Genomic DNA, 72,089 nt, shown 5'->3' with positions numbered 1-72,089 from the left:
CATACCAATAGATAGTGTCAATTGCTAGGAGATTGGAGGGTATGCGGATCCGGAAGAGAGAAAAGAGAGAAGCTAAGAGACCTCGAGATTCTAGCACGTATAACAGTTCTCGTGCACCAGCTGCAGCTTGTCAGGGTAGGGGTTATAAGAGTCGCCATGTTCATTTAGCACTTTCGGTCGTCAGCGGTACTCCAGTCACTCCTAGGCCCCAGGATCCCTACTATGCACCGCCAGTGTATAGTGTGCCTCATGTAAGGGGGGCTTCCAGCAGTCAGTCCAGTCGATCAGGCCCGAGCCAGTCACAACAACCACATCCTCCGAGAGTTTATTTTTAGTATGGCGACACTTGTCATATGGTGAGGGATTGCCCCAGATTCAGGAGGGGTGCACCTCCGTAGATTTCGCATGCCTCACTTATTCTACAGGGCCCTCAGGCTTCTCAGGTCGTGGTTACTGCACCAGTTGCCACTCCACCTCCACAACCAATTAGAGGTGGAGGTCGGACAGGTAGAGGTTGCCCTAGAGGGGGAGGCCATGCCAGATATTATGCCCTTTCTGCTAGGACAGAGGTCGTTGCATCTGATTCTGTTATCACAGGTACTGTTCCGGTCTGTCTTAAAGATGCATCTGTCTTATTTGATCCAGGCTCCACTTATTCTTATGTGTCATCTTATTTTGCCCTGTATTTGGGCGTACCCGTGATTCTTTGAGTTACTCTGTTTATGTATTTAATATTGACCGCGTGTATCGGTCGTGTTTGATTGTTATCAGTAGTTTTGAGACCAGAGCTGATTTATTATTGCTCAGTATGGTGCATTTTAATATTATTTTGGGCATGGACTAGTTGTCCCCCTATCACGATATCCTTGATTGTCATGCCAAGATGATGACGTTGGCTATGCCAGATCTACCGTAGCTATAGTGTAGAGGTACCTCGGATCTTGTTTCTAGCATGGTTGTTTCATTTCTTAAGGTTCAACGAATGGTTGAGAAGAGGTGTGATGCATATCTGGCCTATGTGAGAGATGTTAGTGTTGATACTCCTACCGTGGATTCTGTTCCTGTAGTAAGGAATTTTCCTGATGTATTTCCAGTGGATCTTCCGGGTATGCCACCTGACAGGGATATTGACTTTGGCATTGATTTGTTACCGGGCACTCAGCCTATTTCTATTCCACCATATCGTATAGCCCTAGTAGAATTGAAAGAATTGAAATAACAGTTATAGGAGCTGCTTGATAAGGGTTTTGTTTGGCCCAGTGTATCTCCTTGGGGTGCTCCTGTCTTATTTGTAAAGAAGAAGGATGGTTATATGCGGATGTGTATTGATTACCGCCAATTGAACAAGGTTACAGTGAAGAACATGTATCCATTGCCTCGTATTGATGACTTATTTGATCAGTTTCAGGGTGCCAAAGTGTTCTCTAAGATCGACTTGCATTCAGGCTATCATCAGTTGAAGATTCGGGAGCCAGATATCCCGAAGACTGCTTTCATCACTCGGTATGGTCATTATGAGTTCCTTGTAATGTCATTTGGGATGACCAAAGCCCCAGCAACATTTATGCACTTGATGAACAATGTATTTCAGCCCTATCTTGATTCTTTTGTCATTGTGTTTATTGACGACATTTTGGTGTATTCCCGGAGTCAGGAGTATCATGAGCAGTACCTGAGGACTGTGCTTCAGACTTTGAGAGAAAAGAAGTTATATGCAAATTTTTCAAAATTTGAATTCTAACTTGATTCAGTGGGATTCTTGCGTCATATAGTTCCATGCGAAGCGATCAAGGTAGATCCGAAGAAGATTGAGGTAGTGCAGAGTTGGTCTAGACCGTCCTCAGCTACGGATATCCGGAGTTTCCTTGGTTTAGCAGGGTACTATCGCCGATTTGTAGAGGGTTTCTCTTCTATTGCTTCACCTATGACCAAATTAACCCAGAATGGTGCTCCGTTCAGGTAGACCAAGGAATGTGAGGAGATCTTTCAAAAGCTCAAGATAGCTTTGACTACAACCCCAGTATTAGTATTACCTACAGGTTCGAGGTCTTATACTGTGTATTGTGATGCATCGCGTATTAGTCTCGGCGCAGTGCTGATGCAAGACGGTAGGGTAATTGCCTATGTGTCCAGAAAGTTAAAGATACATAGGAAGAATTATCGGGTCCGCGATCTTGAGTTAGCAGCTATTGTTCATGCCTTGAAGATTTGGCGGCATTATTTGTATGGTGTCCATTACGAGGTCTACACCGATCACATGAGTCTACAACATCTGTTTAAACAGAAGGATCTTAACTTGCGGCAGCGGAGGTGGTTGGAGTTGCTTAAGGATTATGATATCACCATCATCTATCATCCCAAAAAGTCAATGTGGTGGCCGATGCCTTGAGTCGTAAGGCGGAGAGTTTGGACAGCTTAGCATACTTACCGGTAGCAGAGAGGCACTTAGCCTTGGATGTTCAGGCCTTGGCCAACCAGTTTGTCAGATTAGATATTTCCGAGCCGAGCCGAGTTCTGGCTTGTGTGTTTTCTCAGTCTTCTCTCTATGATTATATCAGAGAACGTCAGTATGATGACCCCCATTTGTTTGTTCTTAAGGACACGGTTCAGCACAGTGATGCCAAGGAAGTCACTATTGGGGATGACAGTGTATTACAGATGCAAGGCAAGTTATGTGTGCCTAATGTAGATAGTTTACGTGAGTTGATTCTCCAGGAGGCTCACAGTTTGCGGTACTCCATTCATCCAGGTGCCACAAAGATGTATCATGATTTGAGACAGCACTATTGGTGGATACAAATGAAGAAAGATATAGTTGAGTTTGTAGCTCGGTGTTTAAATTGTCAACAGGTGAAGTACGAGCATCAAAGACCGGGTGGATTACTTCAGAGACTTGAAATTCTGGAGTTGAAGTGGGAGCGTATTACCATGGACTTCGTAGTTGGGCTTCCATAGACTTTGAGGAAGTTTGATGCTGTTTGGGTGATTGTAGATCGGTTAACCAAGTTCGCGTATTTTATTCCAGTTGGTACTACTTATTCTTTGGAGTGGTTGGCTGAGATTTATATCCACGAGATTGTTCGCATACACGGTGTGCTAGTGTCCATCATTTCGGATTGGGGCACGCATTTTACATCACAAATTTGGAGAGTAGTGCAGCGAGAATTAAGTACACAGGTTCAGTTGAGTACAACATTTCACTCTCAGACGGACGGACAGTCCGAGCGTACTATTCAGATATTGGAGGATATGCTACGCACTAGTGTCATTGATTTTGGGGGTTCTTGGGATCCGTTTCTGCCACTTGTAGAATTTGCTTGCAATAACAACTACCAATCGAGCATTCAGATGGCTCCGTATGAGGCTTTATATGGGAGACGATATCGGTCTTCGGTGGGTTTGTTTGAGCCGGGTGAGTCTAGGCTATTGGGTACTGATTTGGTGCATGATGCTTTGGAAAAAGTTAAATTGATTCAGGATCCATTTCGCACGGCGCAGTCTAGACAGAAGAGTTATGCCAACCGGAAGGTCCGTGATATTGCTTACATGGCTAGGGAGAAGGATCTGCTCAAGGTTTCACCCATGAAAGGTATGTTGAGATTCGGGAAGAAGGGCAAGTTGAGTCCTAGGTATATTGGGCCTTTTAAAATACTTAAGAAGATTGGAGAGGTAGCTTATGAACTTGCTTTGTCACCTAGTCTATCGGGTGTTCATCCAGTGTTTCATATATCTATGCTTCGGAAGTACGTTGGAGATCCATCTCATGTTTTGGATTTCAGCACAATACAGTTGGATGGTAATTTGACTTATGATGTGGAGTCGGTGGCCATTTTAGACCGGCATGTTCGAAAGTTGAGATCAAAGAACATAACTTCAGTGATAGTGTAGTGGAGAGGCCAGCCAGTCGGAGAAGAAACTTGGGAGACTGAGCGGGAGATGCGAAGCAAATATCCACACTTATTTGACGCTCGAAATATAATTCTAAATCCGTTCGAGGATGAACGTTTGTTTAAGAGGGGGAGAATACAACGACCCTGCCGGTCGTTTTGAGTATTACAACTCTGTTCCCCCATTTATTGCTCAATTTATGCTTTACAATTATTTTATGACTTATCGGGTTAGTTGGTTCGAGTTCAGAAGGATTTCGGAGTAAATTGAGACACTTAGTCTCATAATTGAATAACTTAAGTTGAAAAAGTTGATCGGATATTAACTTATGTGTAAACGACCCCGAAATGGAATTTTGATGGTTCCAATAGCTCCGTATGATAATTTTGGACTTAGGAGCGTGTCCGTAAAATTATTTAGAAGTCCGTAGTTAAATTAGGCTTTAAATGGCTAAAATAGAAATTTAAGTTTGGAAGTTTGGCCGGGGAGTTGAATTTTTGATATCGGGACCGGAATCCGATTCTGAAAATTGGAATACCTCTGTTATGTCATTTATGACTTGTGTGCAAAATTTGAGGTCAATCGGACTTTATTTGATAGGTTTCGGCGTCGTATGTAAAAGTTGGAATTTCCTAGTTCCATTAGGCTTGAATTGGGGTGTGATTTGTGTTTTTAGCGTTATTTGAGACTTCAACTAAGTTTGTATGATATTCTGGGACTTGTTGGTATATTTGGTTGAGGTCCCGGAGGCCTCGGGTGTGTTTCGGGGTGGTTTCAGACCAAGTTTGGCTCGGTTGTTGCTGCTGGGTTGCTAGTACTAATATTGTTCTTCGTGAACGCGAAGGAACTCACGCATTCGTGAAGGGAAAATTTGGACTGGCCCATTTTGTGCTTCGCGTTCACGACCTAGGGTACGCGTTCGCGAAGGTTCGGGGGCAAAGCTACGCGTTCGCGATTGAGGCCTCGCGTTCGCAAAGGGGAAAGCCGGCCTGGGGGAAATTGGTCTTCGCGTTTGCGATGGAGAGGACGCGTTCGCGATTGAGCAGCCCGGTAAAGCATCGCGTTCACGAAGAAGAAAAATTGGGCAGCACAAAATTGTGCTTCGCGAACGCGAGAGACATGTCGCGTTCGTGAAGAAGAAGGGTCTTGACAGAAGTCCCATTTTCCATTCTTAATGATTTGGAGCTCGGAAAAAGGCAATTTTCGGGAGATGTTCAAGGAAAACAAGGGGGCAAGTGTTCTTAACTCAATTTTGGTCAAATTACTCGAATCCATAGTTGTTTTAAACATTTAATTGGTGAATTAAGTTGGAAGATTTAGAAAACCCTCTTGGTTTAATTGAAGATTTGAGGGTCGAGATAATATCGGAATTTGGTAAAATTTATATGGTTGGACTCGTGGTTGAATGAGCGTTCATATTTTGTAACTTTTATCCGGTTCTGAGATGTGGACCCCATGAACGATTTTTAAGTTTAATTTTGAATTTTGTTGAAAAATCTGTATTTTCATATGGAATTAATTCCTATAATTTGTGTTGACTGAATCAAATTAATTGTGACTAAATTAGAGCCGATTGGAGTCGAAAAATCAAGGAAAAGGCATTCTTATTAACTGATTGAGCTTGGCTTGAGGTAAGCGACTTGTCTAACCCTGTGTGGGGGAAATCCCCTTAGGATTTGATATTGTTGTAACATTTTGTGATATGTGAGCGTCGTGTACGCAAAGTGATGAGTGCGTACATGGGCTAAATTTGGAAATATTAGTTTTTGCTGAGTAGTCTTCTTTTAAATTCTTTAACTGAGTTGCTTTGATATATGTAGTGATCATGTTTAGCCTAGTATTACATGTCTACGTGCCTTAACGCTTACTTGCCATATGTGCAACATACTTAGCTGAATTACATGCTTCCTTGATTTGATCTAAATCTTTAACTGCGAGACTCTTGTTGTAAATTCGTTGTTTTCTTCGGATATTTATTGCATATTTACTTTGGGACTACGAGGTAGTTCCTCGGGAGATCCCCCTATACTGCATCTTTACTTTTGGGACTACGAGGCGGTTCCTCGGGAGATCCTCATGTACTGCATATTTACTTTTGGGACTACAAGGCGGTTTCTCGGGAGATCCCCTGCACTGCATATTTACTTTTGGGACTACGAGGCGGTACCTCGGGAGCGCACCTGCTGTTTACCTCTATTTGCTGTGTTGTTCACTCCTCAGTCATTTCATTATATTATTATATCCTCTGTCTTATTTTTCTATTATTTCTAGTAGGGTCTGACCTGACCTCGTCACTAGTCTACCGAGGTTAGACTTGGCACTTATTGGGTACCGTTGTGGTGTACTCATGCTACTCTTCTGTATTTGGGGTTTTCTTTTCTTTCTTTTTTCCTAATCTCTTGTCCCTTAATTTCTCGCTAGATCCTCATGGGCTTTTTAGCCCATTGACTTCTATCCTCCCTTTTTCCTTTCTTTTATTTTCTAATTACTTAAATACCTATTATTAAATATGGGATATTACATTCTCCTCACCTTAAGAAATTCGGTCCCCGAATTTAAAATAAGTAGTGTACATGTAGACTAAGGTATGTGAAAATACTTTACTCGCATATTATCTTTTGATTCCCAAATAACTTCTTCAACAATAGGATTTTCCCACAAGACTTTTGTATAGACACAATTTCTTTTGATCGTAACTCTTTTATTTGTCTGTCAATAATAGCAATTGACTCTTCGTCATAAGTTAACTTCTCATCAAGTTGTGTAATTCGTGTTTCACGCACATGAGAGGAGTCCAATATACTCTCTTTTTTATATATAGAATAAAGACATGGAATACTAGATATAAAAAAACTGAGGAATAAGTACTAAACGGTAAGTGACGACTCCCATCCCTTCAAGTATCTCTTATAATCTTATAAACATTGGATCCATCTTTCCTCTTTTTCTAAATTGCACCACGCCTTTCATAAGAGAGACTCGTATAATCACTCGGTCTCTAATTATAAAATCTAAGTCTAATTTTCTAGTCTGCACAAGAGTTTTTTTTTTACTTCATAATGCAAGTAATATCTGTCTGATTGATTTGACCTTATAAATAGCTTCTTATACTACTAAGTATGAACCTAATACCTTAGAATCATTGTTTTTAATCATCTAATAAGGGATCGACATTGTCACAACGTTTCATACAATGACATCTTAATACTCTAACTGAAAGCTATCGTTGTAGGTAAATTTAGCTTAACGTTGGGAATCATCCCAACTACCTCCAAGAGCAAATATTTAAGCTCTCAATATGTCCTCCTAGATTTGTATAGTGCGTTCACACTGCCATTCTGTTTGTGGAGGAAATGCAGTACAAAGATCTACTCGTGTACTCAATAATTCTTTAAAAGATTTCCAAATGCGTGAAGTAAATTGTGATCCTCTGTCAGAAATGATGGACAACAAAATACTATGGAGTAGGACAATTTTTAATTCATGTATATATGCGCATATATCACCTCACTATAAAAGTATTGCCAAGCTAGAAGTATGCTTACTATGAAAACCTATTTAAAATTCCCCACTTATAATTATAACTTCTTATTGTTTGAGGTAGTTCCGTCATAAAATTCACTATAATTATATTCTATTTTCACTTTGAAATCTCGAGTTGTTGTAGTGGTCCTGCAAGTCACAAATGCTTGCTTTGACATGCCAAGAAGTCAAATAGTTAGAAACAAGTTAAGAAAATTTGAAATTGGTTCTTTCTTTTCTCACAATTACAATTTTCTTCTAGTCATGGTACATCTTATTAGACCCCGGGTGTATAATGTATCAAGAGTTGTGATCTTCTCACGAATAACTCGTCGTAACCCATCTACGTCTAGTACGCGTGACCAGTCACCTAGTCAAAGAATACCACCACTATCAATAATCATATCATTGCTTTCACTACCCAAGACCTCATCATGTTACATAGTCGTTAATCTTTATATATATTGAGTGGCCTTTATATACTCTACTTGTGAACACTTGGCTTTAACACCAGCCAGCAATGTCTCTCAATTCTCCATACTAAATTTGATATTGGTTCCTTCTAGTTTATGCATTTCTTCAGCCAAAAGTCTCCAGCTATATGTCCAAACTATCTATAGATTTTCTGCTCAATGCATTAGCCACAACATTCACTTTTCCAGAATGATACAAAATAGAATAATCTTTGTCCTTGAGAAGTTCAATTCATCTACACTATCGAAGATTCAAATCTCTCTGCTAATTTTTTTTTTTACTTCAAGCTCTTATGGTTAGTATAAATCTCGCAAGATTTGTTGTATGAATAGTGTTTCTAGATCCTTAATATCGTGAATCCACTAGAACTTGATGGTAAAGCTAATACCGATAGTAGTCAAACATATCTTGAGCTTCTAAAAGTTCTACTCACATTTCTTCATCCACTAAAACTTTAAATTATCTTTTTTTTCTTTTTTTATGTTAACTTGGTAAACTGCGCCACTGTTATGGAAAAATTCTACAGAAAATAGCTTGTAGTAGCCTCCCTAGCCCAAGAAGTTGTGAATCTCCATAGAAGTAGTTGATCTTTGCCACTGTCGAACTGCTTCTATCCTATTAGAATCTACCGTAATCCCATCCTTAGTTACAATATGCCCTAGGAATACCATGGAGAATAGCCAAAATTCATGCGTCGAGAACTTGGTAAATAACTGATTTTCCTCCAACGTCTTTAATACATTTTTTAAGTGATCCTCTTGTTTTTCCTGGCTACGAGAATATACCAGAATATCATAAGTAAAAACTAAAATTCTTTTTTTTTCCAGAAATAACTTGAACACCATATCCATTACATACATCAATTCAGTTGGAGTATTGGCCAGTCCAAAATGTATCATAAGTAACTCTTAATATATGTATCGGGTTCTAGAGGCGGGCATCGAAATATCTTCCTTTCTTATTCTAAGCTGACGATAACCAGACTAAAGATCAATGGCTCCTTGTAACTGATCAAACAAGTTATCTATACAAGACAATGGGCATTTATTGTGTATTGTTATCTTATTTAATTATATGTAGTTAATGCACATTCTTAAGGACTTATCCCCCTATTTCTTTCAAACAATATTTGTGTACCTAATGGCGCAACACTCGATATTATAAAACTCGTATCCGATAGGTCTCGCAATTGTTGATTAGCTCTCTCAACTTCGTTGGTGCCATATAATATAGTTTACGTGTCAGGTGTCAAATTAATACCGAAGTTTATTTCTCATATTGGAGGTAGTCATGGTAAATCCTTAGGAATACATTAAAGAATCTCTTACAATGATACTTTTATTTTTTTTAAAACTAAGTTTCACATATCTTGGATCTCTTTACGAAAATTACGAGACCCTAACCACTCTTTTTAAATGATATAACTCCGACTATCACTCGAATATGATTCTTTTTTTTTTTACAATTAGGTTTGCTAGATATGTCAATCTAACTTCCTTCACATGGTAATAAAAGGTAGTGTAATAAGAAAATACAATCACACCTATAAGCACGTCAAAATTAACAAGGTCAAGTACAATTTGGTTAGATAGGGTATCCTCTCTCTTAACTTGAATAAAAATAAGCTTAATACAAAGTTTCAACTGTAAAAAAAAATTTCATAAATATAGCAACTATTAAAGGATTTCATATTATCTCAAGATGTTATTTATCTAAATCTTCATCCCATATAAGAAAAATAAATTCATAAGCGAGATTTCCTAGTCACCTTCTTAAATGAATTCTTAGTTGCATGACAATCACATCCAGTTCTTAAAAAATATTTCTAGCAAGTTCAACTTCCACATAATAGGCTAGGGTATTCGTTGTGAGAGTATTTTCTTGTTTAAACGGTTAACCAACCATTATACAAGCCTCTAAACCTAAGGCATCATGTACCTAGCCAGTTGATAAAGTCTGGTGTCACATGGCATTATATCTATCATCTGAATTAATTTCTTAAGTGCCTATCAGGTTTGCGCTTTCGACTATCGAGAAGGAAACAAATCATTAAAAGTTTACGAAACTTATTCTAAGTCATTTGTGTCACTGCTAACCGCATCCCTAACAATATGATTTCATTCCATATATTTGTCATATACTCCAGTTGACAAATTGCTAGATCAATAGGACTCTCGTCGGAATATTATAGAGCTCATAATGCTTTAAGTATTTCGTCAGAAACCTCTGAGGATCCTCTACATTAACAGAAAATGGTAAACTTAGTGGCTTCAATTTTAGGAACTTTATTAGAGAAACATATTGGTTCCCGACTTAGTCTAAATGCATGAGGCTTCTAGAGCCCTTTGTTGTTGCCCATTCTTCTCTTGTTTATCCAATATATCCATCGAGACCTCAATTTACCCTGCATAGAGGTAAGTACTTTTGTAATGGCACTTTCCTGGTGCTATAGTGGTGAACTCGTACTAATTTCAAGAATAGACTCTCTTACACATCTTAGCGGTGAGACTCTCATTGTGGAAAAATAGGACTTTCATTGGCCTTGTCTACTACTTCCGTCACTTTTCGTTGTTAGGCGACAATTGCCTATCTAGTGGTAACATTTGATATCTTTGAACCTCTAGCCAAATTCTATTATCAGGTGATTGATATGAGTAATACATGAAAAGGATAATGATGACAGATTTAGTTATTTGACCCTAATCGCCACGCACGTATGGAGAAATAAGAAAGAAATATAATACACATCCTATCACGTCCTCGCAGAATCACGATTATGGGAATGACCGGCAACATAACCATAATTGAGATTTCTACTATCGACGTGTGCTCCATTAGTCATATGAATAACCCAGGGCTCTGATACCAACTATGTCACGACCCTACTTAGGATTATGACCAGCTCTTAGGAGCAAGTGCCCCTAAGTAAACCTCATCAATATTTTACAGAAAATCGAGTAGAGTTTGCCCTGTTTTTAAGAAAATCCAAAATTTTACCTGTATCAAAATCAACAACAGAAATAACCAATATCAACCCAATAAAACGCAATCATCCTCAACCCACCATTTTCAACATTATAATACTAAAATCATATCCAAAGTATGGGAAGAAAGTCTTTAATAATATGAGAATACGCATGGGACCAATAAAAAAGACTACCAGAGCAACTCTAAGAGTTTTCAGAAGAAAAGTACGATAGAAAGCAAATAACTTCTTGCCCACGCGAAGCAATGCGGAGCTCACCGGAATATGTCAACTCGTGCTCTATAGTTATCGAAATCCTCACCAGCGTCACCTGCGGTTTCTGGAAAAAAAAAGTAGCGGGGAGTGAGTCGCTAGCTCAGTGAGTAATAACACTTAACCACAACTATTTTTAATAGGGAAAAGTTAGAAAACATGCTTGTATAATAATCATAAAATATCATGAAATAAATGTCTTTTTCAAAATCGGTAACAATAATCGGTCTTGTCTCTTTTCATGTAAGTAGGAATCAATTAACAATTTGGTAATAAACTCTGTAAATATTTGCATATCAAATCTTACGTTTGGGAGGTTTCCAAGAAAGGATCATGTAATCTGTATCACTATATGGACCCCTTCGTAAAAGGAGTCAAATATAAGTGTAGGTCCCTACTCGAGGGAAAACTGTAAATGTATGCTGGTTCTACCTTCCCACTAGCGAGAGCTATCAGTGTAATCGATAATCTGTAAATACAAGGTGCACCAGGTCTAACGAACCCGCCGTTCGCTACAGGATCCTTCAAGGTCTCCTCTCATTTATACTTTTCTTTGTAAACAGTAAATATTTACGTGAAAGCATTTTTAAAATAGTACGTGGCATTTCAGTTCTTATCAAATCATGTAATCTAATTTCGGTAATGATAATCATATCTCAAGTAACAGTAAATCATGTCTAGTAACAATGAGAACATTTCAAATAACTGTAAACATCTCAAGTAAACTATTCAGTACCATATCATGTAAAGGACTTGTCCCGCATGCAATTTCAAATATTTGGTAATACGTTTTATTTTCAAAATCATATATAAACCATGCAGGTTATGAAAATATAAATTGCGGAAGGGTTACTACTCACTGTACTCATGCCGAAATACCAAATGCTTCACCTCGAGCAGTTCGTACAACTTCCTCCAATCAATCTATAATCACATAATATTGATCTCGTGTCAATTGTCTCATTTAGGTTAATTCATAACGAATTTAGAATACCCAATCCTCTAAGTTTCATATTCTACCATCAATTCGTCGAATTATATTTACTCATGCCATGAGTACTTCAACTAGTCTATAATCTATCAATTCCAACTTATTTTGTATAATTTATTCTTTCAATTTTTTTCCACACCAGATTATGCCAAATATTTGTATAATCCCAAACCATAATAGATTACAGTCGACAATACTTCTTTTAGTACCTAATGAAATTACATACACCCCGATGATAAGTTTAAGCAAACCGTAAGTAAGAAAGTTTACCCTTCGAATTGAAAAATGTCTTAAACAAATTGTCTTTGCTTCTCTGTTTCACGCGAGAAGCTTTTGACATGAAAATACTTGATGAGCCCTTCTTGGCTTCTTCTATCCTTCACTTCTCAATGCCAATGAATATCCCCATCTTTTAAACTTTAGTATTTCAGTTTTTGGTGTATTTGGGATTTTTGTTTATAGCTTTGGTTGTGGCATAAGCTCTTGTGCGGCAGAAGTTCTTATACTCTTGTGTATTTGGAGTTTTCTTTTCTTTCTTTTTTCCTAATCTCTTGTCCCTTAATTTCTCACTAGATCCTCATGGGCTTTTTAGCCCATTGACTTCTATCCTCCTTTTTCTTTTTCTTTTTTTTTTCTAATTACTTAAATTCCTATTATTAAATATGGGGTATTACATATCAGGTCACTTAAAGTCGGGGACTACGTGCTTAAAGCCAAAACACAAGCAAGCAAAGATCCACCGAAAGGCAAAATAGGAACAAACTGGGATGACCCCTACAAAATCACGGTAGCAACAAGCAAAGGGTCATTCACACTAGAAATAATAGAAGGAAAGTGACTACCAAACAAATGGAACATTACACACCTCAAGTACTTCAACTTTTAAAGGACGAGGTCCCCAAAGTCATACTTTTTTTTCCTCACTCGAGTTTTGTCCCAATTGGGTTTTCTCGAGGAGGTTTTTAACTAGGCAATGACGGGGATACTTTAGGATTGAAGTGCACACAGACGAAGATGATGGACGACTAGTTCATTGCTCGATCTCTCACTATTTTTCCAGTTCGACTAATGAAGGGACTAGATAGACCGGGACTGGAACTGAACCACCAGCCATCGCCCGGAAATTATGTAAATCTCTTCAAGAATATGACCAAAGTACCATGAAGTTTATTTTTCCAAGAATATGAACAAAGCCCACGACCTCAACTAATTAAAGGTTACATTCGATCTCGTTCGAATTAATACCTACAAAGCCCACGACCGCAACTAATTAAAGGTTACATTCGACCTCGTTCGAATTAATACCTACTCGGCCCACGGCCTCAACCAATTAAAGGTTACATTCGACCTCGTTTGAATTAACACCTACTCGGCCCACGGCCTCAACTAATTAAAGGTTACATTCGACCTCGTTCGAATTAACACCTACTCGGCCCACGGCCTCAACTAATTAAAGGTTACATTCGACCTCGTTTGAATTAACACCTACTCGGCCCACGACCTCAACCAATTAAAGGTTACATTCGACCTCGTTCGAATTAACAACTACTCGATCCACGACCTCAACTAATTAAAGGTTACATTCGACCTCGTTCGAATTAATACCTACTCGGCCCACTACCTCAACTAATTAAAGGTTACATTCGACTTCGTTCGAATTAACACCTACTCGGCCCACGACCTTAACTAATTAAAGGTTACATTCGACCTCGTTTGAATTAACACCTACTCGGCCCACGACCTCAACCAATTAAAGGTTACATTCGACCTCGTTCGAATTAATAACTACTCGATCCACGACCTCAACTAATTAAAGGTTACATTCGACCTCATTCGAATTAATACCTACTCGGCCCACGACCTCAACTAATTAAAGGTTATATTCGACCTCGTTCGAATTAACACCTACTCGGCCCACGACCTCAACTAATTAAAGGTTATATTTGATCTCATTCGAATTGACACCTACTTGGCCCACTGACTTAACTAAATGAAGGTTACATTCAACTTCGTTCAAATTAACACCTAATCGGCCCACGACCTTAACTAAATATGCGACGTGTTCGACCTCGAACCAATACCTACTGGCCTTCGGCCACAATCAAACCTAGGTTTCATTTCAACCTCGTTCAACCTACTCAAACAAATTTATTATGACAAAGGCAACCAAGCAACAAAATCAAATAAGCGCACAAACCTGAACAAAGAAAAGGAATTAGGTACGGATAATAAGACTAACACTTCATACTTAGAATATTTTTTTTACAAAGGCTCGAATACACGCCTACAAAAAGTACACACAAGCCTGCAGCTAAACAAAATAAAAGAACAACTAATCACTGCCTGGCCCAGCAACACCACTAGCTTGATCGTCCAGATCATCTCCGCCTACCTCATATCCATCGCCAGTGGGATATTCATCCTCGTACCATACATCCTATTCAATTCGATCCACGCCCGCACCCTCCTCATCGTCGTCGGCTTCCGGTGTGGCAGGATCGTAGCCGTAAGTAAACCAAGCTTTACGTGCCTTTGCACGAGCATCCTCGAAGTCGGCTTCTGAAACAGCCCTCGCCCCCATTACATCCCTGAATATATCCAGCTGGGCCACGGCGTGAATCCATTCCTCGTACAAATCCCGCGAAATATCAGAAAAAATAGAAGTGCGGGAAGAGGACGGCTGGGCCAACAACTGCGCCTTCTCGGCCTCGAGAACAACAACTCGATCACTAAGGCTAGAAGCCTCTTTCTCCAACTCCCCTATCCGCTCATCAAGCCGCTCCTCTCTGAGCCTGACTGTCTCCAAAGCACTCTCCCGCTCAGAACGAAGAAAGCGGATCACGATTGTAAAATCCTCTGCTCTACTTGCAGCCGGCAACTGAGCCAACTTTGCCTTCTCTAAGCCCACTGCCTTATCAGAAACCTCGCCACTCAGAGCGTCCACTTTGATTTGACACTCCTTGAGCTCGACGTACAACGAAACCACCTGGGCTAGAAGATCGGCGCATTAGGACTCAACCCCATTGCTCACCTCAAGTTCTTATTCTTTGTTCCTCAACGCCCCTCTAGAAAGCTGCATTTTCTGATGACCCTCACCAACTCGTCATCTTTCCCCTTCAGTTCGTCTCGGAGAGCCCGAAAATTGCCGTTCCTACCGAACGACCTGCAAATCTCGTGGTGCTTATCACGGTATTCTTAATATTTTCGCTCCATCTTCTAAAAAATGGCCTTATACCTCTCCTCCCGTTGGTCGCTCTCGATCTCCAAAATCACGATCTAAAAGAAAGACAGAGAACGTGGAGTAAGAACGAAATTTTGAGCTCAACGAAAAAAATTATAGAGAGATCAAAAGGCTTACCCTAAGAGCGAGGCCGGCTATACTCCTCGATAAAGTGGCATCATTTAGCTTTTCAAGGGTTTTACTCTCCACATCGGAACATAGGGGACCAAGAGAAGGGACCACATCATCCGTATCTACCAGCAAATCCCGGTCCAAAGGGATCACAATAGTCCGTGTGGTCCACTCTACTCTTACCTCAAGTCGGGTAAGTCCTTCCCCCATCATCCTCACTTTCTCAGCATCCATATCGGAGCATGTCTTGTAACTTTATTCGGCTACACTTTTTCCTTTTGTGTTGACCCTGGAAGAAGGATCCTCGGCTTGTAGCGAGGCCGATGGCTCATCCTGCCGTAAGATGTCAGGGACTCTCACCGATGGCCCTTCAAAATCCATCATGGCCTCAAGGAGAAATGTACCCTCCTCGGCTCCCGACGACGGTGAAATCATGGGCGGTAACTCGGCATCATCTCCAAGTTCTATGGTCGCTGTTTCTCGAACGACGAAATCCTTCATCACCGAACTCCCCGCACGGACAGCGCCTTCACCGACGTCTATAGATCGCCTCTTACGGGGAAGCAAGTTATCACTATTTGGCGATGATTTCTCCTCATCATCCTCGTCAACTAGATGATACAAATGGGAAGTCGAGAGTCCTGCTGCAAGAGTAGTCGACGACCAAGCAGACCTCACCGCAGCAGAAGGAACAAAAGCCGTTTTCCTTTTGTGAAACGCTGGAGTAGGAGCCCTCGGCCTTCTCAAAGATCCTCAGACTGAAAAAGAAAAATTAGAAGACTGTCACTTCCTGTACAAAACTGTAACGAGCTGGCTACCATGAGGTCAAAACGGTATGGATAAAATATGATAAATGTATAGATAAATACATATCGACGAACTTACCGGTCACTGAAGGCATGGGACCAAATTTCTTGATAAAAGTCGGCCATTCACGAATCCCCACTGTGTGAGCAAGACATGGCTGACCCAGTCATTAATGTCCCAAACCAAAGAAGGGGGTAAAGTCTGAGTTACGCGAAGAAGGGACGGAATGTTAGACTACGACTAAAAAAGGCAAAACAAATTCGTGGCAAAAAAGATACTTACGGGCGTAATTCCAAGACTCAGGGAATCCGCTCGTGTTGACCACCAGGTCCTCGGTCTTGACGAAGAAGTAGTTGAGCCAGAACTGACAATTTGACTTATCGTCCATCTTCACCACCAAACTTTTACTTCCTCGGTGGCAAAGTTGCAGCATCATCCCCCTATAGAAACTAGGGGCGAAGAGATGTATCAGGTGGTAAAGTGAGACCCCACGGCCAACCAACTCCGCATTTCGTCAACATACTGATAAGCTTGTAGATGTAAGGGGAGAGTTGGTCCAGGCAGACATCGTAGTAGCGGCAGAATTCCTCCGCCAATGGGATAAGAGGAAAGGAATAGCCTACATAGAACGGATACTCATAGAACACACAAATATCCTGGGCGATGTATCTGTACCACATTGCGCCCCGCCGGAATCAGATCGATGTGAGCCAGAATTTTGAACTCTGCCCTAAACTGAGCGAGGTCAACCTCGTTCATCATCGACTCGGAGGCCTCAGGATCGTCTTGGGCAACTTCGAAAAGTCAGATCTAGTCTTTTCACTGCGAGGAATTATTTTCTCCACCGTAGGAAACCTCTCATCTTCAAAAGCAATAGAAACACCATCGCCATGAGGAAGGGTCAACCGCCATACCGGAACCAGAAGGTAGTTAACCATATTTTTGAGAAAAGGTGTTTTAAGCACAGAAGGGTTGAAAGCAGTGAGAATCACTAAAACCACTAAGGAGTTTCAAACAATAGAGGAAGAAGAAGATGCAGAGTTTGCTGGGTACAAGAAGTTTCGTAAATGTTAAGACATTAACCACACACCCCTATTTATAAAGATGTAGGTATCAGAACCAAGAAATTGATCATCACCGCGTGACACTGTAACCGAAGCAGCATGCTCTATCAGGAGGCGTGTGCGAAACGAAGCAGCATCTCGGAAAATTGCGCCATAATGACGTCAGCTGCCATGATGTCACCTTGATTCGCGGGATTTGCGACCCCAGAACTTACGGTTTACAATGGGACACGCCACTTACTCACCCCTAATCACTACGACTCATCCATATTATCTAAACATTTCGGTCACGTTATACATAATGCGCTCATCAAAAGCGGAGGGACTAACTGTATAGGCTAAAATCCGTCCCTAGAAAATTTAGCATAATATGGCATTAAGGAAAGAGTCAGTCAAACTCGCCCAAGATGTAGCAAAGTCATTGGCCGAGGTACCGACATGAGCCATAATCGAGATGTCGACAGGAGTTGTAGTCGAAATGTCAACAAGGGTCGAGGTCGTGATTGGTTATTAATGATAAGACTTGTAACGACTAATTTGTTATGATAGGATATTAAGAGAGAATATTCTAGTGGATATTTCATTCATTTGTACTATTAGGGTTTCCTAGGAAAAGACTTTATATATATAGAAAAAAGAGACAATGATAGGGGCATGTAATATTTATTTTGATAAGAACACTTTTGAGAAGAAGATTTTTTTTTCTCTTGCAAGAATACAAAGACTATCTTTTGATAAAGATTCTTGTTCATATTATTTTCCCACATTTCCACCAGATTCGAGGATTGTTTATACGAATCTTGGACCTATCGGTCACTCATAATTGTGAGGAAAAACATTCATTCAACCCATCCATTATTGGGCGAATCATTCTCCTTGATTACTTAAATGTCATTTATTGCCATTTAGTGTTAGTTATATCTCCATCAATGTTCATGCTTTAAGAATATTCCGCACTTGTTGTCATCAACTATTTACGGGATCTATCCCCACCTACTGCATATTTTAGAGATTAGTATCTAAAGTTATTATCCTTAACTAGATTTAACACTTTATTATATAAATTAAATTATTTAACCAAAAATGTTGTTTTTTGGTCAAACAACTAGTACTTTTTTATTAGTCCCTTTTAGGTAGGAAAATGGGATGAGAAATGTTTGGCGCAGAATAAAATATTGCACTTTTTAAAATGTGCATCTCGATTCATAAGTCCAATATTAATAAAATTGATTTCCAACACAAATCATCTCTACTTCAATATATTTCTTAAAGAGCCATACCTTTTTAAACTTATCAAGCATATTTTTTTAATAATATATATGTTTAAAAACTTTATTTATAAATTCAAAATTATTCTTTAATTCAAATTCAGTTTTTATATATATATATATATATATATATATATATATATATATATATATATATATATATATATATATCCTGCATGTTAAGGGCATGTGACTATAACTGTTTTTATTTTTTCTTGTAATAGCAATGATTTTCTTCTTGTGTTAATCGCTGAAATGATACTTTAAGGGTGTATTCTTAAAATAAATAAATAACCCCAAAATAATATTTTAGAACTTTGTGGGTAAATTGAACGAGGGCGGGGTAAAACTAAAAAGGGAAAGAAACCTTGATCCAAAACCTTGGAAAAGTTAAGTACAATGCCAGAAAATAGGCAAAAATATAGGGAAAAGGGACTACTCACAGTGCTCTTACTCAAATATACCTGACAAAATAAACTAAAAATTGTCCTTCATTTTGTTTTTCTCATCCAGCTTATATGCCTTTTGGGATCCGATTAATTCGAACCTAAAAATTCATATTGGAGTAAAACACTCCCGACAAAGAGGACTTCATCCCAAAGCTCGAATCGAAATCTCTAATTAAGAATAAATAAATATTTACACTATTTTACCATCACTTTGTTGGTAAAAGAAATTTGTCCTACCCAACATTTTTATACAAGTAATCCTTTCGTTTTAATTTATATAATAAATATTTGTTATTAATGCATTCCGAAAAGAATAATATATATATATATAAGTAATTTAACGTTAAATTTTTTATTTTACTTTAATAAAGAAGTTTTTATGGTCAAATAAATATTGTAGCTCCACCAAAACTTTTATCGTTTTTGCTTTAAAGATGAATTAAAAGAAGGATTTTTTTAAAAAAATTCATGCTAAATCAAAATGCGTCGTTTAAATTGAAAAAAAGAAATAAATCACTACTAACTATATGTAAAGTTCTTGAAGTAGTGTAGCATGTCCAAGGCGTCTCAGTTGACTTGGACTTTTCTTCTTTGTTTCCATCTTGTAGCTTGGTCTCCATTTTGGACAGAGAAAAAGGCGCAAAATTTACCAAGTCTTTGAACCGTCTCTCTGAATTCCCTCTGCTTTCTTAACGGATTCAATAGGGGTATATGTTCTTCAGTTCTTGTCCTTTCTTATTCCCAAGTCAATAAAAAAAGTTCCTCATTTCTCTGTTTCTGTACAAGTCTTTAAATCTTTAATTTTCTTGGAATGCGGTAAAAAAGCTAAAGTTGATCAAGTGCGGTACTGCTATTGAGAATTTGGTTACTGTAGTTGCATAGTATTTAGATGGTGAAGAAAAAGAGAGCAAGTTCATTGGATGTGAGACAAGCTATGGATTTCTTGAATCAGTTGTTAGCTGATAAGCCAATTCTTCCGTTTGTAATTCCACTATTTTTAGTTGTTTGGGGGATAGAGAAGTGGATTTTCTCTCTCACCAATTGGGTTCCTCTTACCGTGGCTGTCTGGGCAGTTTTTCAGGTTAACACTTCTCTCTTATTTGACTTCACTTGATTGGTTCAATTTGGGATGTGAATTTCTTCAACTATATTGATCTTTAACAAATTCTTGGATCTATATGGAACTAAATAATACTTATATTTTTTATATTTGCCTGGTGACATATTGCTTGATCTTTTGTGTTTATTTTTCTTCTGATGTCATCTGTGGTTTTGTACTTTGATATCTCCACCGACAAGCAAACTTTTATTTTTTGAGTTTTTTCTAAATCAATGTGTAGAAGATCGTTATTTCCTTGTTGCAGTGAGATTTTATCAAAATATCTGCTATTAAAATCGGGGAGCCTTGACTTAACTGGTTAAGTTGAATCCATGTGACCGGGAGGTCACGCGTTCGAGCCGTGTATTGCAGAAATGCAGGATAATGTTGCGTACAATAGACTCTTGTGGTCCGGCCCTTCCCCGGAGCCCGCACATAGCGGAGCTTAGTGCACCGAGCTGCCCTTTATCTGCTACTAAAATCCTCTTCAGTGTTGGCAATATTCTGCTTAGTGCCTTTCTTTCCAAGAATGTGTCCCCTATTATATTTTGAATAGAGACAAAGGTATATAAGGCTCTAATCAAACACCAACTTTTCTATTTGCAGTATGGAAGTTACCAACGCAAAATTCTTGCAGAAGACTTGAATAAGAAATGGATGCAAGTGTTGCTGGAGACATCAGTAATTTCATTGCCATTTTCCTTGCTTTTTCTTTGCCACTGTTTCCTGAACGAGTTAGGTTAATGCGTTACGGTTATTTTGCTCTTTCTTTTTTTGCCTTCTACAGCCAACAACACCTTTGGAGCAGTGTGAGTGGCTGAATAAGCTATTAATTGAAATTTGGCCTACTTATATGAGCCCTAGGCTTTCTTTGAGGTTCTCTTCTATTGTTGAGGTAAATTGCTTTGTTCTGTATCTCTCTCTGTATGTGCAGGTGCTTGCATTTTGCTCAACAAGCAGCGGAATCTTAACTGATACGTAGTTGAGTGTTGATGGAAAAAGTGGATAGGATAAATATAAATGCATATGTGATACTCTGTGATGACACTGTTTTTTTTAGCACATACTTAAGTTTCCATTCTGTTATCTAAATATTTGCCTTTTCTTATTTTAATTGTTATGACACAGAGACGCATGAAACAACGAAAACCAAAGTTGATTGTAAGTTTTCTTGTCCGCCCCTTCATATGAAGATTGGTACTAGAAGTACTAAATGTTGCCTAAGTTACAAGAACTGACAGCTGACTTGATCATGATTTTAGGAAAAGATTGAATTACAAGAATTTTCACTTGGTTCTAAACCTCCGCTCTTAGGGCTTCGTGGGATACGGTGGTCAACTTCGGGTGATCAGGTTTGGTTCTAACTTGTTTTTTCTTTCCTTTTTTTTCCTTTGTATTAAAAAAATGGAGAAGATCTGTATTCTGACTATTACCTTTGCGGACAGCGAATTGTGCATCTTGGTTTTGACTGGGACACTACTGATATAAGTATCATGTTGCTTGCCAAGTTGGGAAAGCCATTAATGGGGACTGCTCGGATAGTTATTAACAGCATCCACATCAAGGGTGATGTATGTACATTTTTACCTTTTCAGCCTCTTGGTTTCATTTAGTTATTTTTTGTGGGTACTTACGGTTCCACAAGCCTACAACTGTACCATAAATATTTACCTTTTACACCTCGATTTAGGGCAGAAGTGGAGCAGCTTTGCTCAAACAGCTCTGCTTCAAAAGAATTTACTTAAGGGTCATATTTCAGTCTTAAAGTTCTGCCGTTTCCTTGGCTCCTAGAATTACTGATGTGAATTAACGGCTCTTTAATCCAACTATTACAGCTCCGCTTAGTGCCAGTTCTAGATGGAAGAGCATTTTTATACTCATTTGTGGCGCCTCCGGAGGTTAGGATAGGCGTTGCATTTGGTAGTGGTGGAAGCCAATCTCTTCCAGCAACTGAGCTGCCAGGTGTTTCTGCATGGCTGGTATGTGACTGGTTTACTACATTATGACATCTTCCTTCCCAAACCTCGTTTGGGCAGTAAATTTTCTAATCTTAACTACACATATTCTATTAGAATGAGTAAAGCTTATAGCTTCTATGTTATTGACTTTTCTCTCTTTTGTCAGTTTACAGAATTATTCTGATTCATTACTAGTAAGTAAATTATTTTGCTTATTTTATTTCACAGGTTAAACTTGTTAATGACTCCTTATCTAAGCGGATGGTTGAACCTCGCCGTAATTGTTTTTCTTTGCCTGCGGTGAATTTATTCAAAAGGGCTGTCGCTGGTGTACTCTCTGTGACCGTGATGTCTGCCAGCAAATTGTCAAGAAGTAACCTGAGGAGTAGCCCTTCCAGGAAACAGAGCTCATCGACAGATGGTTATGTGGAGAATCTCCATGATTACAAGGATTTGCGGACATTTGTCGAGGTTGAACTTGAAGAATTAACCAGGAAAACAGATGTCAGACCAGGATCCTGCCCTAGATGGGACTCAAAGTTCAATATGACTCTACATGAAGATGCAGGAACAATTAAGTTCAATTTATTTGAATGCACTCCTGGCAGCGTGAAGTATGACTATCTGACAAGCTGTGAAATAAAGGTGAATCTATGTAAATTAATATGCTATGACCCATGTTTTATATATTAAAGCTCTGTTACATGACTTGTTTATGGGTATGTATCTCACACAAGTTTGTTTAAGTATCCTATACAAGTGCGTCCAGTGTTTTGCTAATTTTTAGTGTATTCCAAAGATCTGCACGACATACCCACACCCTTATCACACTCGTCAGACACGGGTATATCTTGGCCAATGAAGGTCCGCGTGACGTAGTATCAAAATAATTTCAGGTTGACTTGAATGTCATAGCATGATGGGTAAATTTGGGATGATAGTGCATCCAATTTAGAGACGTAGTTGTTATTAGTTGATTCCAATTAGTCCTTAATGACATCTTTTTCATGTTTCTACCTTCAAACAGAAACTATGAATTAGCAGCAAGGAGTGAGCCTTACTACATTAATTTTTCAGTTCGCTCATTTTACAGGCTGAAACATTTATTGGTTCTCTATCACTCTGTAGTGGCATTTGACACATGATATGGCTTTATGAAACAGATGAGATATGTTGCAGATGATTCAACAATATTTTGGGCGACGGGAGCTGACTCCGCTGCTATAGCCAGGCGTGCTGAGTTTTGTGGTAAAGAAATTGAAATGACGGTTCCATTTGAGGGGATTAATTCAGGAGAGGTAGGAATCTAGCTTTAAACTATGGTCTTTTTAAAATTGCAGCCTCTGTAATTCTCCTTACACTGTACTTTGGCTTCGTTTGAGCTTCCACATCTGCACACTGTGTAATTGATAATGATAATGCAAAAAACATAACAAAGAACGGTATTATTCACAATCTTATCATCATAAACATGATGTATTTCAATTTGTACCCTTTCGTGGTATCATAGATTCCTTTGGACCGTCAGAGGCAGCACACTTGTAGTAAAATATGGATTGTCTTATCCTGCTTACAGCTCTGAAAGTTCAAGTCAATGGCTAGTTAGGACTATTGAAAGTCAAAGAGAATATTATTAATGTTATGTCATAATTAAAGAATACCAAGAAATGGGAAACTTCCCTTAGCATAAAATTTTCGTATTTAATGTAGTCTATGATTTCCCTATATCATGTAATGTACGTCCTCTTGTATTGTTCAACTTCAACTCGGTAAGTGTTTTCCCCCTCTTTTATATGGTATTAGAACTTGATGATCTTGGAAGAGAATTAATTCTCAAAATTTGTAATTGACACAGTAGGATCAGGAACTTAGCATAGAATTTCCGTATTTTATTTAGTCTTACATTTCCTTTTTCCATGTACCTTCAACTCCTACGCGGAGCCTTCTTGCATGTTGTTCAAATCAAGTCAAGAAGAGTCCTTCCCCTTTATTTCTCTTTCCAGAAGGACCTTAACAAGTCTAGTTTCCCCTTCATTCTGTCTGTTTCTCTTCAACCAATAATAATATTTAGGTTAATATGTACCACATAACTAGTTCTTTGTCCTGCTTCTAGTGAACAACTTCTCTTCACGTGTGAGACTGCCTTATTAGGATATGCTCCATTCGAAGTAGAAGGATTGAAATGACAAAGAAATTGATGTTCATTCTTTGTGGTTTTATTTGGTGTAGATACGAAGTTATGTAGTACTAATAATTTCTTTGTTTTAAATGATTGTTTCAGTTGACAGTGAAACTCGTCTTGAAGGAATGGCAATTCGCTGATGGTTCACATAGCTCGAACGGTTTACCTATCAGCTCTCAGCATTCACTCAATGGTACATCAAGTTTCCTACCTAGAACAGGTAGAAAAATATATGTGACAATAGTTGAAGGAAAGGACCTTCCATCAAAAGATAAATTTGGAAAGCCTGGTTCTGGCTGTTACGTGAAATTCCAGTACGGGAAGGTATATCTCCTCTTTTTTCCTCACAGAACTCGTCACTTGAAATATCATTTCTCCAAAACTAAATTCCCATATATGTTCTTCATTTATGCCGTTCATGAATTGTTTTAGAAATGGAATACTAAAAGCTCTTTTAAATTTCCTTATCTTCAATATTATAATACAAGGGAGCTTGAGTGAATATGTACTGATCCTTTAACTTTTTCTCAGGCTCTGAAAAGAACGAAAACTGTGCCACATACTTCAGATCCTACCTGGAATCAGAAGTTTGAATTTGATGAAATAGGTGGTGGCGAATATCTGAAGATAAAGTGCTTCATTGAGGAGATGTTTGGAGACGAGAACATTGGTAGTGCACGAGTAAGCTTAGAAGGACTTATAGAAGGTTCCCCAAGGGATGTGTGGATTCCTCTTGAGAAAGTGAATTCTGGAGAATTGCGGCTCCAGATAGAAGCAGTCAGAGTTGATGACTATGAAGGATCCAAGGTATTCTCGATCATAACTGTTATTGGTCATTTAGTAATTTAATGAGGAAATGATGAGAAAGGAGGAGTTTTAGATTAATGTTAAAGAAAAGAACATCCGAGAGTAAAAGGAAAACTATCACACTTGCATGTTCATGCTTGATTATGATGCCACTTTCCTTCTGACTTTGGTGTTTTTAGAGTTCAAATGGTAGTTCTTCCAATGGTTGGGTTGAACTTGCTCTCATCGAGGCAAAAGACCTTGTTGCTGCTGATCTCCGAGGAACCAGCGATCCTTATGTGAGGGTACAATATGGCAATTTGAAGAGAAGAACTAAGGTTAGAATTTAGAGATAATGCTTTTTGTCGTTTTCTTTTCACACTTCTATTATTTGCTGAAGTTTTTTTGTCTCATGCTGAAGCTAATGTTGCAAACAAACTGTATCATCAAATATAGACCTTTTTGGAATTGTTGAAACTTATTCGGAAACCATAACTGCAAAATACTAGAGCTGCAAAGAGAATAGGAGAGTTGAAATGGCTTATCTCTGGTCTATATTGAAAAATATGAATGTTTAACAGGAGTTTCCGATCCGTCTTGGATTATTTGCAGGTTATGTATAAAACTTTGCATCCTCAATGGCACCAGACATTAGAATTTCCCGATGATGGGAGTCCCCTGGAGTTGCATGTTAAGGACCACAACCATTTACTGCCAACAGCAAGCATAGGTGATTGTGTCGTTGAATACCAAAGGTTGCCTCCAAATCAAATGTTTGACAAGTGGATACCCCTTCAAAATGTGAAGAAGGGAGAGATCCATGTTCAAGTCACACGCAAAGTTCCGGACCTAGAAAAGAAAACAAGCGTAGATTCTGAGTCCTCAGTAACCAAAGCACGCCGCCAAATCTCTAACCAGGTAAGAGCAGGTCCCTATGTAATTTACATTGTGTAGACGACTATGTTGCTCGGACTCTCCAAAAATGTCGCTGGGTGCGTGTCGGATCCTCCAAAAGTAGCGTATCTTTTGAGGAGCCGACACGGGTGCATCAGCATTTTGGAGAGCCGCGCAACATAGGTAGACGATCAGTAGGCACCATATTCTTCAACAATTTGCTGACATATTACCATTGGTGTTGGATTCCATCAGATGAAACAAATGATGATCAAGTTCCAGTCTTTTATAGAAGACGATGATCTTGAAGGACTTTCAGCATCGCTGCACGAAATGGAAAGCCTACACGAATCCCAAGAGGAGTTTATGGTCCAGCTTGAGACTGAACAAACACTTTTGCTCAACAAGATAAATGAGCTTGGCCAGGAAATCATTAATTCATCACCTTCCTATGCTTTGGGTAGAAGACCTACTTTCCCTTGAAAAAACTGCAATCCCATTGTTTTCCTTTTTGTTAATATACAATCAATATATGATTTTCCCCCTAGATAGGTCATAGGGTCCATATTAATCTTGTCAAAATTTTCAAGCTGTATCATCGTGTATATTAACTGATACCTTCACAGTTCACACGTCTTCAAAATGAAGCCATCACACAGCAGCCTAACTTTTTTGTAACTGTAATACAGAGACATGAAAGTCAGTTTCCTCTTCTTGGTGATAAACGTTATGTTTTGTATATATAAGGAGTCAGTATTACATCTCTCTTCCTACAATATATTTCATTTGATGCTCAACTTACTTCTTTTTCTATCCCAGACATCTAATTTTCTTATTTGTCATTTAATCATATGGTATCCGGAAACCCACTATGGATTAATTCAAATACATGGCGTAGGGCTTTACCAACATAGGCGAATTTAGGGGGCAGAAGGGGTTCACCCGAATTCCTTTACCGGAAAATTACACTACTGTACATATAAGGCAAAATTCTACCAAAATTTCTCAATTCTTCAGCTGAGACCTCATAATCTTATCCTTTCCACCTTATTTGTAGGTGGTTGACATTGAAGAATTAACCTAAATAGCTACTCACCCATTCACTTAAACTAAAAATTAGTCAGTATATATATATATATATATATATATATATATATATATATATATATATATATATAAAGTACAAAGGTTTTTAGTGAAATTTTGTTCGTCTTTTTTACCCTTTTAAAATAACGTTTACACTGGATAAAATTGTAATTTAATATTTTCCTAATATTTATAGATTTGAAATTAGCTAAAATTTTAGTTATTAAATTTTTCCTTATTTGAACTAGAAAACCCTAATATTTAAGCTTATTAATCCCACAAAAACGCTATGCAATAGAATGGATTTTATGGACTTCCAATTAACTCCAATTCCTATGGGTATCTAATTGCTTTGCATAAAGGAGAAGAAGGAGATGTTCATCTCCATTACAACACATTGGTACTATCTTCTTTCTCTTTAATTTTGCTTTCGTCTTTTTAATCCATCTTATATTTATTTTAATGTGTGATTTATGTTCAAATTTTCATGAATTTTGTTTTATATAACATCTTATTTTTCTTTTCACTACTTTTTTCATATTCTCAAATTCATTATTTTTTTTATTTCTATTTATTATGTCTATTTCACACATCAAGATAACTGTTATTTCCTTAGTTTTCACACGTAATTAGTCATACGTAATAAGTGGAGAGGGATGAGATTTCATTGAACTATTGTGAAATTCAAATCAGATTCATATTAAATGAACAATAAATAACTTCTTATTTAATTTTCTTTTCTAATAAAATTTCTCACTTGATTTGGTATAAATGTGAATCTCTTACTGCAATGTTTCTTGATTTTATTATATAACAACAACAACAACCCAGTATAATTTCACTAGTGGGATCTGGAGAGGATAGTTTGTACGCAGACATTACCCCTACCCTGGGATAGAGATGTTGTTTCCGATAGGAACTCGGCTCTCTCCCTCCAAGAACTCCCCACCTTTGCTCTTGGGGTGACTCGAACTCACAACCTCTTGGTTGGAAAACCCACTCTTGTCCTTGATTTTATTATATATTCTTATTAAATCTGTTGTATACATATTTAATTTGACAATATATTGTACAGTTAAATTTGATTTCTTATAAATGCATTTTTTTGTTTTATTTGTAAATTTGATAGTAGACAGCTATGAACAATGAAACTTTATTTGATTTCTATAGCTATGGTAAATTTTGGTTATTAAATCTTTTTTATTTAAATATGTAGGATTCCTAATTTGCACCTACATTTTATGACAACTTTATTATTTCCTTATATTCATCAATACCTTTATGTTAAGTTTTATATAATGAAGTAAATTACTTTTTATGCAAGTCAAGGTCTCCTATTCATACTAAGTTATCTAGCAAAGTAGAAAACCCATTATATGAAGGAGGCCTGTTTTCGTTGGCATCGTTATTTCACATTTCAATGAGTGAAGCCAAGGTAATTTGCTAGAAATTAATTCGTGTTAACGATCCATGCGGTATTTCATCACTTTCGTTCAACAAATTGTCATTGATACTGCACGTTGTACTACATATGTAGTACATGTTTTATACTTTTTCTATTTTTTGTCTAATTTAGTAACTATGTTAATTTTTTTGAACAAGATAAATCCTTAGATAACATAGAAGCAGAAGTGATGTATGTCAGTTGGGGTGTACAAATGAAACCGATAAACCGTACCAACCCGATAATTCGAGTCAAACCGAGAAAAAAAACCAGACTATGGTTTGGTTTGGTGTTGGGAAAAAAAAACCCGACCATATTTGGTTTGGTTTGGTTTTAACTTAAAAAAGTCAAACCGAAACCAAACCACCCCGACATTATATGTATAGAAGTTTTAAATATATTTAATACATAAAAATATTTATGGTAGCGTAGTTTATAAATATTTCTTAAGTTTTTTCATAATTTTATCTTTTAACGTATTATTTCAAGCTTGGGCTTATAATTTTTGGATGCTCCAATAAGTTTTATAGTCCATAAATGTTAGTAACTCAAATAAATCCTAAACCAAAATCAAATCAATACGGATGCTAATAAAAGACATTCAATTCGATTGTACTATGAATGAAAATAGTGTTGGATATCTATTTTTTAGTTTTTTCATGGTTTAGATAAAATGTATAACTTATTTTTCTTTTAGTGGTTAGTCATGTAAATAATAGTACTTATTAGTCATAATTTTAAATTATGTTTGTTTTCATTATGGCTTATTATTAATATTTATTTTATGCGATTTTATTATCTTTATTGTTGAATATTTTAGTACAATGCCATGATTCATCTCATATTTATGTTATTTTATTAAAAAATACCTTATATAATTCTGTCTTACTAGGATTAAAGAAATATATGGAGCACAAATTTTACGTTTTTTCCTACGAAGACTTTATAAAAAAAACTGAAAAAATTCGAAAACCCGAGAAAAATCGAGATTAAAAAACCCGACTTTTATTTGTTTGGTTTGGTATTTAGATTTAATAACCCGATACAATTGGTTTGGTTTGGTAATTAGAAAATGCGAACCAACCCGACTCATATACACCCCTACATGTCAGTTCAACAATTAATAATCGATAGCTTAATGTCATTACTACTATATACAAATTCTTCAACCATGTCCTATGTCAGTTGGGAACATCTTTTATCACGTTTGGAAAATATTCAAACACCATAGCTGCTAATTTATAAAAAAAAATCACTTTAGCCACATATATGAGCAACGTAACATTTGGTAATTTAAAATCCATTAAAAATTTAAATTTTATTTGAGTAATGTAATAATTTTTATTTTTTCCATGTTACGGAAAAATATTTTACACTTGGGAGGAGTTAATATTAACTATTAAAAATGAATCAATAAAAATTAAATTGGTTCTTTTAATGTTGAGAATACCTAATTAAGTTCTTAAATTAATTATTAGCAAAAAACTCAATTCAATTATACTCCAAATTCATCAAATAAGTAAAGATATTTTCAAGTTGACAAAACTCTTAGACTACATAAATTTATTTTCATAAGTATAATAAGGCGGTAAAAGAAACTAGACAAAAGAGCGAGACTTGAAGCAGTAAGGATGAAACACTGGAAGATGACATATTAATTGTCATTTATTTTTTTCCTTTTCTGCATAGATTCCATTATCTCCCACTATGGGGAATTACACTGTGTATGTTGTTATTGTCATTGTTGCATATATTCTAATGACAGTTCCCTATATTTTTTTTTACATATTAAGTTATTTGTCTTAAACTATTAACTCAATAATATTAGTCATTTTTAAATCTTATATGGTCACTACTATATTCCCGAATCACTAAAAGACAAAAAATATATATTTCAATTTGTATTATTTGATAAATCTTTGAAAAATTGTGATAATTGTTTTTTGACTTTTTGCTTTTCTAATAGAAATACTTATAACTTTTATAAGATATTCCCGCAGAAGTCCTAACAATCACAATATAACTTCTAAGAACTTTTGTAGGACATGATTTTATCCTTTATAGTGCTAGCTAAATGTGATTCATTATTTTCAAAGCTTATACTTTATAAAGTTTTTATTTTATAACTCAATCACATTGTTTAATATGTTTTATATAATTTTATAAAACTATGCATTAATTAATATGGGTACACGCGCAAAGCGCGTACCCTAGCTAACAAAAAGAAATGGAATTTTTACATTACTATACACTATTTTAATTTTTATTACCCGGTCCTCCCTACTCAAGTTTTAATATAATTACATATTATATACCCAATTACCAATTATGTACATTTTTAGGCATTTAATGATAATAATTAGTGTCCTAAAATCACTCTAATTTTCACTCCCCTCACGTTTCTCTCTCCACAAACACTCCCCCCTCCCCCTACGTATCTTGCACTCACCCATGTTTTTCTCTCCACAAACTTCAGTATCCCTCCATTAATGCCTATTTCCACTCTTCTTTAAAAATCAGTCTACATTTTTTCACTATTCTTCAAAAATTTCTCTCCATTTTTATAGATTCAAGCTCTAAATACTCTACCACACACCTCCATTAACGCTTGTTACTTGCTTAATTTTTAATGAAGAAGAAAACAGTTTCGAAGATCATCCCTAAAAAAGTTAAAGTAGGTGATATTCCTACATTTGATTTGAGTGTTTTCTTAGAGAATTCACCCAAAAAAGTTTCAAAATCAGCACATGCAAAAGAAGAGACCAAGCATAGGCTTTCCCCTCGTGAAGCTAGGGCAGAAGCTCGTACAAAATAAAAGCACGATATGGATGCTGGTGAATGAATTTGCCAGATAAAGTTGAATACATCCTTGAAGAAGTTGAAACAAAGTCCGAGCATCCGATAGATGCTCCATCTCCATCCGGACATAAGCAGGCAATTGGAATAGATGACAAGAAAGATATTGTGAAATAAATAAAAAATTAAGAAAAGATTTGACAAGGTAACATATATACATAATCCTAGAGGGTTTCTTTAATTTATGTTATGCAAATTATTTCGTTAACTCTTTCTATTTTAATATGTAGGTTGGTTTAGATCTTGGAACTTTCAAAAAAGAGGTTTTTGAAGAATTAGGTAGCATTCGACTGCTACTCAATGATTCAATCGAGACTGTTTTACAGGCGATAAACAGTCAAAAGGATAACATTGATGCTAAGGTTTCATTTGAAATATATTCATTTTAGACAATATTTTTTACCATGTCTAAGTTTATATTATCATTCATAAAGTATATAGCCTAACAAATTAAATGCTATTAGTTTACTGGCAGTTCTACAAAAAATGATGAGCACTCCAAAGAAAAGAACAATCAACACTTTTCGGGTAGTAGTGCTAAACCAGTGCATGCCAGCAGCAGTAAAACATGCATCTACATTATATCTACTTATATCTACATATCTACATTATGTCTACAATATATCTACATATCTATATTATGTCTACAATATATCGACATATTACCTAAATTACCAGCAACTAATCTGCATTATATTTCCAATGGTTTTCTTAGTTACAGGGCACGTGAATGACATAGAAATTGAGGAGAATGTTCATGTAGGTGTTGATTTATCTTCCCAATTTGAAGGGGCATTTGATGAAGAGAATGCATGTATGATTTAGTACATGTTATCATCACATTTCACAATACATTTTGCATATCATCTGCAGGATAACATTTTAACAAATTTACTACAATTAAACTATAATTTTATATGTAGTGATGTTAATGTTTACTACAAATTATCTATAATTTTATTAAGTTATACATATTTATTGTAACAGAGAAGGAAACTATGCATGTAGAATCTCCAAAACAGGAAGCTACAATAAGCATTCCAGGCGAACAAAAAAATGAGGAGAAGGAGACAAAAATGCAATCTCCCATTCAAGAAGAGAACGTTATACAACAAGGAGATGATTGCTGTGAAGATTTCAGTGGTATTATACATTACATTATAATTGTAGGGGGAAAAAAACAGGTTAAATATAAGTTTCAATTTGCAATAAGAGCTGATGCAACATGTCTTCTTATTCTTTTGTTTTAAATTTTGAAGGTGAACCAGCCAACTACATTAATGTAGGTGATTCGGACAATGACTCCAGATCTCAAAAAAGAGAAGTAACACTTGATGATTTTGAGTTGTCAGAGAACTTCTCCCAGATTGTTAAGTTCGGCGAGCTTAATGAAGATAAAACAACCCTTGTGCATCAAGGAAGAACAAGGCAGCCTGGAAAGCATGCCAAATCCCCTTTTCTCCCTTTTTACAGTTCTGGGGGGAGCACTTCTGTTGGACCTCTAATTTTCCTCATCAAGCATCTATTTACTGGGGTTATAAGCAAAGATGTTGATCCTGACTTGTTGGAAGAATTCAATAAGTGGTTATACTTTGGTACTGATACAATTTCAAAGAGGTTAGTTTATACAATTTGTTCATATTTTCAAGTGCATTCATCTTTTGTATTTCCACTTGAATCTACATATTTATTGTAATTGCTATGTGTTTAAATAGGAGGAAGGCGCCTTATTCTGTAAAACATAACCAGCTTAAGCCGTGGTATGATCTTGGAGTGGAGAAAGTTAATAAAAAAGAGTGGTTTTATACTTTGGTACATCCCGGGCAGGTCCTCAGCGACACGGTAAATACATACCCTGGCAGAATTTAATGACTAGTTGTAGTATTCTGTCATCTAAAGATTTTGTAGTTTTTTTGTTTAAAAATTGTAGTTAAATTGTATGAAGCATTGAAAAATAATGAAATCTATTTTTATGCAGCACATTGATGTTATTTTATATTATTTGAGAAAGAAAGGAAAGTATGATCCTCAAAATAAAATACGGTTTACAACCACTGATTGTATGTTCAAGACTAGAATTGAACAAATTTATCAGAGATACATCAATGCTCCTGCCGATAAGAAGCTTGTTGTTGTCAAACCCCAGGACATCATATCATACTACATATTGGGGTATAGGTTACTCGCAAATGTTGCATGAGATGAAGTTGATTTTGTGATTATGGCCATAAATATTGTGGAGAAATTTCATTGGTTGTTGGTTGTGTTTGACATTACCGATAGGGTTCTATATGTTTATGATTCTATTGTCTCTTCACGAAATCACAACCTTGTTGAATCTGTTGTTAACAAGTTTGCTGTAATGATCCCTCTCTACTTGTCATGCATCGACTTCTATGGCAAGCGTCCAAACATCAACTACAAGAACACAAAGGCATACATTAAAAAAGGTATTACCGACCCTCTTGACATTCAGTGGTTGGTCGGTGAGATACCCCAGCAAAAAGAGGGATCACTGTATGAAAAAGCTATTTTTCCTTCTATCTATTTAACAAATTTTATTTTGCCATGAATGATAAATCTTTTCCCCTAATTTTTTTTGCAGTGATTGTGGTGTATACATTGCTGCATTTGCAAAATATGTCAGCATTGGAGAGCTAGCAATTTTAAAGGAAGACCTTTCTGATATTGATCAATATCGTAGACGATATGGAGCGCTACTTTGGGATTATGCTAGGAAGAAGCAAGATACTGGTGCAATTAGTGAGAGCGAGGTGACTGGCAGGTTAGTAAGAAGAAAAAGTGCACCAGATGTGAACGAGAGAACACAAGTCCGGAAGAAGAAGAATTAATTTCCCTTTTCTGTAAAAAAATTATAGTTAAATTGTTTAGTTGTAGTTGTTTTGTAGTAAAAATGTAGACAAATTATTATCTAAGAACAAGTCAGTTGAAGTTTATTTGTAGCAGATTTGTGCTACAACTGTTTTACCCTATATTTTGTTATTTTATCCAGGATATTACCACTTAGAATAGGAAACATCTGTTTTTTTTTGGTTGAAAGTTGTTAGTACTTGATATCGTTATTGTTAGCATATAATTTCTTTACAACTTAACTACAATTATGTATTATACATACAAAAAATACATAATCCAATCAAGTTATGAAAGGCTGAAATGAATACGCTCAGTAATTAAACAAAACAAATACAAACCAATTGTATTAAGAGCTGAAAATATTTCATTATAGGAGACAGTCTTTATTCAATTTATCAACACAATTACACCTTAACTATATTTCTTCAGAACACCTCAACACAATTTATTAAAAAATCTTGTGACTTTATCAAAATTTATTTCCTCTTGGGAGTATTCTTACAAGATCTTTTGTTATGCCCTTCTAGTCCGCAGTTGCCACATGAAACCTTGTACTTCTTTGCATTTACTTCATCATATGGTTTGTATCTTTGTTTTTGAGGTCTTCCTGGCTGTCTTTTCTCCGTAGGTGGCATTACAACTTCTTCAGCTATATGTTGTGGCACATTTCATTTGCTTTCGTCAGGCAGCGGATCTACTGGTATTTCATAAGTATGCAAAAGGCTCTCCCTCGTGTAATAAGGAGAACAATAGTTTTCATAAGACTCATTCCTGTGCCTCAGAGCCGCCAAAGCACGTGCACAAGGAAGTTCATCAAGCTGGAATTGTCCACAACTACATCTCTTGTTTTGAAGACAAACAATAAAGCGTTTTACACCATCTATCAATGTATGGATGTGATCTGTTGAAGCCCTCACCTATATTTTAATTACACACAACAAGTTGTCAGAAACATATACAAAATAACTACAATTATACAATATTTTATCTACAATTAACAGTATATATTTAGTTTGATGGAATCATTGATCTGATGTTACTGGATATAGCTTACTCTCATCTTCTGCGATAATGTACCCTTTACTTTCAATAACTTTTCATTAGTCCAACGTTCAAGAAGAGTCCTCATGTACTCTAATAGTTCTACTATGGGCAACTCTCTTGCATATTTTGTTATCGCATTCAATGACTCTGCAATGTTTGATGTCATCGTTCACGTTCTGTTCACCGTAGCACGTACCCGAGATCATCTGTGATAGCCAATATCGTATAGGTATGCTTTAACACGCGTGTCGATCTCTTCAATCTTTGACATTCTTTCATTAAATTCATCAAGCGTGTATGATCGTGCCGTGGTAAAGTACAATTCGCTTAACTTTAGATGACCCTTCTTGAACTTTGACCTTATATTTGTCCAAATATGCCACATGCAAGCATAATGTGGCATGTCGGTATAAACAATAGATGTTGCCTTCAAGATACACTCATTCCGATCTGAAACAACACACATATTTAGTTTTTCACCATACGCATGTTTGAATTGCTCAAAAAACTACTTCCATGATGCGTCATTTTCTGAATCAACAACAGTGTATGCCAGTGGTAATATGCTACCTATCACATGTGGCAAAAAGAAATTCAATTTCCATAATAAAACTGGAGATGAAAAAAAAATACATACTAAAAAATAAATTTACAACAATATTTCTACAATTAATCTACAATACATGTTGCATCCATTGTGCTAGTTGTTAACATTATTCCTCTATATGCCGACTTCAAGAAGGTCCCATCAACTACTACAACTGGCCTACAATACTCCCAACCCTTGATGGATGTACTAAGCGAAATAAATGCGTACAAGAAACAGTCATCGTCAGTCATCTGCAATTTAACTACCGACACCAGATAAGTCTTCTCCAAAATATACAAATAACTTGGCAAGCGATTATAGGAATCAGCAGGATGACCTCTCAAAAATTCCAAAGCCTTTTCCTTTGTTCTCCAAGCTTGCATGTATGTTAAGTTTACATTGTGTTGCGACAATATATCAGTTTGTATGTCTTTTGGTGTGTAAATTGTCTTAGGATCCACATATTTTGGTATAACCATGCTACCAACTACTGTGGCAGTCGGTTTGCATTGTATGTATGTATTGTCCATCAAAGAGCATGTGTGCAAGCTATTGAATTTTCGAACCTTGAACGATGCTGGATCATTTATGTTGGTGGACTTGAAGTGCCATGTACAATTGTCCCCAACACATACCAGGCAGTAGCTACAGAATAAAAACAATTTAAAGAATGTTATGAAAAATGTAGCTACAAAATAATAGGTTGTTTAAGCATAAAAATCTTATATTTAACAATTTATATACAAAAAAACTATAAATTATATACAATTTGTATACAATGATATTACAAACTATAAAAAAAAATACAAAAAAACTACAAATTAAACAAAAATATGATGTTGACAATTGAACTGTTCCTACCTTCTTGCGCTAGACCTTTTCACCCTAAATTGGAACTTGTTCATGACAGAATAGTTCTTCATTGCACTGGTAATTGTTTGCTTGTCTTTGTAGACTTAGCCTACTTCAATAACATTTGGCGTATGTTCTGTTATGATGATACTTTCATATTCCACTATCGCCGGAGATGTTGGCATATCAATCAACTTCAATGTTCCAGATAAACCTGCACTCAATTAAAGCTAACTACAGTTCAGACATTGTCGCGCCCCTTCTTTCTCGCAAAATAGGGTTTCAACACGTGACAACTCTTTTAAAGGAAGGGTGTTAAAAGAGATAGTCGCCACCTAACGGGTTTGAGGTGCGTTAGGGCACCTATTTGCAAATAACTATGGTTTAACCAGTTTGCGTCACCAAAGATCGGGTAAGGGCTCAAATTACCTCGAGGAGAAGGTGTTAGGCATTCCTCGAGGTCCACAACTATGGGTCCCGGCCGAACTCGAATTATATGAATTAGTCAAAAACAAGAGGGAAAGACAAGAAGTTTGGGCAATTATCATTATTAGAAAGTCCTTGAGTAAACACAGATAATTGGTTTAAAGACAAGATGGGGGTCCTAAGTTTTTTAGCCTAAAGGATCACCCCGTGCAACATAAATAATACTTCGTAACTCTCTCGAGGTGGGGTGTTACTCGTATTATTCAGCGGTCACATACTATCATCTCCAGCTACCCGATTACTATCTTTAAGTTTTTACTTAAAGAGCGCTAGTTGATTCTAAACCATGCCTTATGCGTGCACTACCCGTCCCATGCCTATGGTCCAGGAGGCATTTGGACCTCTATTTTGGGTGGTTCTAGACTTAACTTAGGTTGCTCAAAATAATAAAACTAGGTGACATACAAAATAAGTTGGACTTCATGTGAAGGCAATTAAGGGCTCAAGTTAGCCTCCACACTTAGACAACAAATGCACGCAAACAAATTAGGCGTTTGGCAGTTTCAGAATTGAGACAAGTTAAAGCCATTAAGCCCTATAGACATGGTTTCTATGTGACCTTGGGATTCAAGCGTGCAGGCAATTTCGAGCAAGATGCCATTTTAGAATGAATTCTAAGTGACTATGCAGTTGCCTACTGATTTTAGGTTATAAGAGGTTAAAACTATAAGCATGATATCTAGGTGATTTATGCAGTAATTAGCAATGATAATTGCAGGAGAATATTCATAACTGCTTAGTTGGATCCTCTAGGCATGCTTTCTAATAGTGACAATGACACAGTGTTGAAAGTTCAACATTAGCACTTAAAGGAAACGAGCAAGAAAATCAATAATTAAGACTGATTTTAGATCCTACATGCATGATTTCTATAGTCACAATTAAGGCTGATGGCTGATTTTAGATCCTATAGGTATGATTTCTATAATCAATTGATCTATATGTAGGATTTTTAAATTACAGATTAGGTAGCATGTAAATTAACAGAATTTTATAGTGCCTAATGAATATGTTGTAATGCACATTGAGACATTGGTCATTTAATTTCCTATAGGCATGGTTTCTAGCACGTGGAAGCAAAATATGTCAAACAAATTAAATACCTATAGGCAGGTTATCTAACACACACAGTAGCAGAACATATTTGAGCAAAGTAAACACCTATAGGCAGGTCATCTAACACACACAATAGCAGAACATATTTGAGCAAAGTAAAACACCTATAGGCAGGATTTCTACCCATTTCAATGCAAGTATTAAGATAAACCCCCTTTTTCCAATTTTACTAATACCCCAATTGTTATTACAACATTATTACAGACCCAATGAATGGCATAAATTAAAGAGTAAAATAACTATAGTGAGCCTACAGCAGGGCCAAAGATATTCCCAGCCAGGCCAGGCCTTCATTCTCAAGTTCCCATAGTTCACAACAGTCTAGAAGTCATATCTTCATTTACATAAGGCAGCCAGAAACCAATTGATTCAGCTAGTAGGTGAAAAACAGAGTTGAGCAATTAGTACCATGACCCTAGTGTGTCAGAGTTTCCAAGGGCTTCAAGAACCCAGGGCAGTGCTCACACTAGGGAGATTGATAGAGGAAAATCAAAGAATGACTAGGGACCAAGTCCTAGTGTGTCAGAGTTCACAAGGGTCTCAATTGGACCCCGAGCAGTGCTCACACTAGGGAGGTCAAATGATAGAACCTAAGTGGCCTTGGTTTTCAGCCGGCCAAGAATTAGAGACTCAGAATAGGGAAACAACCAATGAAAATAGTACCAAAGTAACAAGGTTTAGAAAAGTGCATTTACATTTTTTGGAGTCAAACACTACAAAGTGATCACATAATGGACATATCAACACAGAGGGTGCATGAGTTCAAGAAACTAGTTGATGCTGCAAGTTGTCACATAACACATTGGGGCAGGTATATTTGTAAGAGGCAAGGAGTCTTAAACTTCTGGGATTACAAAGTTAATGAGCAAAGAGACGTTAGGCCAGCAAGACCAATAGTTATCACTAAATCAACAAGTTCAAACCTAAAGGATCAAACTATGCTAAACACAGATATTAAACAGTATAACTTATACCAGCAAGGCAAATAGAATCACATATTATAGGGGAAACAAGTCAGGAAAGACTAGTCTAAGATAATTGGCTGTTAGGGGTACAGAGTTGGCAGGGTGAGAACATACTAAGTGACAAACATAGTCATAAGAGCAAAATTACAGCTAGAATGAGGGTTTCAATGCAGATTAGGGCATATCATGGGTGTAAATTAGTCACTTTAGAGATCCAAAACAAGGCAGGAAACATAATGAGGCCATGTAGCCAAGGCAAACACTCAATTACCAATACATTAGGCTAAACATGCTTCAAACTATCCAAATTGCCTAAGTTAAATACAAATACATTTTTTAGAACTAACAGTTTAGGCATGAGTCAATGATAGAGAGGTTTACATCGTAATTGAATCACATATAAACAGAGTCGAGAAATTACATCAAGTCATGCAATTTAAGAAACATGGATATGCTAATTAGAACATAATGGAATGAACATTGCGAAGGTTGAGAACTAACTAGTTATTACTCAACATGTAGACAAACAAGAAAGGAACAACAATATGACCCAGAATCTCAGATGCGTCGAGTTCCCCAAGGGTTTCAAAGAACCCAGGGCAGTGCTCACACCTAAGGAAGGTCAGATAATAGGAAATCTGGTGGCCTTGGCTTTCAGCCGGCCAAGAGCCAAAATAGAACAAGAGGATAAACGAACATAGAGAAAAAACCTTAGTTTTTCTATGGGAATTTTAGCGATTCCGAGCTTGTCTAAAAGGGAATGGGGGGGGGGAGGGTATATAGTCGTAAAAATTGAACAGTAAACAAGGAAAACAGATAATTTAAGCAACAAATAATGTAAATAAACATGCAAATAAGTCTAAAATTTAATTTAAAGGAGAAATCTGTAAACCCTAGATTTTTTTAGGGAAAGTGAAAATTAATAGAATCTAAACAAAAATCGAACTCACACAGTAGTCTGAACGTATATAGACAGAATAACGTTCAAAATTAGAGATTTGAACCATTTTGGTCGGATATGGCAAGAAATGGCAATCGAATCCCATATTCAGTGGGATTAGGAGAAGGTTTTAGGGGGACATCGATTAGGGTTTAGTTGAAGAAGAAGAAGATGGGGGTTGAGAGAGTGTGAGGGCGGCAGATTGGAGGGGAATGATTAGGGTTTGGGAGTGATGGGTTAATTAAAGAGGCATATTAGATGTGGGCCGTTGATCTTAGAGATCAACGGCCAGGATTAAAAATCTATTGGGTCAGGTCGTTTTGAATGGGTTACTGGTCGGGTTTAGAGGGCTGGGTCATTTCAGTTTGGGCTGGGGTATTTGGGCTAGGTTTTGAGGATTTTGGGCCATTATTTAGTCCGAAATTATTTTAAAACTAGGGCTGTTATTTAAATACCCAATATTTATCAAAAGTAATTTATAAAAGTAATTAATAAATAATAAAAAAAATATTATTTGTGTATTAAAATGATTAAAAATAACTACTTAACATTATAAAAATATAAAAAGTTATTTTCTGCATAAATAATGTAATTATATGTGCATGTAGGCTATTATTGCAAAAATATACAATTTAGCCTTAAAAATGCAAATGTAGTTATAAGAATTGCACTGAAAAATATTTAAAACCTCATGCTGGTGTAAATGATAAGTTTAGATGATTAAATCATCATAAAATAATTTGGAGGATAATTATTGGATATTTATACAATAAAAATGCAGAAATAAATTGGTTTTAAAGCCTTTTAAAATCATGGAAAATTATAAAAAATACTTATATATGCTTATAAGTCAAATGATTATGCATATGCACTATTTTGAAATATATATATATATATATATATATAATATAATATGAGGGAAATATTGGGTATCAACAGTTGCCCTCTTTACCCGGGAATGATGAAAGAGTCGTTGGGTAAAGAAATGATGACCGATTTTGACCGAATGGGGTAATTTTGAAAAAATATAGGCCGAACCCTGATTTTTGAGTTGCCTACATATCCCTGGTTTTACAGGAATCAGGCCTTTTGTAGTTCTGGATCCAACAGTGGAATAAACCGATGGAGTTGTTGTAGGAACGGACAAGCTTTTCTGGACAGGATGATATCGGGATTGTAAATGGATGTATCTAGGGGTGGATATGGATATTTGAATGGTTTATCAGATGGGAACGGGTAATGGACGGTGGTTGGTTACGTTTGAAATAATTGCAAGATATTAACGTTGAACCGAAATCGGAGTGAAGATTGCTCCCATTAGGAGAACGGTTACTTCCTGGATTACTTGCAAAACTTAAAACACAATGCATGCAAGTATATATGGATTATTGTGAGAATTTAAACATGATGCAAATTCTCTTTGGACCATGAAAGCTGTCTTTGGATGATGGGGATGGTGTCCTTAGACCATGATATCCCGGGCCATGAATCGTGAGATAGGGTATTCACAGGCCATGAAATGATGTTCTCGGGCCATGAGGATGGTGCCTCGAAACTATGACGCCTTTGAATAATGATGTGCAATATTGAGAGATCCTCGGGCCACGACATGGTGTCTTCCGTCTATGAGGATGATGCATTCGGACTATGACGCCTTTGGACAGAATGGCGATATTTCAGCCCATGAGATGCAAAGACATGATGTAAAATGAAACAAGACAAAGCTTGGTCTTGTGTAAGATCGAGGGCAGAGCTTAGCCCCGAGGTAGAGAATAGTGCAAGGTTTCGAATAGCATAGCATTTGTGGTTATGCAAGGAGAGACAATGTTTAGTCTCATGCAGGAATGGAGATAATGCTTAGTCTCGTGCAAGGGAAGGCAGTGCTTAGCCTTATGTAATTAAGGAGGCAGGGCTTAGCCTCATACAAGATGGAGACAAAGCTTAGTCTCATGTAGGGGAATGCATTGTTTAGCCTTATGTAGTTGAGGAGGCAGGGCTTAGCCTTATATAAGATGGAGACAACGCTTAGTCTCATGCAAGGGAAGGCATTACTTAGCCTTATGCAAGATGGGAGACAATGCTTAGTCTCATGCAAAGAGGATGCGGGGCTTAGCCTCATGGGAGACAATGCTTAGTCTCATATAAGGGAAGGCAGTGCTTAGCCTTATGCAAGATGGGAGACAATGCTTAGTCTCATATAAGGGAAGGTAGTGCTTAGCCTCATGCAAGATGGGAGACAATGCTTAGCCTCATGCAAAAGGAGGCAGGGCTTAGCCTCATGCACGTGGGAGACAATGCTTAGTCTCGTGCAAAGGGAAGGCAGTGCTTAGCCTTGTTCAAGATGGGAGACAATGCTTACTCTCATGCAAGAGGAGGCAGGGCTTAGCCTCATGCAAGTGGGAGACAATGCTTAGTCTCGTGCAAAGGGAAGGCAGTGCTTAGCCTTGTGCAATTAAGGAGGCAGAGCTTATCCTTATGCAAGATGGGAGACAATGCTTAGTCTCATACAAGAGGAGGCAGGGCTTAGCCTCATGCAAGTGGGAGACAATGCTTAGTCTCATGCAATAAGCAGATAATAAGTAGTAGCAGAGTATTTCTTAGCTGGAAATGTGTTTGCGCTTGGCAGCTTTGTCGTTATGAAGATAGTGATTCTGAGGTGTGCCCGAATTTGAGAATATTTCTTGTTCCTGCATCCAAAGGACAATCGTGAGTTTTACGGGGGAAGGTTGGTTTGTGCCTCTGCCTGCCTGCCTGCTTTACTTTGCTCTGTATCGAAGTCCTGCTTGAGTTACCACGGGTAGCATCTGGCTGTTTCATAAAAATAAAGTTTTCGAAAATGTGCGCGCATATGATGAATGTAGTTATTTAAAATACATTAGTATGCAATATCGGATAAATTAGATGAACCAATGACTGTGACACTTTAGAGACATTGCGACTTCCTTAGAATTTTGAGGGTCCTCCTCAAAATTCTGCCCCAGTTTACTTAGGCGATTCTCTGACCGTTCTGCATATGATGACGTTGGCTGGACTTGCTCCAGAATTTTGAGGGTCCTCCTCAAAATTCTACCCCAGTTTCTGGTTGTGGGGAAAATGAAAATTTTATTGAATTGTGACCGAACTCGCATAGCTGCCTACGTATCCCCTCTTAAATGGGAATCAGGTCGAGCATAGTTCAATTACATCAGATGAAGAAATAGGAACATTCTAAATATAATATCTTTTGACTGCGTCTGAATTGATAGGTCCGTCCATTTCTGCGAGTATGAGTGCTCCTCCTGTTAGTACTCTGTGAACCATGTAGGGACCTTGCCAATTGGGCAAAAATTTCCCTTTGGCTTCATCTTGATGAGGGAAGATTCGCTTCAGTACCAGCTGCCCCGGTGCGAACTGTCTAGGTTTGACCCTTTTGTTGAAAGCTCTGGACATCCTATTCTGATAGAGTTGACCATGACATACTGCATTCATTCTTTTCCCATTAATGAGAGCTAATTGTTCATAGAGGCTTCTTATCCATTCTGCATCACTAAGTTCAGCTTCTTGTATAATTCTTAAAGAAGGAATTTCAACCTCGGCAGGAATGACAGCTTTGGTACCGTAGACCAGCAAATAGGGAGTTGCCCCGGTTGATGTGCGGACTGTGGTACGGTACCCCAATAAGGCAAATGGTAATTTCTCGTGGCATTGCATGTGATTTTCTACCATCTTTCTCAATATTTTCTTGATATTCTTGTTGGCGGCCTCCACGACTCTATTCATTTGAGGCATGTATGCTGTGGAATTTTTATGCTTGATTTTAAAGGTTTCGCACATAGCTTTCATTAGGTCACTGTTGAGATTGGCGGCGTTGTCAGTGATGATGGACTCTGGAACCCCGAATCGGCAAACAATACGATCTCTGACAAAATCTGCGACGACTTTCTTGGTTACAGTTTTGTAGGACGCAGCGGCGGGCTCGATTGGTCCAATAACGTCCATTCCCCAAGCGGCAAAAGGCCAAGGTACACTCGTTGCATTGAGTTCATTTGGCGGCACCCGTATCATATCTGCGTGTATTTGGCACTGATGATATTTCTGGACATACTTGATGTTGTCTGTTTCCATAGTCATCCAAAAATAGCCCGCCCTCAGTATCTTCTTGGCTAAAATGAAACCATTCATGTGTGGTCTGCAAGTTCCAGAGTGTATCTCTTCGAGCAGTTTGGAAGCTTCCTTGGCGTCAACACACCGTAATAACCCTAGGTCTGGAGTCCTTCTGTATAGAGTTCCTTCACTTTGGAAGAAATGGTTGGATAATCTTCGGAGCGTGCATTTTTTAGTATGATTTACATGCTCCGGGTACTCTCCTTTTGCCAAGTACTCCTTGATATCATGGAACCATGAATTCCCGTCTGCTTTTTCTTCAACATGAGCACAGTAAGATGGCTGATTATGAATCCTTACCGTTTCTGTATCGTTATATGAACATCCCGCTTCCATTTTCCCTTTTTATGGCTACATGCACACCCTTTCCCCTATTTTCCTCTATTTTGAATTTGTATTAATATGCAAATCTTTGCTTAATTTGGTTACAATATGCATTTTCCTTTATTTTCCAGTCATGTTCACTTGCTCTGAATCATTTATTTAAAATTTGCTACATCATGTCTCTCCCTACCCCTACCCCTACCCCCTTGCTTGCTTTATTGCAATTCTTTCACATTACGCGAACTAACTTCTTCCTTGTTTTCCTTTCTTTTATGTCTTTATGCTCCATTTAATACTGTGTTTATTATCTTCATCATGCAAAATACTTGACAACGTGTTATTTTATCTTTACATAAATCATGCTCCACATCATATTCCACTCGTGCGTAATTAATACCATAGAGACGCTTGATGAGTGTCCGCGCTCTTCCTAAATCACCCTTTTTTAATTTGAAAAGGCTTATTTATGGTAAAACTAGTCGATCAGCGGTGCAATCGATGGTTCCGTGCCTTCCCCTCTCAAGTTGTCCACTTGAGGGTACCGGTCTAGACTCTTTTAGAAACACCCACTCTAATATTAATTGTGCATGCATCATGTCTAAACCTAGTATGGGTTAGAACATTGTCCACGTAATAACTCTCTAAGGCAAGTCTTGTCCAAAGCCCACCGGGATTTTCTTAAATCCCAATGGGTACAATCATGATATGTGCATTATTTGGAGAAAACGTGCCGATATGCTAATCATTAATGTGTAAATAGTCGAATCCGGAGGGGGAAAGGGCTAACTTTATTTGTTTTGCAGAAATGAGGCACGAAGTCCCCAGGTTCGGCATGGTTCGAAGTATCCCACCTTTGTTGCTAGATTGGTGGTAAATTCTCTCGCCAAGTGACAAAAACCATGTGAAAAGAGTTCTCGGGAATTTACCTTCTTTGTTAGATATTCAATCGAACAATGTGTTAATTGAGGCTACCACCATGTTCTGGGATGAGAAGAGGGTCGTCTTTCGTTTTGGTGATATAGAAATGACTCCCCTTCTAGAGGAAATAGGAGGCTTCGCTGGGCTCCCATGGGATAGCCCTGGCTTGTTGGTACCGGAAAACTGTACTTCTCGAGGTTTTCTAAAAATGATGGGTTTCAGGAAAAATGATGAGTTAGTCTGTTTGAAGAAATCTTACATACCATTCGACTTCCTTTACGAGCGTTATGGTCACAGCAAGTCATATCGTCTTTACCATGATGAATTTGTCATCTCTTCTTTGGGTTGGATTCACCGCCAGGTTTTTGTATTCATTATCTGTTTTCTGGGGATGCTGATATTCCCGATACAAGGAGAAAGGATCCACACTCGCCTAGCTATGGTCACTAAGAACCTAATGGAAGGAATTGAGGGGCAAACTTACACTATTGTCCCAATGATCGTGGCTGAGATGTACCGAGCCTTAAATCGTTGCAAAAAGGAATATAGGCATTTCGAGGGTTGTAATATATTGCTGCAAATATGGTTGTTGGAACACCTTCAGAGAGGACAATACCGTCTAGAATTTCTGCGACTACCATGGAATGACCACATAGCTTATCACCATCCAAAGATAATGACTTTTATCCCAGACAGATTTGCACAACCGGGAAACGCTGTGAGCTGGGTACATTTCTTTAGCAATTTGACTGATGACAAGGTATATTGGATGTTCGAGTGGTTCCCTAGCAGTGAATTTATCATCAGGTCGAGAGATGTTCCTCATCTAGTGCTAATCGGATTAAGGGGAATCTATCATTATGCCCCTATCAGAGTCATGAGGCAAGCTGGGAGAAAACAGGTTATACCATGAGTTTCCAAAATGATTCATTACAAAGCAGACTTCCAAGGAAATGTCATTTCATTCAAGTTCGAGGTGCAACACATGTGGCGTCAAAAGATTATTGTGGAGAAAGATACCATCGAGCTAGACAGGTATCATACCGGCCATGTGTACCTCTACCCATCATGGTTGGTCGATGACATAGCAGGAGAGGTCAAGCCAGCGGTTGATTTGAGAAACGGGGTCATAGACGACACTGCTGAAGCACAAGTCAAATACAGGAGGTTGCGCAAAAGGGTGTTTGAATCTGAGGCCAGACATTTGGAACAACATAAAGTGGACATGGAAGCAATCAATGAATGGAGGGGAATCGCTACTAAATCAACAAAAATGTTGGAGTATTTGGAGCAGGGTTTGATGCAACTTGAGGGAAATATGAGGAAAAGGGTCTAGGATTGTCAAAACGCCGAGGGCAATGGAGGAGGACATCTAGCAAGGGCGTATCTGCTGTTGGACATGCGCGACCTGGGGAATCTGATTGACGGGGCTAAGAAGGCCAAGCTTGGAGAAGGTCCCTCTGGGACTGAGTAGATTAGGAATGATGTTTTCTAGATTCATTTTAGAATTTGATTGTAATAAGGCGAATGACTAGTGACTCTTTATAATTATTATCATTTTAGTAGAGATTTGGTCTATTTATCATATTAATGAAATGACGCAGTTATCGGCATTGAGTTTTCTCCAAAGCTATATGTCGCTAGGCCTACCTCGGGCACGATGAGGTCCCCAAATTTGTACGTGAATTTATAATTCCTCAATATGTGTTTAAATATCATAAATATCCTTTTAATACTCCTTACTGACTTGTTTACCTTTTGTTTTTCTTCTTTTCTTTGTTAATTCCTATCCCCTAAGGTTGGTTTGTGCATACTGGCATCATCAACATATCATACAAGATCTAGAGGTCCTCCTCCAAGTGATCCTAAGAACAAAGGAAAGGCTAAGATGGATGATCTGAGTGGTATCAGGAAAGACAACACTACACATGTAGAGAATGTTGAGACTTCGGATGGTCGGAGTTCTCCAGCACAGAACGACTTAGTTTTGCGATTAGAGCAAAAGATACTGGAGTTACAAGGGGAACTTGAGCAGGTCCGTAACTTGGCAAACCTTTCCCTTACCTTGAATGTTCCTGACATCAACCAACAAAATGCCCAAAACCCAACACCTCCTCAAAACACACAAAACCAGTACCCGCAAAATCCTCCCGCACCTCATCAATACGCCAACACCTCCCCAAAATCCTAATCCTCCACCAGTACCAACTCCTCTACATCATCATCATCATCCGACCCAGTACCCACAAACTACCACATACCACACTCCTCAGAATGCACCACAGCCTACTACTAACCCGCAAAACTCAACCAATGACCACCATTACACCCAGATTTCCGAAGTCCACCAAAGCAATCCCATATATGTGTAAACCTTACCCCACACCCCATAACAGACCCTATACATACCTGAATCCGCCGAGAAGGACCTGCTCATCAAGAACATGGCAGAGGAACTCAAGAAACATACCGGCATGGTTCAAAGTGTCGAAGGGGGCAAAGAAATTGAGGGTTTGAAACTTGAATTATGAAGATTTGTGTATTCAGCCAGATGTATAACTGCCAGAGGGTTACAAACCTCCTAAGTTCAAAATGTTCGACGGAACTGGTGATCCGAAGGTGCACTTGAGAACATATTATGACAAGCTTGTAGGAGTTGGCAGGGATGAAAGAATCCACATGAAGCTGTTCATGAGAAGCCTCAATGGAGACGCCATGTCTTGGTACATCAGTCAAAACCCAAAGAAATGGGTTAATTGGGTAAGCATGGCATCAGATTTCATGGATCGGCTCAGGTTTAACACAGAAAATGCACCAGGCATTTTCTACATTCAAAATCTCAAGAAGAAGCCAACAGAAACTTTCCGCAAGTATGCTACTCGGTGGAGGTCTGAAGCTGCAAAAGTAAGGCCTGTGCTGGAAGAAGAACAGATGAATAAGTTCTTCGTCAGAGCTCAGGATCCGCAATACTACGAAAGATTGATGGTTATTGAAAACCATAAATTTTCTGATATTATCAAGTTGGGAGAGAGAATAGAAGAAGGGATCAAAAGCGGAATGGTGACAAATTTTGAAGCACTCCAGGCCACAAATAAGGCCCTGCAGTTAGGAGGTATCTCCAAGAAGAAAGAAATAGGTGCAGTAATAGTAACCCAAGGTCCGAAGTCTCCTCCCACATACCAAACACCTCCACCTACATATCAACCTTCACCTCCCAAATACCAACAACCTTCCACCACTTACCATACCTATAATACCCAACCCGCATACTACCACTCACCACCAGCCTGCCAAAACTACCAAAAACCTAGACCAAATTTCGACCACAGACCACCCAGACAATACACCCCAATTGCTGAACCTATAGATCAATTGCATGAGAGACTGAAGGTTGCCGGTTATATCAGTCCCATTCCCGCTGTTGCTATAGAAAACTCTTCCCAGTGGATTAATCCAAATAAGACATGTGCCTATCACTCAGGCATGAAAGGTTATACTATTGATGAGTGTCGTACTTTGAAGGATAAGATTCAGATATTAATTGACACCAAAGTCATACAGGCAAAGGAGGTTGCACCCAAAGTCTGTAACAATCCTCTCCCGGATCACAGGGGCGGTGAGGTAAACATGATAGAGACCGGTGAAGAATGGGACTCAGAGGGGTCAATTGGACTCATTCGAGAAGGGGATAATCCTAAAACATCTCCAGTCACTCTCACACCTATCATGGTACAAACTCAGGCACCAATTGAAATTGAGGTAGTCGCACCAACTCCGTTTGAGGTAGCTGCACCAACTCCGCTTGAGGTTGAAGTAACAACACCCTTCACCGTGATGGTAGCACCTACACCATCTTATAAGTCTAATGTTATACCATGGGATTATGTTGCGGAAGAAAGAAGTAAAGGAAAGGCAAAAATGGAAGAAACAGGTACAGCGCAAGGCATGACCAGAATTGGTAGAATTTATACACCCGAGCATTTAGAAGGAACGAGCAAAGAAGCGGCCTCTAAATCGCCTGTCAGTGAGACTGGCCCAGATGATCATTGGAGAAAGGTGAAAGCAAGAGAGTATTTTGTGGTTGATCAACTGAACAAAACCCCTGCTCAAATATCAATTTTATCTCTACTGCAAAACTCTGAGGCACATAGGAATGCCGTGATGAAGGTGTTGAACGAAGCCTATGTACCCAATAACATTACCAGTGGGGAGATGGCCAATATGGTAGGACAAGTGTTGGAAAGCCACAAGATCACTTTTCATGAAGACGAGCTACCACCAAAAGGACTAAGTCACAATAGGGCACTGCATATCACAGTGCAGTTTGAGGATAAGTTCATTGCCAGAGTCCTGATAGATGGGGGTTCGAGTCTTAACATATGTCCACTAACTACTCTGAAAAGATTGGATAAAGGCCTGCACGAGATACGAGCAGGAAGTATGAATGTGAAAGCATTTGATGGGTCTCAAAGGGCCACAATTAGGGAAACCAACCTCAACCTACAGATGGCCCCAACCTAGTTTGATGTTGTGTTTCAAGTGTTGGACATATCTACTACCTACAACCTATTTTTGGGATGACCTTGGATACATGTCGCTGGGGCCGTAGCTTCTACTCTACATCAGGTCATGAAGTTTGAGTGGAACTATCAGGAAGTGATCATCCATGGGGACGGAAGTAATCCCATTTACACCAGTCAAACTGTTCCGGTCATCGAGAATAGAAGGAAGTTGGGTGGAGAAACATATCATCGCATCGAGCGCGTCAACGCAATTGAAAAGGACAAATGGTAGAGCAGTAAGATAAAAGGCATATTGGCATGGACAGGGTATGAGCCTGGCAAAGGTCTCGGTAAAAATCTCTAGGGGATCACCAAACCAATACAGCTAAAGCATCACAGCACAACTTTTGGGCTTGGGTATGAATACACCTGGCACGAGTATCAGAATTGGTCGCCACCATGGGTTGGTCCTTATTACCCTCTAGAGCAACCAGTACCATATTTGAGCCAGTCATTTCATCAAGCTGATATGATGTAGGAGTCCGAAGAAGATGAATTTCTAGCCGGTATAAGGAATTTGTTTCTGGATGATGAAGACATGGATTGCAGTGCGATAGTTGAGGAGGAGGAGGAGGAGGAAGGCCTCATTATTCAGACCGTGGAGAAGGGAGTTGTTCTCAAGAACTGGACTGCTGCACCATCAAGGGCTCGTCGAGTTCCTGGGTAGCTTGGCAATTAGCATCATTTATTATAAAAGCAATTTTTTATGAGCATTTAAGACATTTTTAGTATTTTGTTTTAAGCATGCTTTGTTTTGAAATAATTGCTCGGGTCATTGAGCCGTACCTGTTTGACGTTTTCAAGATTTATCTAATGCATTGTTGTTTTTAGTATTTATTATTCTTTACGTTTTCTCTACAGCATTATTATTACCTATCCCGATGAACTTACGAATGTGATATGTAATGAGACAATGCAACATAAGGATAATGATTCAGAGGATCTGGAAGAGGATATAATACCCGAGAAAATTGTTAGAAAAGTGATTTTTTTTTAAAACAAGCCTAAGTCCAATTTGGATGAGACTGAAATAGTTAATCTAGGAGACTCCGAAACAGTCAAGGAAACACGTGTAAGCATCCACCTATCACCATTAGAGAAGGCAGAGTATGCCCGGTTCTTGAAAGGGTATGAGAATATCTTTGCATGGTCCTATAATGATATGACCGGTTTGAGCACGTCCATAGTGGCTCATAAACTACCTACCAACCCAATGTGCCCGCCGGTAAAGCAGAAGCTCAGAAAGTTCAAGCCAGATATGAGTTTGAAAATCAAAGAAGAAGTCACCAAGCAGATCAAAGCTAAGGTTCTCAGAGTGGTTGAATATCCAACTTAGTTGGCTAACATCGTGCCAGTTCCGGAGAAGGATAGGAAAGTCAGAGTATGCGTCGATTATCAGGACATAAACAAAGCAAGTCCCAAAGATGATTTTCCGTTACCCAACATACACATACTAATCGACAACTGCGCCAAGCATGAACTCTAATCCTTTGTGGATTGCTTCGTGGGATATCATCAGATCTGGATGGATGAAGAGGATACCGAAAAGACAGCTTTTATTACACCGTGGGGGATGTGCTACAATAAAATAATGTCATTTGGTCTGAAGAATATTGGGGCCACTTATATGATGGCCATGATAACTATTTTCCACGACATGATACACAAGGAGATAGAGGTATATGTTGATGATGTCATCAAATCCAAGAAGAGTACAGATCACATAGCAAACTTGAGGAAATTCTTTGATCGGCTTCGGAGGTACAATTTGAAATTGAATCCCGCAAAATGTGCCTTCGGGGTCCCCGCAGGAAAGTTATTAGGATTCATCGTCAGTCGCCGAGGAATTGAAATAGACCATCAAAGGTCAAGGCTATCCAGGATTTTCCACCTCCAAAGAACAAGAAAGACGTGATGAGTTTCTTGGGACGTCTTAATTACATCAGCCTCTTCATAGCACAATCAACCGTGATCTGTGAGCCGGTTTTCAAAATGTTAAAGAAGGATGCCGCAACCAGTTGGACTGAAGACTGCGAGAACGATTTTGATAGAATCAAAGAATATTTGTCCACACCGCCAGTCCTGGTCCTGTCAGAACCTGGTAGACCACTGCTACTCTATCTCTCTGTATTAGATGGGGCTTTCTGTTGTATCTTGAGACAACACCACAAGACGGGAAGGAAAGAACAAGCCATATACTATCTAAGTAAGAAGTTCACACCCTACGAAGCACGGTATTCTTAGCTGGAATGCACCTGCTGTGCTTTGACATGGATAGCCTAGAAACTGAGGCACTACTTCTGCGCCTATACCACATATCTTATATCAAGGATGGATCCTCTGAAGTACATCTTCCAGAAACCCATGCCTACAGAGAAGCTGGCAAAATGGCAGATATTGTTGAGTGAATTCGACATCGTCTATGTGACTCAGAAAGCGGTTAAGGGACAAGCATTAGCGGATCATCTTGCGGAAAATACTGTAGGAGGAGAATACGAACCACTAAAAATGTATTTTCCTGATGAAGAAGTATCATTCGTATGAGAAGATATCGTCGAAGCCTACGACGGATGGAGAATGTTTTTCGATGGAGCCGCAAACTTCAAAGGACTGGGTATTGGAGCCGTTTTCGTGTCAGAAATAGGTCAACATTATCCGGTATCCGCAAAACTCAGATTTTCGTGCACCAATAATATGACATAACATGAGGTTTGCATATTGGGGCTCAATTTTGCCGTTGACATGAATATCCAGGAATTACTGGTAATTGGTGATTCAGATCTTCTGGTACATCAGGTGCAGGGAGAATGGGATACAAAGAATACCAAGATATTACCATATCTATATCATGTGCAAGAGATGATGAAGAGGTTCACGAAGATAAAGTTTAGACATGTCCCGAGAATCCAGAATGAGTTCGCAGACGCATTGGCCACTTTCTCCTCCATGATACAGCATCTTGACAAGAATTTTATCGACCCCATCAAGGAAACACATTCATCAAATAAGACTAATTCATATAGACCAAGTTCGCTATGGTGAGAGCCTAAAAATATCCCCAGCAGAGTCGCCATGCTGTCGCGCCCCTTCTTTCTCGCGAAATCGGGTTTCGACACGTGACAACTCTTTTAAAGGAAGGGTGTTAAAAGAGAGAGTTTCCAGCTAACGGGTTTGAGGTGCGCTAGGGCACCTATTTGCAAATACCTCTGGTTTAACCAGTTTGCGTCACCAAAGATCGGGTAAGGGCTCAAATTACCTCGAGGAGAAGGTGTTAGGCATTCCTCGAAGTCCACAACTGTAGGTCCCGGACGAACTCGAATTATATGAATTAGTCAAAAATAAGAGGGAAAGACAAGAAGTTTGGGACATTATTATCAAAAGTGTACAAATAAACACAAATAATTAATTTTAAGACAAGATGGGGGGGGGGGGTCCTAAGTTTTTTAGCCTAAAGGACCACCCCGTGCAACATAAATAATACTTCATAACTCCCTCGAGGTGGGGTGTTACTCGTATTATTCAGCGAGCATAGACTATCATCTCATGTTACCCGATTACTATTTTAAGTTTTTACCTAAAGCGCACTAGTTGATTCTAAACCATGCCTTATGCGTGCACTACCCGTCCCATGCCTATGGTCCAGGAGGCGTTTGGACCTCTATTTTGGGTGGTTCTAAACTTAACTTAGGTTGCTCAAAATGATAAAATTAGGCGACATACAAAACAAGTTGGACTTCATGTGACGGCAATTAAGGGTTCAAGTTAGCCTCCACACTTAAACAACTAAGTAAACAACAAATGCACGCAAACAAATTAGGCGTTTGACAGTTTCATAATTAAGACAAGTTAAAGCCATTAAGCCCTATAGACATGGTTTCTATGTGACCTTGGAATTCAAGCGTGCAGGCAGTTTCAGAGCAAGATGCCATTTTAGAATGACTTCTAAGTGACTACGCAGTTGCCTATTGATTATAGGTTATAAGAGGTTAAAATTATAGGCATGATATCTAGGTGATTTATGCAGTAATTAGCAATGATAATTACAGGAGAATATTCAGAACTGCTTAGTTGGATCCTATAGGCATGCTTTCTAATAATGACAATGACACAGTGTTGAAAGTTCAACATTAGCACTTAAAGGAAATGAGCAAGAAAATCAATAATTAAGACTGATTTTAGATCCTACAGGCATGATTTCTATTGTCACAATTAAGGCTGATTTTAGATCCTATAGGCATAATTTCTATAATCAATAATTAAGATCTATAGGAAGGATTTTTAAATTGCAGATTAGGTAGCATGTAAATTAACAGAATTCTATAGCGCCTAATGAATATGTTGTAATTCACATTGAGACATTGGCCATTTAATTTCCTATAGGCATGGTTTTTAGCTTGTGGAAGCAAAATATGTCAAACAAATTAAATACCTATAGGCAAGTTATCTAACACACACAATAGCAGAACATATTTGAGCAAAGTAAACACCTATAGGCAGGTCATTTAACACACACAATAGCAGAACATATTTGAGCAAAGTAAAACACCTATAGGCACAATTTCTACCAATTTCAATGCAAGTATTAAGATAAACCCCCTTTTCTCAATTTTACTAATACCCCAATTGTAATTACAACATTATTACAAACCCAATAAATGGTATAAATTACAGAGTAAAATAACTATAGTGAGCCTGCAGCAGGCCCAAAGATATACCCATCCAGGCCAGGCTTTCATTCTCAAGTCCCCATAGTTCACAACAGTCTAGAAGTCATATCTTCATTTACATAAGGCAGCCAGAAACTAATTGATTCAGCCAGTAGGTGAAAAACAGAGTTGAGCAATTAGAACCATGAACCTAGTGTGTCAGAGTTCCCAAGGGCTTCAAGAACCCAGGGCAGTGCTCAAACTAGGGAGATTGATAGAGGAAAATCAGAGAATAACTAAGGACCAAGTCCCAGTGTGTTAGAGTTCACAAGGGTCTCAATTGGACCCCGAGAAATGCTCACACTAGGGAGGTCAAATGATAGAACCTAAGTGGCCTTGGCTTTCAGCCGGCCAAGAATTAGAGACTCAGAATAGGGAAACAACCAATGAAAATAGTAGCAAAGTAATAAGGTTTAGAAAAGTGCATTTACATTTTTTGGAGTCAAACACTACAAAGTGATCACATAATGGACATATCAACACAGAGGGTGCATTAGTTCAAGAAACTAGTTGATGCTGCAAGTTGTCACATAACACATTAGGGCAGGGTATATTTGTAAGAGGCAAGAAGTCTTAAACTTCTGGGATTACAAAGTTAATGAGCAAAGAGACATTAGGTCAGCAAGACCAACAGTTATCACTAAATCAACAAGTTCAAACCTAAAGGATCAAACTATGCTAAACACAGATATTAAACAGTATAACTTATACCAGCAAGGCAAATAGAATCACATATTATAGGGGAAACAAGTCAGGAAAGACTAGTCTAAGATAATTGGCTGTTAGGGGTACAGAGTTGGCAGGGTGAGAACATACTAAGTGACAAACATAGTCATAAGAGCAAAATTACAGCTAGAGTGAGGGTTTCAATGCAGATTAGGGCATATCATAGGTGTAAATTAGTCACTTTAGAGATCCAGAACAAGGCAGGAAACATAATTAGGCCATATAGCCAAGGCAAACACTCAATTACCAATACATTAGGCTAAACATGCTTCAAACTATCCAAATTGCCTAAGTTAAATACAAATACATTTTTTAGGACTAACAGTTTAGGCATGAGTCAATGATATAGAGGTTTACATCGTAACTGAATCACACATAAACAGAGTCGAGAAATTACATCAAGTCATGCAATTTCAGAAACATGGATATGCTAATTAGAACATAATGGAATGAACATTGCGAAGGTTGAGAACTAACTAGAACATTGCGAAGGTTGAGAACTAATTAGTTATTGATCAACAGGTAGACAAACAAGAAAAGAACAACAATATGACCCAGAATCTCAGATGCGTCAAGTTCCCCAAGGGTTTCAAAGAACCCAGGGCAGTGCTCACACCCAAGGCAGGTCGGAAAATAGGAAATTCAGTGGCCTTGGCTTTCAGCCGGCCAAGAGCCAAAATAGAACAAGAAGATAAACGAACACAGAGAAAAAACCTTAGTTTTTCAGTAGGAATTTTAGCGATTCCGAGTCTGTCTAAAAGGGAATGGGGGAGGGGTTTATATAGTAGTAAAAATCGAATAGTAAACTAGGGAAACAAAGTAATTTTGTCACGACCCAAACCGATGGGCCGCGACGGGCACCCGGTACCTTACTCAACCGAGTACCAACATAACGTATCTTTCTTATTACATCATCATATACATGTGACATACGGGCCTAATAGGCCAACATCATCATTTATAAACTCAAAACATAGGCCAACAAGGCCGTACAATCTTTCACGTATACGACATATGTCTACAAGCCTCTAAGAGTACATAAATATCATAAAGGTCGGGACAGGGCCCCGCCATACTAATCAGTACATGTCCTAATCATACTGACCATATAAGTAACTCCGGAATAAATAGAGTGTACCAACATCTTCCGCTGAGCTGATCGCCTACTTGGAGGACTCTCGACCTGTCTATTGAGACCTACGGGCATGAAACGTAGCGTCCCCAAGCAAAAAGGACGTCAGTACAAATAATGTATCGAGTATGTAAGGAATGAAAATCAGTAAATAATAGACATGAGAGAAATATAGAGTAATTTTTATCAAATACGTATTTTTCTGAGACCCATGAACAGAAGATATAATAATAATTCACATGGGGAATCAAGAATATAGACACCCATAATATTTCTATGAATAGCGTAATTTATGGAAATTGTGCATTTGCTCATTTCGTTTGTATCGTATTGATCATGCCAAAAAGAAAGAAGGGATAGCCTTAACATACTTGAGCCAATTCTCTTGACAATCCCTCTAACACACGACAATTGCGACAACACGTAATCGGCGAATCGAAGTAGGGAAAATTCGTATCCTCCAATCTCTCAATTGATAGGAACATCTAGGCAAAAATATCTTCAATAACATAGTATTGCCAACCAAAAGTATGACACAAGATTCTGAAATGAAATTCTTCTTTAAAAGTAGGGAAACAATACTTTTGGAAATCCCTCTAATGTCTTTAACACTAAAGTATTAGCAGCTAGCTCTTTTGGATAACGAGTGTAAACAGTAGCAATTGGTTATGAGAGCTTGTATAGTTATATAACAAAAGAGAACTTATCTTAGTGGGTGATGACTTAGCCAAGAACCTCTCAAATATGTGCCACCTTTCTTCATATCATATGAGTCACTTGGTGACTTTATTAATCATTTCATGGGCTGCCACGTGGGGGCCTTTGTTCCCACTTATTAATTATCCATAAATCCTTAATTATATGGTTAATCTCCCATTAAACCAATAATTAACCAATTACCCACATAATTAAGAATTATATCAAATTACTTAGAATATTACTCCCTTTTAACAGACCGTATACACCTTACTATCATGGTCATGGGGTACCTTGTATGGTACTAGTCTATAAATATCGGATATTTTAGCTCGGGCCATATTTTATCCCAAAATGTCAAACTTCGACGAAATTTATTTTCTTCGATTTGCTTACCATCTCACCTTCACGAATTTACTTATCCCTTGTTTGAAATAGCATAATACTTGTAACCTCAAAATAATCTCATTCCCGAGCTTGCGTCGATTAACTTTACGATGAAACCTTAACGTACAAAAATGCGGAATGTAATATCTCATTTTCGAGCTTATATCAATTTACTTATGGTGTACTTCTATGTACGAAAACATGGAGTGTAACAAATTTAAGCAATAAATAAGGTAAATAAATATGCAAATCGGTCTAAAAATCAATTCAAAGGAGAAATCTGTAAACCCTAGCTTTTTTAGGGAAAGTGAAAATTGACAGAATCTAAACAAAAATCGAACTCACACAGTAGTCTGAACGTATATAGACAGAATAACGTTCAAAATTAGAGATTTGAACCATTTTTGTTCGATTTCAGAGGAGATTTGCTTGCCATGTTTAGGCAAGCACTTAGGTAATACCATAAGAGAAGAGATTTGAACCATTTTGGTCGGATATGGCAAGAAATGGCAATCGAATCCCATATTCAGTGGGATTAGGAGAAGGTTTTAGGGGGACATCGATTAGGGTTTAGTTGAAGAAGAAGAAGATGGGGGTTGAGAGAGTGTGAGGGCGGCAGATTGGAGGGGAATGATTAGGGTTTGGGGGTGATGGGTTAATTAAAGAGGCGGATTAGATGTGGGCCGTTGATCTTAGAAATCAACGGCCAGGATTAAAAAGAGGTTGGGTCAGATTGTTTAAATGGGTTACTGGTCGGGTTTAGAGGGTTGGGCTAATCTAGTTTGGGCTAGATTTTTTAGGGTTTTGGGCCATTTATTTGGTCCGAAATTGGTTTAAAAGTGGGGTTGTTATTTAAATACCCAATATTTATTAAAAATAATTAATAAATAAAAAAATATTATTTGTGCATTAAAGTGATTAAAAATAACTACTTAACATTATAAAAATATAAAAATTCATTTTCTGCATAAATAATATAATTATATATGCATGTGGGCTATTATTGCAAAACTGTGCAATTTAGCCTTAAAAATGCAAATGTAGTTATAAGAAATGCACTGAAAAATATTTAAAACCTCATGCTGGTATAAATGATAAGTTTAGATGATTAAATCATCATAAAATAATTTGGAGGATAATTATTGGATATTTATACAATAAAAATGCAGAAATAAATTGGTTTTAAAGTCTTTAAAAATCATGAAAAATTATAAAAAATACTTGTGTATGCTTATAAATCATATATATATATATATATATATATATATATATATATATATATATATATATATATATATATATATATATATATATATATATATATATATATATATATATATATATATATATATATATATATATATATATATATATATATATATATATATATATATATATATATATATATATATATATATATATATATATATATATATATATATATATATATATATATATATATATATTTAATACTTCAATATTCATAATAGTTGAACTACACTTGTTATGTAGTATTTTTGTAGCTATATTGTAGAAAAATTGTAGAACACATGAAGTATAAAAAAATATCACCACTGAAATAACAGAGCAAACCTGCAATTATGTTCGAATTAGAGATACTACATTCAAATCAAAAACACGCACTGTTATACATAGCGGATACATTCCTAAACTTTTGTTTTCCTTTTTTGTCTCCATGTATACTCGAACTCCCATATCGTTCCGAATTTCTATTGGAGGACAATGTTCGTTGACAATGTATTTGATTTTAATGATTTTTTCTGATGTATCTATTACACCCCATGTTTTCGTACATGGAAGTACGCCATAAGTAAATTGATGGAAACTCGAAAAATGAGATGTTGCATCCCGCATTTTTCGTACGTTGAAGTTTCGTCGTAAGTTAATCGACATAAGTTCGGGAATGAGATTATTTTTGAGGTTATAAATATTATGATATTTCAAACGAGTTCGTGAAGGTGAGAGTGTAAGCAAATCGAAGAAAATGAGTTTCGTCGAAGTTTGGCATTTTGAGATAAAATACGGTCCAAGCTATAATACCCCGTATTTATAGACTAGTGCCATACAAGGTACCACATGACCATGATAGTAAGGTGTATAAGGTATGTTAAAAGTAAGTAGTATTTTAAGTAATTTGAGATAATTCTTAATTATGTGGGTAATTGGTTAGATATTGAATTAGTGGGGGATTAATAAATTAATTAAGGAGAAGGGGTGAAAATTTGGATAAGTTGAAAGTGTAGTAACGTGGCAGCTAAAGAATCAAAGAATTATGACTCAAAAGTAACTAAGTTATTTGGCAATTCTTAAATAAAGTGAGTCATTTCCATTTAATAATGGATAGACGCATAAAACGTGAGTCATGTCCATTATTAAAAGACACAAGTCATAATTCCATTATGATATGCATTCAAAACAGAAATGTTTGTATGTTACAAAACCTAAGTTTCAAACGCAAGTCATATAGCAAATGCTAAGTATGGATCTTCAACTGTTCATACAAGATTTCACAGCATCTCCAAGGAATCAAACGAGAATTTTTAGTATTTTAAGCAACGAATTTTTCCCTACTCCCATCTTGCCGTCACGTGTTTTGTCGAAGTTAACGTGTGTTAGAGGGATTGTCAAGAGAATCGACTCAGATATGTTAAGGATGTCCCTTCTTTCTTTTTGGCATGATCTATACGACACGAACGAAACGAGCAAATGCACAACTTCCATAAATGACTCTATTCATAGAAATACTAGAGATGCTTATGTTCTTGATTCCCCATGTGTCATATTATTTTATCATCTATTCATGGGTCTCAAAAATACGTAAGTTGGTAAAGTTTATTTCATGATATTAATCAGAGGCATAATGGTCTTATGACGTACCGAGAGATTTTATTAACGTATTTCATATGCATTTCATGCATTTATACATGCACATTGACTCATGACCAGATGGCGTTATATACGGATATATATATATATGTATATATATATGTATATGGATATATATATATATATATATATATATATATGGGATATGGGAAAGGTTATGACGTTATATACGCACCACTACCTAATCAGCTGGTATACGTTGATGATTTGCCCACAGTGGCCGAAATGATGTGATGGGATGCCCTCAGAGGCTTGATGATGTTATGAACGCATATACCTATGCATGGTATGACATTTATATGCATATGTATGACATTATATATATATATATATATATATATATATATATATATATATATATATATATATATATATATATATATATGGGATATGGGAAAGGTTATGGCGTTATATACGCACCACCACCTAATCAGCTGGTATACGTTGATGATTTGCCCACAGTGGCCGAAATGATGTGATGGGATGCCCTCAGAGGCTTGATGATGTTATGAACGCATATACCTATGCATGGTATGACATTTATATGCATATGTATGACATTATAAAACTGAAATGATTCACAGAGCTATGCAAGCGTAAATGTCGAGTCTTTTACTCCATGTTTCTCTCATGTTTATTATTTACTGATTTTTATTCCTTACATACTCAGTACATTATTTGTACTGACGTCTCTTTTGCCTGGGGGCGCTGCGTTTCATGCCCGCAGGTCCCTATAGACAGGTCGAGAGCCCTCCAAGTAGGCTATCAGCTCAGTGGAAGATGTTGGAGCGCTCCATTTGCTTCGAAGTTGCTTGTTTGGTTAGTATGATTTAGATGGATATTGTTTGGTATGGCGGGATTCTATCCCGACCTTTATAAAAATTATGTATCCTTAGAGGCTTGTAGACATATGTCATGTATGTAAAAGATTGTATGGCCTTGTCGGCCTATGTTCAGTGTATGAGTGGTTATTTTGGTCTTATAGGCCCATATGTCTTATGTATAAGTTGGTATTACATGTTGTATTCTACTTATCTCATGGCAATTTTTCGACTCAGTTATCTATGATAGTATGACATGAAAAGATACATTATATTGGTATTCGGTTGAGTAAGGTACCGGGTGCTCGTCGCGGCCCATCGGTTTGGGTCGTGACAGTATCGATCATTAGATGCTCTGCGATTGTAGAATTCAATTGACTATAATTTGAATCATCGCTGACTACAATTCTGTCAACATTAAAATCTCTGTATCTCCCAAAACTATCCCAATTACCATTTAGCTGAAGCATAATAGCTATTTTTGACTTTACATCGCGGAATTCAATACAATTGTAGATAATTGTTTGCAATTTGTTTTTCAAAACCTTCGCTTATGATTGTGAAACCAGAGGAGACAGAGAAAATCAGAGTATCGGCGATGATAAACTGAGAAAATCGGCGTAATAGCATGCTTAAATCAATTGCGATGATTGCGTCACAAAATTCTCGGAAGAATCCTACGCCATCCCAAAATCCCGCGTCTAAAAAAGGAAGGCTACTGTAGAAAGGATTCTAGTTTAAATAAATGTATATAATTTGTAGACAAAACGTATTTAGGCCGGGTAATTAAGTAAACATGGATATTTTTGGTAATAAAATTTCATATAATGTATAGGAACGAAAAAATCCCTATAATATATATGTATAATCATCAGATACTTTATGGGCCAAGTAATTGGGTTTATACTTTGCGGGCCGATATGGCAGGACTTGGATCAAAGTGGAACACTTGGGTCGGGTCATTACGAATCGGAGGCTGACGTGTATATATGACTCCGCTAAAATATCCGAATAGATATCTTATCGTCAAGCTCTGCCAACTGAAGCCATTTTTCCCACTACTATGAAGCTAACCGGAAGAAGAAGAAACTAAATTGATTAAAAATGGCCTTGTCGACGGCGAAATTCACAGAATTGCCACCACATTTGTTCTCCTCGTTTTCTACTCCTTCTACTCGACCTGCATTCTCTCTTTTCCTTAAACCCTTCTCATCTCTTCGCCGCACCGGCGGCAACACCAGAACCAACAACAGGGATCAACGGAAACCCTACCGAGATTCAAATTCCAATTCTACCCCTGTGAAGTCCAAGCCAAACAAATCTCACTCGTCTACTTGGCTAAACAAATGGCCCAACACATCTCCTCCAGTAGAACATTCGTCGTCCAATTCTAGAACTTTCGATTCCAACACGGAAACTAAGTACTTCGACGAGAACAATAGTAGAGTAGGGACCACCGCCATAGAGAGGATTGTACTCCGTTTGAGAAACTTAGGATTAGGCTCTGACGATGAAAATGAAGAAGAGGAAAATTCGAATTTGAATTCTAGTTCGGCAGTGCCGAGTATCGGCGAAGAAGAAAAATTAGGGGATTTATTGAAGAGAGATTGGGTTCGACCGGATATGATACTAGCAGAGAGTGATGATGATGAGGGAGATGATACATTGTTGCCGTGGGAACGGAGTGTGGAGGATGGAGAGGTGGTGGTGGAGGAGCAGAGGGGAGGGAAGAGGAGGACAATGAAGGCACCAACATTGGCTGAGCTAACAATTGAGGATGAGGAATTGAGGAGGCTGAGGAGAAATGGTATGACTTTGAGAGAAAGGGTTAGTGTACCTAAGGCTGGGATTACAGGAGCTGTGTTGGAGAAGATTCACGATGCTTGGAGGAAGAATGAGCTGGTTAGGCTCAAGTTTCATGAGGTTTTGGCTCATGATATGAGGACTGGCCACGAGATTGTTGAGGTTGGTGCACTTGGCTTTACCCGTATAGCTTTATGTTGTCCCATTTTATGAAGCATACCTTCCCTTTTTTAGGTTGTTTAGAAAAGAATGAAACCTTTTAATATTTAGAAATAATTTAATTTTAAACTTCTCATTTTAAATTTAATAAAGTGATTTATAGCCACACAAATGTCTATGACATGTTTAACCACAAGTTTCAAAAGTCCGTGATTAGTCAAACACCGCCACATATATTGGGACGAAGGGAGTATTTGTTTCTATTTGCCTTGCTTTCTTTTGGCATGAATTTGTTTGACACTTTAGAATATTTCCAAAACTTGTGTCCTAAAGATTGCTTGTATATTTTGTTCTTCATATATTGTCCTTGTGCTGGCCAAGATTACATCCTATGGTATTAAACTAAAGTTCCAATTAGATTAGATAACACTTCTTAAACAATAATAGGAATCATCATTGTGATGAAGAAAGAGATTTATTCATATGTCTTGTTTCAGAAATGATATTGCTTTTTGACCGTAAATGGTCTCACTTAATTGAGAACAATGTTCATTATTTTTAAAAGGAATGAGTGCTATATAAGGATTCCTTATAGATGTAGAGTTACTTGAATTTGTTTTGAAATACAATTATTATCTTGTTAACAGTAAAAAATACGATTATTATCTTGTTAAAGATAAATAGTACAATTTTCGAGCAATTATCCATTAACTGTTGCAAGCAATTATGTCATTTAATTTATCTGAATATCGCATATGCTAGAAAAGGTGCAGTTTGCTTACTTCCTCTTTTTTCCGGTTGTCAGCGTCGAACAGGAGGGCTTGTGATATGGAGGGCTGGGAGCGTTATGGTGGTGTATCGAGGAAGTAACTATGAGGGGCCTTCTTCTAGATCTCGATCCGTGGATGAGGACGGCAATACTCTCTTTGTTCCCGATGTTTCCTCTGACAAATCTATTGCAAAAGACGGCAAAAGCTCTAATCCAGTTATTGAAAATCGTAATCAAGTTCATCCTCATCGTGTCCAAAACATGACTGAGGAGGAAGCAGAATTCAATAGGCTATTAGATGGTTTAGGCCCACGTTATGAAGATTGGTGGGGTACAGGAGTACTTCCTGTTGATGCCGATTTGCTCCCCCAGACAATTCCTGGCTACAAAACACCATTCCGGCTTCTTCCTACTGGAATGAGATCACGCCTAACAAATGCAGAAATGACTAATTTACGGAAAATTGCTAAATCACTTCCTTGTCATTTTGCTCTCGGTAAAATTTCAACCCTCTAAGTACAATTACAATTTTAGTTTTTAGTGTGACAACATGGGTTATCTTCCTGGTGTCCCTTTTAGGGAGAAATAGAAATCATCAAGGGCTGGCTGCTGCTATAATCAAGCTTTGGGAGAAGAGTTTAGTTGTTAAAATTGCAGTCAAACGTGGAATTCAGAATACAAACAACAAGCTGATGGCTGAGGAGTTAAAGGTGTGTTAGAATGTTTGATATGATTTTATCCCAGATAAAAGAAATAGAAAAGAATGTTTTGATATGTTAGTTGCTTCTGTTAGTTACTTCTTTGAGTCTTTGTGTGATGCCATATGAACTGGGAAGTACTATTTATCATCGTCAGAGGGGATTCCAATTTCATGACCGAGGACATGACCCTTGATAGGAAGGTATGGAGGTCAAGGGTTAGGGTAGTAGAGTAGGTAGTCTAGAGTGTTCATAACAGTAGTATTGGCACGCAATCTCGCTTTCTGTCGATAGTAGGTTTTAGGTTTTTATGACTAACCGTTGTTTTCTTTCAGTGTTGATCACCTTACTGTCTTCTTGTTTTTATTCTGCTTTTATATGGTTTTTTGGTACTGTTCCTTCTTGTCTATATTTTCATTAACGTGGTGCTTATGCTTTCCTGAGCCGAGGGTCTATTGGAAACAACCTCTCTATCCTCACAAGGCAGGGGTAAGGTCTGCGTACACACTACCCTCCCCATACCCCACGGTGTGGGATAATACTGGGTATGCTGTTGTTGTTGTTGTTGTAGGTGCTAAGGCTGTTAGTCATATCGCCCAAGTTTGTTGTTTACAAGTAAATACTTCTAGAGAAAATATTGGCCCCCACCTTATAAAAAAAAAGGAGAAAGTATTGGCTCCCAGCCTCCCACTTTGTGTTCTCCATATCCTTTTTCCTTCTACAGAGACCACTGATTTAGTTCTAGAAAAAAGAAGAAAAAATTGATCCTGTTCATGTGAACCAGAAAAGTCGTCTGGAAAAGATGTTACAGAACTTTTGAGTTTAGAAGACATCTTAGTTGTTCCTCCTGCCACTTCTAAAGTGCCATATTTATCCCATCATGGCTTGATACTTGACTGTACAGAATGTTTTCCCCACAAAGCTCACGCTCCGTATCCTGTCATATGTGATCTTGTAGCTCATCATAAGCTTCACACTACAAAGTGTTTCTGATATCAGTTATATAGTGTTATGGTAATAGGCTTATCCAAGAATCTTGGAACTTCTTAAAATTATACCTTCTCTGTAGTTGAATTTCATACGAGTATTCTTGCATGGACTTTCAGATATAAAGCTTCGTTTGTCCTTTTTTTACCGGAGACGTAGTGCTTCTATGAGAATTCTTGTACCGTATTGATGGGAAGTCTATGGTTTGTTGGTAAATAAGAGAAACTATGTAAAAAGCTTGCCTGCCATTTTTTTTTTTGTGTGTTGGGGGGGGGGGGGGTTGTGTTGTAGAATAGTTGCTTAGAAAGTATAGCCCACTGAGCAGCACATAATACTTGTATCCCTTTGAAATTGGATCCTTTGAGTATTACCGCTAACATATCAGCTGTATCTCAGAAATTAACTGGGGGAGTCCTACTACTTAGAAACAAATATTACATTATCTTTTATCGAGGAAAGGATTTCCTTCCACCTACTGTTGCGGCTGCTTTAGCAGAAAGGCAAGAGATAACAAAACAGATCCAAGATGTTGAAGAGAAAACGCGGAGCAGTCCTGCTGAAGCGACACCATTGGGCACAGATGGACAGGCTGTTGCCGGTACTTTAGCCGAATTTTATGAGGCTCAGGCTCGGTGGGGAAGAGAAATATCTGCTGAAGAACGTGACAAAATGTTAAAAGAAGCAGCTAGAGCTAAGATTGATAGAGTAGTCAAGCGGCTTGAACATAAACTTGAGCTTGTAAGTGTGTCTTTTCACCTCTAATCTGAAAGCTCATCTCTTGAATGATAAACCATCTAAAAGTTTCTCACATTAGTTTTTTTCATGATAACACATTGCCTTTATTGCACTTTATCGTAGCATTCTGTTGCAACTGATTGTCTTTTTTGAATCCGTCAATTTCTTTTTTATGATTTTGAAGATCTTTGTTTTGGTGCGATCTAGGTGTATTGATACTATTCTAGCTTTCGGAAAGTTTCAACTGATGAGCTATAAAATTCTTTAGATTTGCTGTCTTTGTCATTCTTCATTATGCCCTCATATTGTATAGGCTTTTGTTTCTCCGAAATTTTTCTTTTTCTTCTCTCTTCCTTTCTTGCTTTCCTTCTTTTTCTTTTTGATAAAGTAATGAGTTTTATAGAAAAAGGCATCAAGAAGATGCAAACCTTTCTTGCTTTCCTTCTTCTTCTTCTTCTTTCCGAGCAGAGGGTCTATTGGAAACAATCTCTCTACCTTCATTAGGTAGGGGTAAAGTCTGCGTACAAACTACCCTCCCCAGACCCCACATGTTGGGAATATACTGGGTATGTTGTTGTAATCTTTTTTGACTCTTTTGAGATTCAGATTTTTCTTCCTTCTTCCCCCCCACCTAAATGTTTGGCTCTTCAGAAAATGTCCTGCCAAATTAATTTATTTTTTTATTCCCTTAATCTTGTTTCCAAGATTATTTTTACCTAGCCTTGTCTCAATTTTCATTTTGCCGTTCCTTTGTCTATTAAGTAATCGTTTTTATGTGGTGCGTAAACAGTCCCAGGCCAAGAAGCTTAAAGTAGAGAAGATTTTAGCTAAGATTGTGGACTCCTGGATTCCTGCTGGTCCTTCTGATGACCTGGAAACAATAACAGAGGAAGAAAGGGTCATGTACCGTAGAGTTGGATTAAGAATGAAGTCATACCTTCCACTTGGTGAATTTTCATTGTTCTTGGACGTAAACAATAATTGTGGTCAGTCTGTTGATTACATCCTGTATTTAACTGAGAACTCATGTATAATTACCTACCAGGTATTCGTGGTGTCTTTGATGGTGTTATTGAGAACATGCATCTGCATTGGAAACACAGAGAACTTGTAAAGTTAATATCAAAGGAAAAAGAACTTGCTTTTGTTGAAGAAACAGCTAGACTTTTGGAATATGAAAGTGGTGGGATTCTAGTGGCAATAGATAAAGTGCCAAAAGGTTATGCTCTTATTTTCTACCGTGGGAAGAACTATAGGCGGCCCATCAGCCTCAGGCCAAGGAACCTTCTGACAAAAGCAAAAGCACTAAAACGTAGAGTGGCACTACAGCGTTACGAGGTTTTTCATCTTACATGTCAGCTGTCCCATTAAAAAATAATGTTATCTCTCTTTTTACTGATAATCTGCTTGTTTTATCTGGCTTCCCAAATGCTGTCTTGTAGGCTCTCAGTCAGCATATGACCGCGCTGGAGACGTCAATAGAGCAAACGAAAAGGCAAATTGTAAGACAAAATCTGAGCTTGAATTATGCGTTCATGTAGTGCAGTTTGCTAATATACCCTTTGTTACCATTCACTCTGCTTCCTCTTGATTTGGGCTCTTTAATTATTCTGCCTGCGTGTCATTTATAATTAGATGTTTTCCTTCATAAAAAAGATCCCCAATTTTGCAAAACATTTCAGGAGGCTTCTGACTCCAACTCTGTTAGCTTTTCAAAAGATTAACTGGATCCCTTCTTTAGTAGTTTTTGCAAAGAAATATAGTTCATTAATTATAAGATAAAACAAATGTTCCCAAATTAAGATTGCCATCTCTTATAAGGCCAAAATCCTAATATGTGGAAGTTGACTAAACTCAGATTCAGTTAAAATTTTCAATTCAGAATCTTTTAGAGATGGAACAAAGAATTCTGAGACTGATCTTTGTAAACCACAATTTCCAGAGAAGGATAACATCTGAGGGATTTTGGTTCATCATTGTCTTGATAACACCCAATCTTATATGCTAACTGGATCTTTTGATAACATTGGTGACATGTTTCTGGAATTCAAACTGTAGGCAAGTCTGGACTCATCTTCTCTCATCTTTACTTTGTCTTCAGTGGGATATTTATTACCTTATTAAGAAAAAGATCATTGAGATATTTCATAGCTGTTTAAGTACTATTGGAACTAGCACCAATAGGCTCTTGAAGATGCGAAAAATAGTCGCTGGAAAAACTGAGGTTGCTTTGTGAATTAAATTTGTTTTTGTAATATATAACATATTTGCAGCTACAGTGTTCACTAGAATTTTTGAAGTTCAAAGTGCGTATTTCAACTTGCTATACATGTTAGATAACTGAATCTTCTTCTTGTATGCCCATAGGGTGATGTTGGTAATGCAGACATCAATACTAGCAACTTGGAGGCGCTTGATCAGTTCAATCATGTCTCAGAATTTTCCCAAGTGAGTGCACAATGATTTCTTTGGCTGTCTAGGAAAAACCTTGGAGGTTTCTTATACAATTGTCAAGAATTGTCTTTAACTGACCACTTAGCAGGGCTTCCTCTTGTCTTAACTGTTAATAGTTCCTTGAAGTGTGGGGAGGGAAGGCACGGCCGGCTCTAATGTGTTGAGCAGTAAGGCTTGTGCCTTAGGCCCCCAAATTTTGGGGGGCCCGTTTTTTAAAAATGATGGATTTATAGGTATTTAAAAAATAATATTTAGTACTTTTAATACAAAAGTAGAGTTTTTAATATAAAAGGAAAGAAAGCTCTTTAGATACATAAATAAAGTAATAATTTGACTTATTTAAACATGGGTGGATGAATAGTTTTCCCAACGTTTCAATTTTTCACTTCTTACTCCTTCATTAGATAACGTGTAAAAATTTTACTCTCCCTTTCTTAATTTCTCCAAGTCAATCTTTCTTTTCCCGATATCTTCATATTTCAGAAACCCCTACATATTTTCTGTCTTTCTCTTTAATATTCTTACTCACCTTCTTTCTCCAAGAATAAGCTTCCAATAGTTCTATACTTCTATTGTTCTAAAAAATCATATCTAAAATTAACAATATCTCAAGAAAGATTAAATGAGTTGGAAATATTATCAATTAAAAATGAATTATTAGGGAAAATTGAGTATAAAAAGAATTATTAACACTTTGTATCTCAAAAACTTAGAAAAATAGACTTTAAATAAAAACATATCGTATAACGTTCTTTTAAAAATTTAGGCCTCATTAAATTTTGGCTTTAGGCCTCCCATATACTTGAGCCGCCCCTGAGGGAAGGGGTCCTCTCTCCCCGGAGGAAGGAAGGGTGAACTTTTGTATTTCAGGAAGAAGGATCAAAATAACGAAATACTTACCAGAAGAAAAGATCAAATTATAATGATTGCGGAATATTCATATTAACTTACTTTTTATTCGGTGTGCAGAGTCAAGATGAAGGTTCATCGCTGGAGTTTGATAGTGACGAGGATGAAGATCCTGAATGGGAAAATGATGATGATTCAGAATACTCCAGTCTCGAGGACAATGAAACAGGATAACAGCATTTCATGGCTAATTCCTTAAGAGGAACTGCATTATCATGGCCATAGTCCTATTGAGGTAATTGTACCGTCTTATGCCTTCATTATTAAAGCTATTCTTAAAAGCTCTTATTCCTTAAAATAATAAATACATATTCAATATAACTTTATAAAACTTATACATTATTCTACCGAGTGAAAAAGGAAAAAGAAATGGCAGGAAGCGAAGAGATTAGAACTAGTTTGCTAGGGCACTTCTGACCCGGGAAAGTGTAATGATTCAACAGACCGGAAGAACAAGGAAATTATTTTTCGCTTCAATTCTAGATGCCACTAACAGCATGAAATGTCTCAACTACTTGTTTGTATTTAAAACCTCATAATGTCCGTCATAACAATGTTATTGCTCTTTAGAATTGCTCCAAGCGTGGTAGTAGTCTTCAACTACAAGGTTTTACTCTTTGATATACTGGTCAAATATTTTTAGAAGATGCCTAATATGTGCAAACTACTTAGTTTAAGTGTTGGGATATGCATTTAAAATTCACTACACTTTTAACCAATGGCATGCTAACAGTGGCATTAACTTCCAGTACCTACTTTTATATTTGCAGATACACTGGAAATGAAAAAGAAACACATTAACCAAAAGTGATAAGAACTACTCATATTGACCAAGTATGATACTGTATCTTGCAGCCACAACAATCATCTTTCTGAGGTTAATAAATCTCCCAAGTATTTGCTTATGGCCATTGATGGAGCCTTTGGATCACTGGTCGATTCAAAATTTGGAAGGGCTTCTCATCGTGCAATTCATCCAAGCTCAACTGGCCCGAATTGTACATTGACGGATTAGCTGGAGGGCTCGTCTGCTGATGCCCAGACTTTACTATCAACTCATAGCTTTGGACCTTTGGTGAACATTGTAATGAGTGTAGATGTAATTGCTTTGTCAACCATTTTTTTGGTTCTTCCAGTTTTTGTAATTACTTTGCTGAATCATAGAGAAAACAATGAGAAGGATGCATCACATATCAAGGAAAGAAAGAAGAGATCTGAAAAGATAACAAGAATAAGTTATCCCTCCATTTTTAACTAGTAAAAGATTTTAGGTTTTCTACTGAATCTATAAGAAGAGAATCTTTGTGATTCCACTAAACTATAGAGACAACTTTTATGTGGTTCCTACTTCTTGAGAAACTCTTCTCATCTTTCAGGGTATAAGTGCAAATGACAACTGCAAATTTTTTTTTTTATCAAGAATGTGACGGTGAAGATTTGTTTTCAATATGCACCGAGCAGAACTGAGTATCAGAGAGTTAACCCAAGGAATGAAAGGCTTTCTTCAGATCGCAAATTTTATTCGCTATTGTCCTAAGGAACTTTATTATCTAAGGGCTTTGTTGTGCTTTTAGTTTCTAGGATCACTAAGGATAAAATGAAATTTAACCACGTCAAACATTATGTATGGCCTGAGGTTTTGATGTTATGGTAAGTGTCATATAAGAGCTTAAAGTTAGGTTTTATTATAAAGGCATCATAAAATTAATTTACAGAACACAAATGACACTGCCATGCGACAATAAGCTGAACTAAGTGTCAAACATATGTGAGAGTCTTCTACATGCCTTGATATTTCATAAAATGGATGTTTTCAAGTACATATAACACATTATGCTGCTTTCTCAATGACGTCGCTAATTGCTGTCTACCTAATGATTTTACAGCGGGGCTAATGAAATCAAAGTGGAAGCATCTCACTATTGCATGAATCGCGCCTTTACTCAAATTTAATACCGACCATAAGGTTACTAAGAAAAAGAAGAATGATATCTTTGTCTTCAGTTTGGATATCTGACTGAAGAGGGGG

The 72,089-nt window shown here is 37.5% G+C and overlaps 4 protein-coding genes across 5 annotated transcripts; 2 read left to right on the top strand and 2 right to left on the bottom strand.

Moving 5' to 3' along the window:
• The first annotated feature begins 19,574 nt into the window (after window positions 1-19,574).
• On the top strand, window positions 19,575-26,769 carry LOC107770041 (uncharacterized). The gene is made up of 14 exons (XM_016589300.2): window positions 19,575-20,134; window positions 20,759-20,833; window positions 20,940-21,047; window positions 21,281-21,313; window positions 21,415-21,504; window positions 21,598-21,723; window positions 21,988-22,131; window positions 22,339-22,755; window positions 23,274-23,408; window positions 24,392-24,616; window positions 24,824-25,099; window positions 25,279-25,416; window positions 25,691-25,996; window positions 26,228-26,769. The coding sequence occupies exons 1-14, from the start codon at window positions 19,943-19,945 to the stop codon at window positions 26,453-26,455; spliced, it is 2,493 nt and encodes an 830-aa protein (XP_016444786.1). The 5' UTR covers window positions 19,575-19,942; the 3' UTR covers window positions 26,456-26,769.
• An 8,131-nt stretch (window positions 26,770-34,900) lies between these two features.
• LOC107770043 (uncharacterized) lies at window positions 34,901-35,442 on the bottom strand. Its single transcript, XM_016589302.1, has 2 exons — window positions 35,287-35,442; window positions 34,901-35,149 (listed from the first exon to the last, which is right to left on the bottom strand). The coding sequence occupies exons 1-2, from the start codon at window positions 35,440-35,442 to the stop codon at window positions 34,901-34,903; spliced, it is 405 nt and encodes a 134-aa protein (XP_016444788.1).
• Window positions 35,443-35,784: 342 nt separating this feature from the next.
• LOC142179803 (uncharacterized) lies at window positions 35,785-36,788 on the bottom strand. Its single transcript, XM_075250679.1, has 3 exons — window positions 36,727-36,788; window positions 35,960-36,510; window positions 35,785-35,846 (listed from the first exon to the last, which is right to left on the bottom strand). The coding sequence occupies exons 1-3, from the start codon at window positions 36,786-36,788 to the stop codon at window positions 35,785-35,787; spliced, it is 675 nt and encodes a 224-aa protein (XP_075106780.1).
• A 25,772-nt stretch (window positions 36,789-62,560) lies between these two features.
• Window positions 62,561-71,269, top strand: LOC107821642 (CRM-domain containing factor CFM3, chloroplastic/mitochondrial). Of its 2 annotated transcripts, none has more exons than XM_075251405.1 (10): window positions 62,561-63,511; window positions 64,314-64,773; window positions 64,857-64,987; window positions 66,359-66,700; window positions 67,488-67,644; window positions 67,743-68,035; window positions 68,140-68,199; window positions 69,065-69,145; window positions 70,121-70,295; window positions 70,916-71,269. In XM_075251405.1, the coding sequence occupies exons 1-9, from the start codon at window positions 62,651-62,653 to the stop codon at window positions 70,232-70,234; spliced, it is 2,499 nt and encodes an 832-aa protein (XP_075107506.1). In that variant the 5' UTR covers window positions 62,561-62,650; the 3' UTR covers window positions 70,235-70,295; window positions 70,916-71,269. The 2 variants fall into 2 exon arrangements, with proteins under 2 accessions (XP_075107506.1, XP_075107505.1); XM_075251404.1 differs by having other exon boundaries at window positions 62,563-63,511; window positions 70,831-71,269.
• The last annotated feature ends 820 nt before the right edge of the window (window positions 71,270-72,089 follow it).

This window comes from Nicotiana tabacum, chromosome 4 (genome assembly GCF_000715075.1).
Source record: "Nicotiana tabacum cultivar K326 chromosome 4, ASM71507v2, whole genome shotgun sequence".
NCBI classification, from domain to species: Eukaryota; Viridiplantae; Streptophyta; class Magnoliopsida; order Solanales; family Solanaceae; genus Nicotiana; species Nicotiana tabacum.
This window is presented reverse-complemented; position numbering and strand designations above follow the sequence as displayed.

Bases quoted from the DNA above. Each gene is read 5' to 3' on its own strand.
- LOC107770041 (XM_016589300.2), top strand. From the start codon at position 19,943: ATGGTGAAGAAAAAGAGAGCAAGTTCATTGGATGTGAGACAAGCTATG. The intron at 20,834-20,939 runs GTAATTTCATTG...TGCCTTCTACAG, and splicing joins AAGTGTTGCTGGAGACATCA to CCAACAACACCTTTGGAGCA. The intron at 21,048-21,280 runs GTAAATTGCTTT...GTTATGACACAG, and splicing joins GGTTCTCTTCTATTGTTGAG to AGACGCATGAAACAACGAAA.
- LOC107770043 (XM_016589302.1), bottom strand. From the start codon at position 35,442: ATGACATCAAACATTGCAGAGTCATTGAATGCGATAACAAAATATGCA. The intron at 35,150-35,286 runs GTAAGCTATATC...ATTAAAATATAG, and splicing joins CATTATCGCAGAAGATGAGA to GTGAGGGCTTCAACAGATCA.
- LOC142179803 (XM_075250679.1), bottom strand. From the start codon at position 36,788: ATGAAGAACTATTCTGTCATGAACAAGTTCCAATTTAGGGTGAAAAGG. The intron at 36,511-36,726 runs GTAGGAACAGTT...TTTATTCTGTAG, and splicing joins AAAAGGTCTAGCGCAAGAAG to CTACTGCCTGGTATGTGTTG. The intron at 35,847-35,959 runs GTATTGTAGATT...CACATGTGATAG, and splicing joins TAGCACAATGGATGCAACAT to GTAGCATATTACCACTGGCA.
- LOC107821642 (XM_075251405.1), top strand. From the start codon at position 62,651: ATGGCCTTGTCGACGGCGAAATTCACAGAATTGCCACCACATTTGTTC. The intron at 64,988-66,358 runs GTGTGTTAGAAT...GCTGTATCTCAG, and splicing joins TGATGGCTGAGGAGTTAAAG to AAATTAACTGGGGGAGTCCT. The intron at 68,036-68,139 runs GTTTTTCATCTT...GCTGTCTTGTAG, and splicing joins TGGCACTACAGCGTTACGAG to GCTCTCAGTCAGCATATGAC.